Here is a 72,089-nt window from a genome sequence, read left to right on the forward strand (position 1 = left end):
AGGCAGTGTCCTGGAATTTTTTCCCCTTGAAATTTCAGGATTTTATAAAACAAAGCCAAAAATACTTATAGATCACTTTTGTTTGCCCTTCCTTTGGCCTCTTCCTAGCTATGAACAATGAACAGCCAGAAGGAGACCTGCTTACAGGGGTGGGGAGGGAGAAGAGAAGCAGTAGCGGAAAATACAGGGAGGAAAAAAAATGTAGAGTTAATTTAGATCTTGAAATATTATCTCTCCAAGGATCCACATATATGATATTTCAAATTAATAATACAGAAAGCTTTTTTCTTTCTTTCTTTCTTCTCTCTCTCTCTTTCATATTCTCTCTCTCTCTCTCTAAAATACAAGGGGACGGAGATACCACTGAAAAGCTGGTGAATGAGTGGGCCTTATAGAAGATATGTGATGTAGGGCGCCTGGGTGGCTCAGTTGGTTAAGCGACTGCCTTCGGCTCAGGTCATGATCCTGGAGTCCCTGGATCGAGTCCTGCATCAAGTCCCGCATCGGGCTCCCTGCTCGGCAGGGAGTCTGCTTCTCCCTCTGACCCTCCCCCCTCTCATGTACTCACTCTCTCTCATTCTCTCTCTCAAATAAATAAATAAAATCTTTAAAAAAAAAAAAAAAAAAAGAAGATATGTGATGTAAATTAAACCTTAATAGGTATTATATGCTACCCTTCTTTTTAGCATGGAATTTATGTATCAGGCTCAGCTAAGTATTAGCCCTGTTCTGACTAATGAACAGTAAAAATTTTTAAAACAAAATTTTAAGAAATTTAAAAAAATTTTTCTGAGGACTGAATCCTTTATTAGCACTTCTAAATAACACAATAAAAAAATAATTCCTAGGGGCGCCTGGGTGGCTCAGTTGGTTAAGCGTTTGCCTTCAGCTCAGGTCATGATCTCAGGACCCTGGGATCCAGCCCCACATTAGACTCCCTGATCAGTGAGGAGTCCAATTCTCCCTCTCTCTCTGCCCCTCCGCACTCCCATTTGTGCTCTCTCTCAAAAAAAAAAAAAAAACATTTAAAAAATAATAATTTCTAGCAAAATAAAATCAAGAAATAATAGATTTTCCATGTATGTCAGCCAATAGTGCCTTTCAAGAGGATGTATGTAGTCAGGCTCCAACCTGGAAAACAGAAACTGCTCTGAGTACTCAACATAGGGAGAATGTAATTCAAATAATTTGTAAAACAGGTGACAGAAGGGCTGAGAAAAAGAGGAGAGTGATTTTTCAACAGGATAAAGCCACTACAACCCAAATGCTGGGGGAATAAAAGGAAAAGGCAAAGGAAAAGGCAGTATTACTGGAGCCTAGGGTCAGAGGTCCTGGGGCACTTGGCAGGAATTAGAGCTTGGGGGGCAGGGTGGGACATCCTCCTGCTCTGGCTTTCCACTGGTCACACCCAGCTGGCAGGCTGCTCCTAAGAAAGGGAGGGAAACCACAGCTGGCTGGATCAGCCCCCCTGTGCTAAAGACCAGAGAAAGGTTTGAAAAAACCAGGAATGGATCCAAGGGCAATAAAGCCTAGGACCCTGAACCCTCACAAGGAATTTGTTAAAACTCACTGTTCACAAATCCTGGTTTGATGTTGTAATTTATACTGAAAGAAAAAAGTTGTTTGCAATGGATCCCCATCAGTGAGTCACCAAAGTCTGTGCACTTGGGGGTGAACCATTAAAATCAGGACAACCTGGGGTGCCTGGGTGGCTCAGTCGGTTAAGCCTCTGACTCTTGATTTTGTCTCAGGTCATGATCTCAGGGTTATGAGATAGAGCCCTGCATCAGGCGCCACACTCCCTCTCTCTGCCCCTTCCCCCCTGCTCAGTCTAAAAAATAAAAGATAAAATCAGGACAACCTTATCAGAAGGGCTGGCTATGTATGTATGTGCATATTTTAAATTATGTGGGGATTCCTGTTGATTTTGCTCAAGTTTTTAAAAAAATCTTTTTTATAAGAACACAGCCCGCCTTATTTTTTGGTCTTTTAAATGCAGAAAACTCCTAGGTCTATAACCTTCGTTGTTCCTTTCCTTTCATTTGGAATGCTGAGTATCCCTCATCACTTTTCTTGCTAACCTTCTATTTATCCATTTGAAAGTTGCTGAGATTTGCTTATACTATAACTTCAATGATATTTTCTAAAATGAATTCTATCACCAAAACTATACTGCATAGGATATGGCAAATATTTGTGCTCATTCTTTTGAAGCCTCAACCTGGTTGGCACCGCTCTCTAAATAGAGAGCAGGATTAACTGAGTAATAAAGCAAGAGTGCACAGTAGTTTCTTTAATAAATTCTTCAATACTGTTTCTGTGAGGAGTCTTTTAAAAGGATTTAACCTCAGGTAGAGAGAAACGTCAGAAATATTGAGAAATGTCCATATTCTAAAATATCCGCTATGTTTAAAAAATTGTAACAAGCTTTATGCTATCAAGGAGATCCAGTGAAAGATATTCCATATTTCCAGTCTCCTATTTCACAAATTTCAATGTGGTTGTTTTTGGGTTTTTTGTTTTTGTTTTTGTTTTTGTTTTAAGGAAACTGGTTGTTTCACTGTATTTCTCCTGGGTTCCAGAGCTAAGCTCCCGCACCTCTCCACCTCATAAAATTTGGACATGTTTCAGTTTTAGCCTAATTCTCATCCTGTTAAATTTTTAAGGGTAAGGATAATGGAGAATGGAACTTATCACATTAAAAAAGGATAAGAAGGAAGCAAAAGAGTTTTAATTTAAAACTATGTGAGAAGCTGGAAGTTTTAGGAAAGTCGTAGTGAAAGAAAAATACCTCTTTGTAAGCTGCAGGAGAAAGAATTTTAAGACAAAATTAAATTAGAGATATGAAACATTTTACGGGAAGGAGAGACAGATGTGCTTTTGGAACCGGGAAAATACTGGTTAACTTTTAGTTGTGATCACACTTTGATGGTGTCTACGTGAAGCAAATGTTTTGGCTCTAAACTTGTTTCTGCCTTTTTTATGTTTCCTGTCTTCACCAACATGGAGACAGAAGATTAAGGCAGATTCTGACAATGATGAGGGTCAATCAGGAGTCTTTGCCTGTCTCATAAACACCACCCACTGATAATTCCATGTCTTTCAACTGAAAACCTCCTCCTGAAAACTATATAAGCTAGATTTGGGGGCAAAATTGGAGAAAAGTGATCCTAGTACATTTTGCTACTCATAATTCATTCACTCGTGTGAGAGATCATGGTGTTGGAAAGGCCCTAAGACATCATCAGACTGTAATTATGCCTGCTGTCATGTAAATGAAGCATATAGTGACAACTATTTTTTCCTTTTAAGATAGTTTAAATGATATAGTTGAATTCATTCTTTTTCTGAAGTGGCCCTAATATGTTTTCTTTTTGAAAAATGTACCAAGTAAAAAATTGTCAGAAGACCAAATTATTGTATATTTGGTTATTCTTTTCCCATGAGACACAGGTACTCATATTACTAACTTTATGTACCTGAACACAATTATGTCCTTTAGCATCCTAGAATGTTAGTGTTGAAAGGATCTTAGAAGCCATAATTTCTCCATTTGGAAGATAAGGAAACTGAGGCAGAGGGCGAGGCTGTAATTTCTGCAAGATGGCACAAACAGGACCTAATTAAAACCCAAATTTCCTAGTCTTCCAACTCCCAGCAGAGTGAACCCCTTCACTACCTCATTTTGTCTTGATTGTGAATCAACAACCATTTCCTCGGCCCTTTTAATGCTCTACCCATGCCAGGGCACTTAAAAACTTTATTTCCGTCTGTAAATTATATATCAGCATCCCAGAAAATTTGTTCATTTTTCTGAGACATTTTGCTAAGGAAGAGATATTGTCTTACTAGTCCATTAATTGATAGTTACAAGAAAACAGACTACCTCCTGTTGTATAGGAACACCTTAATGGGTAGGAGGAGTGTTGGGGTATGGGAAAGCCTGGCCTAAGTATGAAAGCTTGAACAGGAAGTCCCTACAAAAAATTTTACCTATCAAGAAAGCCCCTTTTAAGTGTAAGCCTTGCTGAAACTCCAAAACGTTGAACTATGGTAGAGTTTTGGAAAATTCAAATGTGCTATGTTCAAGACCTGTGCTAGGTTCAAGGCCAAAAAGGTATGCAAAATGCTCTGAGACTGAGAGCATGAGTCCTGAAAGCCAGGGCCACCGCTGTTTCTTACTGGGCACCCTTTATACAACTTCCCAAATTCAAACAGTTAATATGGCCCTGGCTCCACAAAAAACCTAAATAAATAATCCTGGTGGAGTCTGAAGAAAGGAAGGACATGATGATCCATATATAGAGAAGGATGTAGGCGGAACTCTAGGAGATGCGAACACACGCATATACTTTAAAATATGCTACATCAGAACACTTAAGATGGAAGGTTTTTGTTTGGTTTTGAACCGAGGATTTGCCACCACAAACATCCTACCTGTCCTAGAACGGGTGTGGGAGAGCGGAGAAAGCCTCCAGAGGTAGAAATCGGGCCGGGAGTAAGTAACACAGCGACCCCTTCACTAAACTCGGGGGCCGGGCTCGCCTCGGCCCTTCCCACCCGCGAGCGGCGCTCGGAACAGGGCGGGCCGGGGCGGGGAAAGCCGAGCGCGGCGGGAAGGGCCCAGGGCGGCCGGGGGAGGGCGGAGGGAGGCCGGGGAGGCGGGCAGGCGGCTTTATTGTTTCCTCTCGCCCTCCTCCTCCCGCGCCTTGCCCCGGCGTCACTGGAAAGCCGCCCGAGCCGCCCGGCGGCGGGTTATTTATAGAGCTGGCTGCGCGCGCGTCACGGAGCCCGGCCCGGCTGACGGGGCCGCTGACGCGCTTGGCCGCGGGGCCGAGTCCGCGGGGCTGCGCGCCGGGCGCCGGTGACAATGGGCTTCTGTGTGTGCAGCTGCCGCCGCCGCTGGGGGTCGGGGGAGGGGGGCAGGCGGCCGCTCCCTGACCCCCTCCCTCCCGCCCTCGACCCTCCGAAAGGTAACCGGCCTCTTCTGCCCTTGGCCGGGACAGCCCCACTCCCAAACCAGCAGCTTCTACCTTTTTTTTTTTTTTTAATTTTACCAGTAAGTTTCCCTGGGCCCAGCCTCCCCGCTTCCACTTCCCCCGTTCCCCCCTCTCCCCCCAACATGACGAGAGAGGGGGATTTAGCCGGCCGGGGGCGGCCACTTTGTGCGTCCCGGGGAGCGGGACCCGCACAAGGCGCGCCAGCGGGGGATGCGGTCACCGAGGGGCCGGGAGCGCCGGGCAGGTAACGTATCCTGGACCTGGAGCGGGGCTTTGTTTGGGTGGGGGGAGGGGAGCAGGGGTGGGTGCGAGCGCCGGGCAGCCCTGCCGGGACTGTGGTCTCCCGGCTCCTCCGCCCCGCTGGCCCGAGCGCACGAAGCCGATCTGGGGTGTAACGCCAAGAGCGAAAAGAGAAACTTCTGCGTGACTGACTAGCTGAGGCTCCTCCCGAGAGAACAAGATAATAGAGGACTCCCCCCGCCCCTCCCTGCGGGTTCTGGCCTGGTACGCCCCCACCCTGCGGAAGGAGGGGCTGGCGGGGATTTTAGGGACTTCCTGGGATGCGGAGACCGGCTCTGAACCAGCCCCTCAGCTGCCGGGAGCTGGGAAAGCTTGCTCTGGAGCCTCTCGCACGTGGCAGGCAGGCAGAAAACTTGCTGTGCCTTCTAGGAAATTGCAATCGATTTGTAATGCATTTTCGCTAATTGGGAGTTCAAAATTAAACTTTAATAAAGCATTTGTGTCGTCTCGTGTAATTGTGAAAGCTTCCATCCGTCCTGGTAGATAGACTCTAAGTCTCAAGTTAATGGCGCTAAGCTAGATTTCCCCCCCAAGTACAATTCCGTCAGCCCTCGTCGGCGCAGCTGGATTTCCGTAAGGTACAGATGTTGCTAATGGCAGCTTAAGCACGGATGGGCAGATAGCATACGGAATGCAACATGTTGCCATATGGTTCCTTTAGCCTTTCACCTTCAGGGATATCAATCACATATATTCTGGGAGGAACTTAATGACTCTCCGAACGGCAAAATGAATTACGTGGTACAATTTATATCCCTTGACCTGATACGTTATAACAACAGGGAGATAGCATCTCACAGTTTCTGTGGTATAAATTGAGCTACAGAGCTACATTTCAAATTCTGTAACATCTATTTGTGGTTTGAGGGGCCCTGTCAAATCATTCTGGCTGTAAAATCTGGTTTCTGTATTGCTTTCCTTCTCCCCCCCTCCCACTTCTGAACGATACAAAGTTTATAAAGTTTAGCAAAACTGTTGTCTTAGAAATTGCCAGTCAGCCAACCAAATACTAATTAATGAGACTATGGAGAAATGGAAAATATGATTTCCAATGCTAGTTACTTAAAAATTAGTAATATTTAGGAACACCATACTTTGGGATCCAGAAAATTAAAGAACTTCTATAAGAAATATGTGTTCTGTGAGTTGTTTCTATATAACTCCTAAGCCCATTAACTATTTGAAATTCTTTTTTTAAATAAACTTTATTCTTAAATGTAAGAAAGTAACTTATAGGAAACAGTCCTCAGAAATATGAAATATAAGAGATATAAGGAGCCAAACAATTCTATACACAACACTCCCCCTCCCCGCACACACACACCATGTGTGTACTTGGATCATCCATGTGGTGGTACTGGTCATTTGTTTTTCTCCCCCCAATATGTTAATGACAGCATACTGAAGTCACTGTTTAGATCCCAGTGGAATGTTTCTGTAATATTTCACAGGTCTTATTTTAAATATCCCGGTGACTAATAAAATGGTTGATTGCCTCTAATTTCAGGTTATAAACATGGTTGTCTCTTAGTGTATCCCTCCTTTTTCTTCCACTAATGCAGAGAGGCAACACTGGTAAACAAAAAATAAGGGTAAAAAAAAAAAGTAAATAACTTATGAAAAAAAAATTTTTTTATTGTTGCCTATTAAGTGATATCTGAATACTATCTTTTAAAAGATTTTGCTTCCAACAATGTGTAAACCACATTAATTCATGTGAACTGATAGGACTAACAAAATATACAAAACAGACCTAAACAATCTAAACAAGTACATATTTTCAGTCATGTCAAGTTTCAGAAAGTTAACATTCTGGAAGTTTGTCTATATATCATGTCCTTTCAGAATCATTTTGAAATCACAGGATAATATTTCTCTTTTTTTTTTCCCCCTCCTCTTGAAATGGGTGATGATGTGTTACCTAGTGCTTGAGTTACTGCGATCATGTTGGTAATTATTATCAAATAATATAAGACCTTTTGTGTATTTATATAGCAGAAAATCTTATACAGAACACATTAAGCTATATATCTGAGTTACGGCAACCGTTGCTGGGGGCTGTTTTTGGTAATCTTTTAATGGCTAAGGTTTTCTCTCTCACCAGTACTCAATGTGTTTTAACCCTGATCAGAAGTGAGCTTGTCAATAATGACTCCATCTCCATGACTTTTGAATAGGCAGTGAGTGTGTCCTTTAATCAGCCACACAGAACTCGCCTTATAAAGCTGTTATTGTCATGAGCAGATATTGCAGCCTTTTGTTAGGCCCCATGATTATTAACGTGTTCCTCCTTCAAAAGCCAGGCTGAAAGTCCTGCTGTGCTTCATTTCAGAATTCAAGTCCATTAGTAAATAAAATCCTAAGCAGCACTATTTGCTTTTTCTCAAGTTAAAACATTACATGTAGTTCATGAATGATTTGGGGCCCTTTTGTAGACATAAACTATGTATATTTTTGGTGTACATATACAGTAATAAAAACAAGATATGTATCTTGCACCATGACTTTTATTTTAAACGAAGATTTGATGGATGTCCATTGTTACTCTAAATGAGGTGGCTGGCTGCCAAGTCGATCCCTATAGCTGGAAAGTACTAGCATTGTTATTGTCTACCAGGGAATCACTTTCTATTTTTTGAGCTCTCAACTTCACCTCCCTCTTTCAATATTGCCCTTCCATATTGCTAATCTGAGAATTAGTTTGGAAATGAAAACTTTTGAAAATGTGTTTGTATTGCCAAGAAGATTTTCACCACTGTTTCTGGTTGCCTGCTGGTTTACAGCCTTTATCTTGAGCTGGCATGTTTATTTTAACTGAAAATGAAGAAATACTCTTAGGACAGAGTATATTCCCCATGCTCTATGTAATTTTAATTGTGATGTAATCCTAGCTGCTTTCTTATTTTTTACTCATGAATGTATTTTAGAATATGTAAGATAGGGAAGATTTATGTGTTTCTCATGGTAACATGGGACAAGTTATGGATAGGCATTAGGCCTCTAATAGAACTCTGCATTCAAGTGAGTGGGGATGGGGAGGTGAGCCATCAGGAAAGAGTATATAGTCCCACTGCACTGGCCCTGTTTGGTTTTCAAATTTAGAATCTACATTGCTGCATTGGAAACTTGTTTCTCTCTTTTATAGCATTTCATTTTTAAAGAATTCTTTAAAAACTGTCAATCTGTAAATATTTAACCAGCCAAACAGGAAACAGTCTTTTATTCTCAGCTATATGCAGCTTTGTTTTTATCTGGGTGAGTGTGAGTGCCATGTAAATACCACATAAAAATTTGACTTGGTTTTCCTTACTTTGACTGAAGATTGACAGGGGCTTCTTTAATTAATCTTGTTCTCTTTCATGTTCTGTATTCAGATATTGAAATACAGTATTTTTATACATTTATAAGATTGTGTTTGCATTTATTTAATTTATGTTTCTTTTTTTAAAGCATGTAGCCTTGAATGTTTGTTCTACTTTTTTTTTTTTTTTTTCCTTCACATCATTACTCTGGTACTGCTTGATGTAACTTGATTAGCTCCCTCCCCAGTCATGATTGGTAATTAAAATAGGCATTAAAATTAGTCACTTAGCAATTTTGCTGTTCAATTGGCAATTAAATTACTTAATTGCAATTAAAGTCCTAATTTTAATTGGCAAAATGATAGATGTAGATTTAAGATAATATGTATAAATACTTTAATAAGTGTCTATATAAGGATTACTTAATTACTCAACTTCAAGTTTATGCTGTTAACTTTAGAACTTTTAAGTGAGCAATGAAATTTATATTACATCTATTCAAAGGATATGGTAATTAGATTTATTACTTATCACTATAAGGGTCCTTGCTATAAGTTACTTTTGTAGTGTTAAAATTGTAGACTTGATAATTGCAGAATTATGATGAGGAAAAGGGCATATATGTCTTTGTCATAATATATCAGTACAGGATCTTCATTTTTCATTAAATCGAGAGGTTCCTATCCACCAGTTAGTCTGAGGAAAAAATCAAAAAGTGGTTATTTTATCATTAAAAGTAGAACAAAAACTAGCCAGCTATGATATAAATACAAAAACTATTGCCAAGTGTATGTATTTTATCTACTTAAAATGCTATATAATACTGTGATAGTTACTAAGGTTATTAACTACTTTTAGAATTCCAAGTGTCCTTGATATTTTCTTTGCATATAGCAACTTATTTTCAGCCCATTTTCAGCCCCTTTAAAAGGTCTTCTAGGACTTTGCACAATTTAATGACCAACATGTTTACTGAAATTAGCAATGAAATCTAAAACCAAAGTTACCCTTACTTGCTTGATCAAAAAGAATTCTTACATAGAAAATATTGGTGGTTGCTAGAGGCTGGGAGAAGGGGAGAATGGACAGTTATTGTTTAATGGGTATAGAGTTTCAGTTTTATAAGATGAAGAGTTATGGAGATGGATAGTGGTGGTGGGTACACAACAATGTTAATGTATTTACCATCACTGAACAGTATACTTAAAAATGGTTAAGATGGTAAATTTTATGTTATGTGTATTTTACCACACACACAAGAAGAAAATAATAAGTGGTTAGTTTAAAAGCTAATGTTTAGGAGATGGTTACTGAGAGTCAAGCATTAGAGAGAAGATGAAGGATTTTTATTATGCAAAATACTTTTTGAGTGGCATGAGGCTTTACCATATGTTCGGTTTTATAATTTTAATTTGCAAGTAGATGCTTCTAGAAAAAATGAGTGCTGTTTTCTGCACATCTTTACACATTTCTAGAACTGAGTTCTGAATTGAAGTAAGAAATAATTTTGCATTTAGTGTTTTTTGGTTTAAAAAATGGGCTGAATAAAACTGCGTAAAAGCCACAGCTACCCAAAATGTGAATATCAGGTAAGCAATGGACTTGTTTTGTAAGCATCTTATAGTAAAGGAACAAATGATTGGTCAATTAATATTCTATTAATGCAAATGAAATGGCAAAAGGAAAAAAAACCAAAAACCTTCAACATTAAGAACTGATTTTGTAGTTCCATAACTGAGTTTTTTTTTTTCAAAGTGAAAATTTCTCTCTATCACTAATGTAAAATTTCCTGCTGATGGCAACAAATGCCATGAATGTAAATTTATCCAAATATAACTTAAATATGTATCTCATTTTAATGTTTAAGATAGTTTCCATTAAGTAATTTTGTTAGGAAATATCTTAAAGTTACCTCAACTCTTGCAGTAACACACTTATGTCTATTCACTATATCTGAATTGGAAGGGCTACTCTGAGTTCATTTTGGGAGAATCGTGAAAGAAATCCCTAAAGACCCCTTTCCCATGCATTAAGATAGAAAATCCTATGGGATTACATCCATGTTTGCTTTCTAAATTATACCAAAAGCTCAATTTTATTAAGTATAATCTGTCTAGCCATGCATAAAATAAAATACTTTGGTTTAGAGGTGAGCGTATTATTTATATTGATTTTTTATAAAAATATGTTTTACATATGTGTCAATGCATTCTACTTAATATTGATTAACATCATAAAAGACAATGTAGTAACACGACTTTTCTAAATGCTTTTCTGAGGTCATCTAATAGCATATATTGATAGAATTAATAATTTTGTCACTTAATTTAGTTGGTTTCAAAAGAAGGAGCTCTTTATGCATAAGACCAATTTTTACTCCTATTTATTTTAACTTTTTAAGAAAAGAGAACTTCATTGGGGATAACTTTACACATTTATACATGGCAATAATTTAAAGTTGTATCCAGAATCTGGGCCCTGAAAAAAACTAGTGTTGTCATTTTAATTGAGTTACAAAGTAGTTTATATTCTAGAATCTATGTTTAAAAAAGAATCTTGAAGGGTTGTAGTCATATAAATGCAAAATTTCAGTTTCTTTTAGCCTAAAGCATCCTTTTAACATTTTCTAAAACGTTGTTCAGTTCTACATTTTGATTCCATTATATGTGTAATTAAACCTCTGTGCACAAAAGCATTCTCTTATGTACTAGCAAATACACCCACAGGAATCCTCTTCTAAACTATAATTTATTTAAACATGTAATCATAGGATTTTAAAACATGCTTTCATTTTTCCAAACTATATGCCAATTTGAGCTACTTGGTGACAAAATGAGAGATTTTATTACTATTTTGATTTTTTCCCCCCTGTGACCTAACAGTGAGTTAAACGTGGGCAGGAGGAAAAAAAGAAAATCTATTGTGAACCTAATTCCATGTGTTAGACTGTTTCCCCTTTTAAGAAAAATAGAAAAGAATAAAAGACTTGTTATTTATGAATTCCAGCACAGTATGAATATTTGGGCCTGCAGCTTGCTCTCCTAGGGTTTGGCCTAAGTAGTGAGTGAGGGGTGTGTGTGTGTGTGTGTGTGTGTGTGTGTGTGTGTGTGTGTGTGTGATCGTCCTGAACGTTGTGGAGTCAGGCCCCCTACTGACAGCATCAGTCAATTACAGACATTGGCGGTTCTACTGAGACTTAGTTCCATCACAATCTGGTGGAGGGGGGGGACACAGGAGTCCGGAGTTCTGAGCAGCGTCCTTTTTTTACACTTTATGATGCCTGCGTTGTATGCTTCCCACCCCGAGCACATCTGAACCCTACCAAAAATGCTAACCCCGGAAGTAGCTTATCCAGTAATTGGTTTAAATGAGTTTGTCAGTCTTGCGTCCAGTGTGTCTTCCTAAGAAGTAACACTTCCCAGGAACTAGAATAGGAATTTGAAGAAGAGAGAGAACTCATACAAGTTGTAGGATGCAAGGGGAAAAGTCCACCTTTTCCCTCTTTTTAATGTTCTATCTAACCCCTCCCTGTCCAGTTACTAATAATAATTATAATAGCTGCTGTGAAAACTGCCTCTCAGTCTTGAGTGCATTAAGACTTGGGCAAGGGCTCTATCAAGCCCGACTCTACAGGTTGCTGTTGTAGAATGACGCACCACGCTACAATGTTTGTCTTCTTCAGAGCTCACTGTAAGAACTCCAGAACACTTTCCACTCTCTGAGAGAGAATTCTCAGGTTGTCCGCAGACTCAACCCAGGCTAAAGCCAAGTGTTTTTAAGGGCCATAAAGGAGGAGGAACTTGTGCAGGGAATGTATCTACTTAGATGGGCGTATTTGTGTGTGGAGGGTGATAGTTACAACCTTAAAGTTCTCCTGGCCCCCGCTTTCCGAGGAGTATATTAAAAAATAATAACCGCCACCCCAGCGTGGCTGCGCTTGAGTTTCCGACTGCCTGAAAATAGCTGCCGGGAGCCTGGCCCACCGCTGGGATCAAGGAAAGCTCCTCCTGGCAGCGCCCTGCTCCCTCGCGGAAGAGGAAGGGAACCCGGGAGGGCGCCACCGAGCTAGAGCCGCTGCTATTTTGGGCCCAGCCCCGCGGGTGCGTCAATGCCTGCGCCCCTGCGTCACCGCCACCCCCACCCCTTTCCTTCTCCCCTGCTCTCCAAACTCTCACTTTTTCCCTTTCGTTCGCATGGAATCGCTCCTGCCCACGGGGCGCTGACGCTACCGAGCTCATGCTAATAGGCTATTCTTCGCCCTCCTCCCCTCTTCCCCCTACTCACACATCCTCACTCGCCACAACAGCCCCCCCTACACACACACACACACACACACACACACACTCCCTCTCTCTCTCTCTCACACACACACACACTTCCTGGTTTTATTTGTACTCCGGCCCGCTGGGGCACCGCTGAGCCGCGGAGGCGGCGGCGGCAGCAGCGGCAGTCGCAACATCTGGGGGAAACTTAAGGTGGTCACGCAGGTTTTCCAGAGGCTGCGGCGCAGAAGAGCCCCCGGCTTCCCCGGGCAGCCGCAGGACACCTGATGGCTACGCCTCTCCAGCCGCTGGGGAGCGAGCAAAGGCTGGGGTGCAGATTAGAGCTGAGCAGCTCCAGAACGCGGATAGTTCCCCGGCGCTTGTGGCCCATCCAGGGAACACCAGGATTGGGGGCGGGGGGAGTCGCCAAGGGGCTCCCGCAGCCTGGAAGCGAGCCACGCCGAGGGAGGTGGGGCGGCTGGAACTCTTCGCGGCCAGAGAGGGGGACGCTTCGGAACCCTCCCTCCCCTCGTCCCAGCCTCTTCCAGCGTCCCCGGGAGAAGCCCTGAGAGGCCCGCCCTGCTCCGGCCCGAGGAAAGCGAAGGGGGCTCGCTCTCGGGAGAAGCGGCGTCTCCTTTGCTAGAAAGCGCCTCGCGCCCTCAGCCTGGTGGGTGGACTGGCTTGCAAAGTGGAGTCGGCGGTGACTGGGGCGGCCGCGGGGGTGCGGCGAGCTACCACAGTGCACCGGGTCCCTCTCCTGGAAGGGCTGGGCGCACAACTTTACGCTCGCGGAGATACCCCACCCCGCCCTCTCCCCATGTTTTGTCTTTCCCTCTTGGCTCTGAGACAAGGCTTCGAGAGCCCTTGTGCTTCAGAGGAGGGTTGATTTATTTCTCTACAACTTGTGTTAGGGTACGAGTTGGTGGGCATTGAGGAGTGTCGAAAGTATCAGTGTTGGCCAAAGGTGAGGTTAGAGCACCTTTCTGCTGAAGGCGCACCTGTTGCCCGCTGCTCGGCTGTATTGTCTGCGAAAGGAAAGTGGGCGATGCCTCACTCTGACTTTCGGGATCCCTAAAGGGCTGGGTCACTGTCTACCTGTTCCCCTCTCTTCCCCTTTCCACGCACCACGTCCTCGCTTGCACGTGGGCACTGCAAGGGAAGAGGGAACATAGAGAACAGGCCCTACCCAGTCCCTTCCACCTTGGACTGTGTGTGTCTGTGTGAGGGAGGGGGGCGGGGAGACAGAGAGAGAGAGAGAGAGAATGCTAACGCCAAAGGAGGAGGCCTTGGACAGGAAAAGGGAGAAAAGGGATATGCATCGGGCTAGGGAAATCCCACCTTAATTGCCTGAACCCTTTGAGCTTCTCGGGTCATGGGACATCTGTCCGCGCTTCCGCTAAGGGGGGTGACAATTGTAAGTGGATGAGGTTAGGGCACTGCCAGGCACACCCCATCCCTCACCAGTCCAGGTGCTGGCTACCTGGCCCACGCCAGCGTTCCCTTCCGCCAGGGGCTTTTGTTGCACCCTCCCCCCACATGTGAGCCGCCGGGCGGCATCGGTGGCCCGGGGTTTAGGGGAAGGCGAGGTGAGATGTCGCGGTGCTGCGGGCTGCGCGGACCTGAGTGGAGAGGTCACACCTCTTTCGGAAAAAAAAAAAAAAAAGAAAGAAAGAAAGAAAGAAAAAAAAAAAAAAAAAACCAAGCTGGCGACCAAGGTGAACCCAGAACGGTTCCCACCTTAAAATCGGCCCTGCTCGTGACGTCAGGTCGGAAATATACCAAAGCGAGAGCCGGCCAGGAGTCCGGGGAGCGCGGCGGCGCGGCGATTGGGCGGCGGGCCGCTGACGCGCGCTGACGCGCGGAGACTTTAGGTGCATGTTGGCAGCGGCAGCGCGAGCCACATAAACAAAGGCACATTGGCGGCCAGGGCCAGTCCGCCCGGCGGCTCGCGCTAGGCTCCGCGGTCCTGCTCTCTTGCCCAGCCGGCCGCCTTCTCCTGCTCCCTCCCGGCTCCTGGCGACTAGGTTACGTTCGCCCCTCTCGCCCACCCCTCCCAGACCCTGCTACCAGGACTCCCAGAGGGAACTACACTTCGGCGGAGTTGAATGAATGAAGAGAGACGCGGAGAACTCCTAAGTGAGTAGGTACAGCCCGTGCAGCTCGAGTTCCTTTATCCTTCTTTCTTCTTTTGCACGTCTCTTCTTTCCACATGGGTGGTACAGGTTTTCTCGAAGTGGGCGCCAGAGGGTCGGAGCGCGAGTGGGGCCGGAGGATGGGGAATGGGTGCGCGCGGCTACGGCGGTCATTTGTCCGAACTCCAGCTTTGGCACTAGGGGGGAGTTGGCTCCCAGGAGGCTTCTAGGCTCCTCATTGGTGGACATGGATGGGAGACTTGCATAGTTTGGGGAGCTGTGGACTTGCCCGGGGGATATGTGCCCAAAGTTTGCTCTTAGAGTGGAATTGATTGTGACCATTGGACAAGGAGACTCCCAAGTCCTGTATATACGAAGGGCCTGGACGCTACCCACAAAGTGACAGGGAGAAAGTTCTCCAGTTTATGTGTTGCTTGGGAACTGTGTCACCGCGGCTGGCTGGTGTGCCAGTGTTTCCTGGGTATTATTGAACAAGGGGTGGTGTTGGTGTTCGTAGAGTGTCCTATTACTAAGTTGCCTGAAATTTCTGGTTTTGACACATGTCGTGCTTGTGTATGTGAATACGTCAGAGAGAGAGAGAGAGACAGACAGACAGACAGACAGACAGCGGAGAAACAGAGAAGAAAGAGTACAGTTATGAAGCTGCGAAGTTACCAGGAGGTTAATATCCAGCACAGGCATATAGCTCTCAAAGGCTGTGGGTGTCGTGGGTCTCCTTTCTTTTTACTTTTTCTGATTAACCTTCCTCCCCAGGAAGCAAGGTAATGGGGGAGGGGGGAGGAGAATAGAAGGAGTGGATGTTTGGCTTTTTTCATTAGTAATAAGATTGTCTATGCTCTAGAATGTCTTCCAAGTGGCAACATCTGAAAATTACTAGGACACAAGATTGCCTCGTTCCACCGGCAGGTAGGCAGGTTGTGGAAGGCCGTATAGGCAAGGTGTTCGGCTTCCTGTGTTGGGAAGCGCTTCCAACCTTGGTGCCAATACCAGCTAAGCAGTGTTTCCCTCCCTCTGCAATTGACCTAAGATGCTCCTGGAAAAATAGGGTCTCCTCTTCCCACCCCTTGGCCATTAAAGATGTTGAAAAGCAAGTTTCCTGGAGAAGTGAATGGCAATTCACCTGTATCCTCAATCCCAGTGTTCTGTCAAAAACACTTAGGAAATCCAGATGCTTCCATGCAGATTGCCTTCAGGGCTGCCCAGGCCTTGAGGGCATTCTGTAACGCATGGGGATGGAGGGAGAGATTATTTTCTCATATTATATTTATGACTTCTACTTTCTTTACCCCCTCCCGAAAGAAAAGCTAGTTTCACCACAGAAAAATTTAGGAGAAATCCAATGCTGTATTTTATTAAACTCTAGTTTCTTCTTATTTGGGTCTGAATGAAACTAAAATGGAAATGACACTACCCTCCCATCCCCACTTCCACTCCCACCTCCACCCCACCCCCCACATTTTAGGGTCCAATTTATTACATCATAAGTATTAAGTACATGAAGTACCTTTTCTCCTTCAGAACCCTCTCTCTGCAAGGATTTACACAGTGCAATGGGTGGCATTTTGTGTTGTTTATAGTCATCTCTTCTACACATTCATTTTAACTGCTAAGTTTGGTAAAGGCAACACAATGAAACAATCAAGGAGGGCATAGAAGGGCTTGCCTGGTGACCCTACAGATGGCCAGCTGAATCTGTCGGGAAAGTCACCCTGAAGCTTCCTGTGTCTGTGTTTCAGGGAGGAGATCCGACAGGCTGGACTCCCCATTGCTTTTCTAAAAATCTTGGAAACTTTGTCCTTCGTTGAATTACGACACTGTCCACCTTTAATTTCCTCGAAAACGCCTGTAATTCGGCTGAAGGTTAGTGCAACTTCATTTCTTTCTTTCCTTCCTCCAAGTTCCCTGAACATCGAGAAACAGGGCAATATGATCTTCCTCAGCAAACTGTAACTTAATATTTTCCCAGCCCATCATCATCAGGAACAACATTCTCATTGTGCAATTCAACCTCATTTCTAGAATGAGCTTGCTGAACCCGAGCTTCAGAGAAAAGGCTCATATTAGCGGGACTGTTTTTGTGAGGGGGTGAAGGGGGAGGCGTTTGAAATATACGGGAATAGAGACCCTCAAAAGCTTTCTAGCTCTGGGTCTTCCTTGGACCAGCCTTTCCATGCCCTGCACTGTTTTGCCCCGCAGCGTTCGCGCTCTCCGCCCTTCCTCTCGCGTCCCTACATGCTCTCTGACCGCCGCGGGCTGCCGGTGTAGCTCCAGGTGTACCCGAGCCCGGGAGAAAGTGTTCAGTTGACCAGGCTGAGTGTATATTACCCTGTTTCATTTCCAGCCATGCCTTGTGTTCAGGCGCAGTATGGGTCCTCGCCTCAAGGAGCCAGCCCCGCTTCTCAGAGCTACAGTTACCACTCTTCGGGAGAATACAGCTCCGATTTCTTAACTCCAGAGTTTGTCAAGTTTAGCATGGACCTCACCAACACTGAAATCACTGCCACCACTTCTCTCCCCAGCTTCAGTACCTTTATGGACAACTACAGCACAGGCTACGACGTCAAGCCACCTTGCTTGTACCAAATGCCCCTCTCCGGACAGCAGTCCTCCATTAAGGTAGAAGACATTCAGATGCACAACTACCAGCAACACAGCCACCTGCCCCCCCAGTCCGAGGAGATGATGCCGCACTCCGGGTCGGTTTACTACAAGCCCTCCTCGCCCCCGACGCCCACCACCCCGGGCTTCCAAGTGCAGCACAGCCCCATGTGGGACGACCCAGGCTCTCTCCACAACTTCCATCAGAACTACGTGGCCACCACGCACATGATCGAGCAGAGGAAAACGCCCGTCTCCCGCCTCTCCCTCTTCTCATTTAAGCAATCGCCTCCCGGCACCCCTGTGTCTAGCTGCCAGATGCGCTTCGACGGGCCCCTGCACGTCCCCATGAACCCGGAGCAGGCGGGCAGCCACCACGTGGTGGACGGGCAGACCTTCGCTGTGCCCAACCCCATCCGAAAGCCCGCGTCCATGGGCTTCCCAGGCCTGCAGATCGGCCACGCGTCGCAGCTGCTGGACACGCAGGTGCCCTCGCCGCCATCGCGGGGCTCCCCCTCCAACGAGGGGCTGTGCGCCGTGTGCGGCGACAACGCGGCCTGCCAACACTATGGCGTGCGCACCTGTGAGGGCTGCAAAGGTTTCTTTAAGGTGAGCGAGGACGGGGGCGGAGGAGACAGGTAGGGGCCCCCTAGTGCCGGGAGCCTCGGAGTGCGCGCTCCGCGGTGGTGCAGGCAGCCCAGTCCTAGTTCGTCCAACTCCCGGGGTCCGCGGAGGCTGCCCTGCAGCCGCCCACGGCCTGTGGCCGAGGCCTCTGGGTGCTTGAGAAAGGGAAGTAGCTAGACCGGGAGACCTGGGGTCGCTTCCCCCCCGCACGCAGCTGACCCCGGCAGGCCCCAGCCCGAAGTTGCAGAAGCCTGAGTTGGAAGAGGGTCATTTGCATGTGCTAGGAGCTGTCTTCTCTGTTCAGATTGAAATTGGTTAGGACAGAGAACCGTGTCTGAGCTAACCAAGTGGAACAGAATTCCCTGTGGTCAAATTAAGTGATCTCTTTATTTCGCCATCCTGATTGAATAATCTTATCATTTTAAATAGAGAAGGTCTCCAAGGAATGTAAATAATATGAATGCCCACGGATTTGTATTTACTGAGCGTCTCCTTCTCCTTCTCTTGGCATATAAAACACAGCAAGGAGCGGCAAGGTTAGCTCAAATGTTAACGCTATCAATTTTCTCCTGTTAAATGCCCTGGGGGAGGAAAACGAAAAGAAAGAGAAAGAAAAGGAAAAGGAAAAAAAATTAAAAGGAGTTGTGTGTATGTGTTTGTTTGTGGGGAGGAGTGTAGATCCCAGCCATTCAGAAATTGTTCCTGGATTCCCTGGGTCGCTGGATTTTCAAAAGGAAAAAAAAAAATCGGTCTATATTGTCTTCTTTTGCAGCGCACGGTACAAAAAAACGCAAAATACGTGTGTTTAGCAAATAAAAACTGCCCAGTGGACAAGCGGCGCCGGAATCGCTGTCAGTACTGCCGATTTCAGAAGTGCCTGGCTGTTGGGATGGTCAAAGAAGGTAGGTCGGGACAAGCAGCCCACTCCCCCGTCTGCGCCTGCGGGAAACTGCCGCTCCTATCCCAGTCCTATTTTCCACTTCCCAGCGCTGGGGGGTTGTGGGGGGGGTGTCTCCGGGTTCCCCCTCATCCGCGTCGGGCCTCGCTGACCCCGCAGCTGCCTGCTTGCCCATCCTGCCCTGGAGAAAGCAGCCAGGCCCTTCTCGCCTTCAGCTATACCACCCATTTGGAAGAAGACATAAAACAACCCCACATTTTTTTTTTTTTTTTTTTTTTTTTTTTAAATGCTTCTCGTCAGTGAAGGCTTTACAAGCGGTGGGACCCTGCGCAGCCCTGCCGGGCGCCCCGTGGCTGTGGCCTTCCCCCGGGAGGGGCCGAGGCGGCAGCTGGGTCCCGCTAGGGGGAGCGACGCTAACCCATTTATTCCTTTGCAGTGGTTCGCACGGACAGTTTAAAAGGCCGGAGAGGTCGTTTGCCCTCGAAACCGAAGAGCCCACAGGAGCCCTCTCCCCCCTCGCCCCCGGTGAGTCTGATCAGTGCCCTCGTCAGGGCCCATGTCGACTCCAACCCGGCTATGACCAGCCTGGACTATTCCAGGGTAAGAAGCTGGCGGGGGTAGCATGTGGACAAACCGACAGATGGGCAGGACCCCTTCCCACACCCATCACTAAGCCCCAGACTCAAGCAAGGCTGTGGCTTTGCAGCCCTAAGCAGAGCCACAGGAGACAGGCGACAGACAAACCATGTTGCTGGGAGTGTAGACACGAGGACAGACAGAGAAGAGAGGACAGGCCACAGTGATCACATCTCTGGGAGCCCTCCTTCTCACTGCCATCGTACACACATATACTCACACACTAATGCCTCTAATGCCCAAACCAGAGGATGTGCAAAATGCCCCCCACTTGGATTTTATCCCCAATCTTCCATAGAGATGCTTTAATCCTCATCGTCTGTGGCACCCTCCGGGTGGGGGATGCCTGCTTGGGGGTTGGGGAAGGGAAGGAGAAAGGTATAAGGAATGGCAATGGGGTGGGGAATCAAGTGGTCAGATTCCTTTTTTACCCCAGCTGTGAGAAATGTGTGGGCTTTAATTGGAGGAAGTATGTCGGGCAAACCTAGAAGCCACTGCAATTTTATTAAGATTTGCAAAGGGCATCTCTGCTCGAGACCCACTCTGGGACTGGCATGAATACTAACGTGTCAATTGTTTTGTGGAGATAAGAGTGAACGTTTCCCAGGGCTGGATGGCACTGTATTTAGTCCGTATGGAAATGATAATTTACATATTTAAAGCAGCGACCTCATAGCACCATCCCTAATTGAATTAATTGCCCCGGAACATCTAATTTCCTTACTGGTCAGAGAGAGGTTTAATTGTTATAAAAACCTGGCTCCCCTACTAGAAGCGGGGTTAGCAATTTCACGGGTTATATATTTTAGAGAACCTCATTAAGTGCTTTTTAAAATGAAATTCCAGTTCCAGGCGAACCCTGACTATCAGATGGGTGGAGATGACACTCAGCATATCCAGCAGTTCTATGATCTCCTGACTGGCTCCATGGAGATCATCAGGGGCTGGGCTGAGAAGATCCCGGGCTTCGCTGACCTGCCCAAAGCCGACCAAGACCTGCTTTTTGAATCAGCTTTCTTAGAACTGTTTGTGCTTCGATTAGCGTACAGGTAATGGAGGAGGCAATCCAGGGAGGCTGGGAAAGGAGGAGGAGAGGAATAAAGAAGAGAAAGAAAGAGGAAAAGGGGAATCACAGGGGGAAAGAGAAAAGGACAGAAGAGGAAAATGAAAGAGGGGTAGAAGAAGGAAAAGATAGTAGACAAAAGGAAGAGAAGGGAAGGAGTGAGATCAGAAGCCTTGGATGAATGGAATGGAAGTGGGATAGGGGGCGTTCTTGATTGTTATGAAATTAAACCCTTTCAAGGTCTACTGGTCTACATTTTATTAACTCTTCCGTAATTAGGTACCTCTTAAATCCCTCATTTATTGCTCTTCAAGTAATTAGTTGTTTAGCTTTTCTCTCTCTCTTTTTCTCCCCTCTCTCTCTTTGGTATTAATTGCAGGTCCAACCCAGTGGAGGGTAAACTCATCTTTTGCAATGGGGTGGTCTTGCACAGGTTGCAATGCGTTCGTGGCTTTGGGGAATGGATTGACTCCATTGTTGAATTCTCCTCCAACTTGCAGAATATGAACATCGACATTTCTGCCTTCTCCTGCATTGCTGCCCTGGCTATGGTCACAGGTCAGTACCTCAAGTGCAGGGCACGTCTCCAAAACTGCCCACCAGGATTTGTCCCGGTTTTCCCTTGCCACTGATCCTCCCTGCTTCTGCCAGCTAGCTAACTGCTTTGTGTGTTCCTCTTTTGTTTCTGATTGTGTTTTCTGCAGAGAGACACGGGCTCAAGGAACCCAAGAGAGTGGAAGAACTGCAAAACAAGATTGTAAATTGTCTCAAAGACCATGTGACTTTCAATAATGGGGGGTTGAACCGCCCCAACTATTTGTCCAAACTGTTGGGGAAGCTCCCAGAACTCCGTACTCTTTGCACACAGGGGCTACAGCGCATTTTCTACCTGAAACTAGAAGACTTGGTACCACCGCCAGCAATAATTGACAAACTTTTCCTGGACACTTTACCTTTCTAAGACCTCCTCCCATGCACTTCAAAGGAACTGGAAAGAAACCTAAAACTATCCAGAGGGGGCAAGTCACAAGGCAGAGATATCCCCATGAGCTGCCTCAGCTCTAGCCGGCCCCCACCCCCTCCATAAAATCCCAGTCCCTTGATCCTTAAAGAGAAAAACAAAAACAAAACAAAACAACAAAAACTGTTGCTATTTCCTAACCTGCAGGCAGAACCTGAAAGGGCATTTTGGCTCCGGGGCATCCTGGATTTAGAACACGGACTACACACAATACAGTGGTATAAACTTTTTATTATCAGTTTAAAAATCAGTTTATTGTTCAGAAGAAAGATTCCTAATGTATGATGGGAGATGTTTGGCCATGTTTGGTTGTTGCAGTTAAGACAAATGTAATACACACACACACACACACACACACAAACACAGAGTCACTCACACATTGTAAGGGGACCCACAAGTATTGCCCTTTAAAAGACTTCAAAGTTTTCTGCTGTAAAGAAAGCTGTAATATATAGTAAAACTAAATGTTGCGTGGGTGGCATGAGTTGAAGAAGGGAAAGGCTTGTAAATTTACCCAATGCAGTTTGGCTTTTTAAATTATTTTGTGCCTATTTATGAATACATATTACAAATTCTAAAAGATAAGTGTGTTTGCAAAAAAAAAGAAAAAAAGAAAAAAAGAACTACACAAAAAAGGGACAAGCATGTTGATTCTAGGTTGAAAATGCTATAGGCACTTGCTATTTCAGTAATGTCTATATTATATAAATAGTATTTCAGACACTATGTAGTCTGTTAGATTTTATAAAGATTGGTAGTTATCTGAGCTTAAACATTTTCTCAATTGTAAAATAGGTGGGCACAAGTATTACACATCAGAAAATCCTGACAAAAGGGACACATAGTGTTTGTAACACCGTCCAACATTCCTTGTTTGTAAGTGTTGTATGTACCGTTGATGTTGATAAAAGAAAGTTTATATCTTGATTATTTTGTTGTCTAAAGCTAAACAAAACTTGCATGCAGCAGCTTTTGACTGTTTCCAGAGTGCTTATAATATACATAACTCCCTGGAAATTACTGAGCACTTTGAATTTTTTTTGTTTTTTTTTTAATGTCTAAAATTGTCAGTTAATATATTATTTTATGTTTGAGTAAGAATTTTAATATTGCCATATTCTGTAGTATTTTTCTTTGTATATTTCCAGTATGGCACATGATATGAGTCACTGCCTTTTTTTCTATGGTGTATGACAGTTAGAGACGCTGATTTTTTTTTCTGATAAATTCTTTCTTTGAGAAAGACAATTTTAATGTTTACAACAATAAACTATGTAAATGAACAGAATTTTGTCTTCTTTCTGGGTCAGGAAGAAATGATGACTAAACAGCAATATATAATAGAATTGGAGATTGATTTAGGATAGGTCACTTATTCAACATTTGAGTTTCAAACTGACAGCCTAGATCTAGTCTAGCAAAAGAACCTGGGGAATTGAACTAATTATCCAGAAAATTCAGTACAATATTTTTCCTCAACCAGAATTTTTGAGTGTGGCAACCTGCATTTATCAGAATCAACTGAGGATATCTTAACCCTTTCGTTAATTTTGCTAGTAAGTGCAGCTTTCAGAAGAGAAGTTTAGGAGACCAGGTAGCTTTTGAAGTTCTGCAAGGTCTGAAGTCCTCTCAAGTTTTTGTCTTGCAGAATGTTTAGGGAGTATCTTTTTAAGACTCAGGAAGTTAATATGGATTTGAAGTGTGTTGTACATTATCTCTGATTTTTCCAATTCCTCTACTTATTACTGTTGTAAAGGGTCTTGGAAGAAGGGCCAAGCAAGGGCCTTGGGTCAGTGGTCTTAGCATACAGCAGAACTCAGGAGAGGTGTTTCTTACAACTTTTTGTTGTCCTCCTTCAGTGGATAGCGATGATGTACACTTTGCACTTTTAGCATAATATCTCCTTCTTTAAAGTTTTTCAGATAAATTATAAAATAGCCATTTGTCAGATGCTGAGTCTGGTACAAGTAAGCTATACTACAGCCTCCAGGATTCCACCCAGCACCAACTTTTAGCAAAGAAAGCCACTAATGCTGTAGACACCCTCTTAAGGTCTGAGCTTCCTTCTGCTCAACATCCTGGTCCTTGGGCAGTGGAGGTCCTGCCTGATTTGCTTCAGGCTCGCGGTGAATTCTTATCACAAGATGGGGACCATCTTCTTCGCTGACCCTAATGAATTACAGATGGCTTCCGGGGCACTGAAATTTAGAGTGTTATTGTTTTTAAAACGCAAAGTTAGAAATTGCCAGTAAATTGCCACAAGAGTTCTTAGGTGGTTTGTACTTTGCTTCCCTCCCGCCCTCCCTTTTTTAAAGACAGGTTTTGTGTGTGGGAGAAAAAGAGAGAGGGCAGGTTTGGTGATAATTTAAGGTTATTTTAACCAGATACGTTTCTCTGCAGGTAACTCTGAGGGGCAAAAGTGGGTGGTCACAAAAAGGATTAAATAATAAGCGAAATATCCAATTTCCTGGCTTTTTTGAAAAGATGGGGCTTGCCATTTCCTTTTATTTTCACAACTTCTGTCCAACCAAAGCCTCACACTAATAAGCAGAGAGAAAGAGAAATCTCTTTAGAAATGCTGGGAGTCTGCAGAGCCGTCAGGGCTCGTCTCCCAGGTGCCTTCAGCCCTGAGACAATTACATTCCGAGTCTGAATCCCCGAGAGTTGAACCCAGAAACGAACTCTTTTGAGGGTTCTCCCTTAAGGAAGCGGCTGCGCACCACCCGAGGCCAATGAGGTGTTAGGCAGTGTGCCTCCGGAGAATTGGGGTGAAAGGAGGGAGGGAGGACTCTCCCAAGTCCGCCTGCAGATTGCACCGGCTCCTCGTACATTCAGCTGTAATTTCTAAATTGCAAAGTGGCCAGTGCTTTTTCTGCTTCACAGTTATCGAGTCAATTTCCAACTGCCGGCTGCGCACCGGGTTGTACGAGGAAAGAACCTCGCAAGCATCTCTCCTGCATCTTCCGAGATCTGCGCAGTTGAGGACTTAGCCTGCCCTAGTCTTTCTATGAGTAAAGCCCACGAAAAGCAACAGACACTCTGCATTGCAAAATCCAGACGTTGTATGGAACTTCCTTAGAAAGAGATTAAAACTTTATAATGAAGGCTTCAGATCATTCTCATCTTCCCACGTCCTCTTAAGTTATCGTGTATCGTTCCAGCTATGGAAAATACATAATCATTGTTCTGAGGATATGACCATACACTTCTCAGGTCTGAAAGGTCTAATTTTAAGTCTAGACTCACTTTGAGTGGATGCTTAGAACGCCCTGACTTTATGGAGAGATGCCCTTAATTCAAAGCACCGGTGAGCTGAGCTACTGCCTGCTACTTGGTGGGTTAGGCTTCTCCGACGTCCAGAGGACCTCGGCAGTCTCTCTAGGTGCTCAGGCGACCCTTGCTTTGATCTTTCGCTGGGAAGTGGGGTGGGGGGGGGGGGAAGAGAGACAGAGAGAGAGGGAGAGAGACACAGAGACAGAGTGAAGTGAGAGGAGAGGGAAGTTTGCATTTCTGGTTCTAACAAGAGAGACGCCTGACCCAGGACGGTGATAGCACACTGCAGTGATAGCAGCACCCAATGACCTTATCATGTGCATTTCCTTTTGGTGCATGACTCTGTCCCTAGAGAGTTTGGGTGCCCCTTCCACTAAAAATATCAATCACAGGTCTTAAGGGACACTGGTTCTCAGCGTGCAAGGGGCCCGACGAGGAGAAACATATATTCTTGCCAACTTAAGAATGTCACTTGAAGGTTCAATTTCACTTTGCCTTGAGACTCTCTTGGCTTTGTCGATGTCAGTGCGTCTACACGAATATCCAATTATCTAATTATATTTTAAGCCTAGGCGTCGGCAGTGAAGACTTCCAAGATATGAACAGGTCTGTGAGGAAAAAGTTGTATTTCATGGTAATATTTTGATACAGAGTTTTCCAGGACAGGATACATTTCCATCCCGACAGGCCCCACACAGGGTAGCAACACCAGAGCACTTCTGGGCGTCGCGCGTGTTGCGCATCTTCGCGCCGCAAGCTCCGCGCCAACTCCGCACACACGTCCGTTTCCTTTTTTATCCGCGGCGCGGCAGCCCGGAGGTGGCAGCGGAGAGTGAAGGCTGGGGGTCTTCCCGGCCGGCCTCGCCTCTCTCGAGGAGACAGGCGCCGGTCTGGCGGCCGTGTGTGCCTGCAGCCACCTCAAAAATGGAGACGGGTCCTATCAGCGCGCGAGGGGGAAAAGAGGGTGTCTAGCACCGCGGATTTAAAAACTTTCTTCAGTATTATTTTGCTGTTTGAACAGAGGTCTAGGACGGAGTATCTATCTCTAAGATATCTTCTTAAGCCCCCCCCCCCCACCTGTCACCGCTATTCAGGAACAGGAACTGTCGCTTCGAGGGCGCGCCCTGGAATTTCTCAGCAATCCAATTCCTGTGCACCCCGTGAGTCAGGACCTGACTCGATTTTGGAGTCCCACAGAGGAGAGATGGGGTTGAGGGGGCGTCCCAGCCAACTCCCAGCCAACCGTTCCTTCCCAGAGGTCTCAGCAACTACTAAAAAGGGCGCGCCCGGTGCAACAGTCTTTGGCAGAGGTTCTGCTTAGATCCGTGCATGTGACAGAACTCGAACCGGAGCGATCACGATTCGTATAGCTATATTGCGGCGGGGGGCGTTCAGTCGATATTGGTTGACTTTACTGGGAAAGAAAGATATGAATTCCAAACAAGGTCATCATTTTTTAGTAATTCGATTTTAATAATAAACACAGAAATCCGCTTTTCATTTTTACTTTTAGATTTTACTAGAAATCCCTACTTGGATATCACACGTAACCATTTAGGACGGTGAGGTTGTTATTTAAAGTCATTTCCCCTTAGTGTATTTCCTGAGCACGACTGGAAACGACCGCTGGGGCCTGCAAGGACTTTTCTCCCACTTTAATCTTGCGTTTCCTTAAGGGCAAGTCCCGCTTCTGTCGGAGGGCGCCTCCTGGAGCGGTGGGTGAGCAGGAGCGCTGGAGCGCAGGGCCCCACCCCACCCCGGGGAAGTAAGGAGGAGAGCCGCACCCCTGTTCCCAGCCGCGACGTGCGCTCCCGGCCCAACCGACAGCGGCGGGAGGACTCCGGAGAGCGAGGCTCCAGCAGCTCACTCCCCTCCCCTCGCTTTCTCACTAGGCCCCCGTGCAGCGTGGTCTGATTTCGAGGCCCCAGGATTACTGAAGAGGACGTGCCTGCTCGCGGTTCGGCCGAGGGTGAACGTGGAGACGCAAGCGCTCCCTCTGCCCACTGCGTTTTGGAGAGTTAAGAGTTTGACTCCGCAGGTTGCGTCAAAGACTTTGCCGAGGGAGCCTGGGAACAATTAGGACACACTCGCCTAGGTTAACTCTCTGTTTCCTCCTTTTCCTGCTCTGCCCTCCCCAGCTGCTCCTTGCTTTTTTCCCAGCTGTTCCCTGTCCGGTCCCCCAGAGGCGGAGGCCGCAACAGGTTCCCGACGCCGCTTGGACAGGTTCGGTGCGTCAGGGCGCGAGCACGTGCGGCCGAGCGCGCCCCCGACTTCTCTGGCACCCGCCCATCAGTGGTCAGCCTTGGGTCTCCGGGGCATTCTTCCACATTACGTGGGGGGAACCGTTTTTTTTCCAGTTGTGGGGGAGCACAATAGGGTGGGGCAGAGGCGCCAGGGCACATCCACACCGCGGGAAGAGCCGAGAGAGTGGCCCACGCATCTGTGCCACACGCGTGCCCCGCACGTGTGCTCTCAACTCCCAAGCTCCGAGGAGAGAAGGCGCGCATCCTCGCCCTGCTTTCCGATCTCGCACCGCGAGTTCTGAGCCCTAGGCCCGGGAGCCGGAGGAAGCCACTCGTCAGGTGGCCACAAGAGTGCTGCGCGCTCGAAGGGTCAGTGGGGCAGCCAGTGCGCCTCTCTGCCTGCCGCCGGGAGCGCTCCTTCCTCCCTTGAAGACACCGACTGCCGGTGGCTGGCTGCCCTCTTAGCTTAGCCGAGTTCTGTTTGGCGTGCTCAGCGGGACTGGACAGAGCTCCGGATGGGGACCGGGATCCTTGGAGAGACTCACTTCTATGCTTTCCTCCGCGTTTCTTCTTCCCCTAGTTAATCCTCTCACTCCTATTTCTTTGTATTTCTATTGAAACTTGTGTTTAGAGAAACTAGGATTTCCAGGACACGTGCCACCTGTCTTAACAGATACAGTGCCCAAGTACCTGTTAGAGACTTCTCCGGGCAGTAGAGGGTGGGGGACGGCTGCTGCTCATGTGAGGACTTCAGAGGGCCGGAACTTGCTAAGATTTTCTGCCTCTGGAAGCTTGCAGGAAAGGATTGTGTTGACTATCTCAAATAGAATTGGACTTTTACAAAGGGTACGGAGGTAGAAAGAGAGAGAGGTCTCTTGATCAGTAGGTTGCAAGTAGGTCAGTGTTTTTCAAACTGAGGGTCCCAATCCACTCATGGTTTGTAAAATCAATACAATGGGATGTGATCAAAATTTTCTTTCAAAGAAATAAAAGAGTAACAGAATAGAAATCATGAGTGCTTTGCACAGAGTAGCCAAATATGAAAGGTGTAAGTATTGTTTGCTGAAACTTTTCTTGGGCTGTAGTGTAAAATATATTTATGAGTGTGGGTCTTAGTCAAAAAGTTTGAGAGCCACTGCTGATGGACCAGATTGTGCTGGAAGCGAAGGGGAGGGGATATCTATAATGAGAGATGCTGAGAAGGGCATTTCAGCAATGCGGTGATCAGTCCCCTCTCTTCTTTTCTCTTCTTTTCTTTTTTTTTTTTGTCCCCCATCTCCTCACTGCCCCTCTCCTACTCCAGTGGGGTTCCACATCTCTTTATACCCTGGCCTGTTATGTGCTTGGAACCCAGCTGGGGATCATGAGTAAGGGCCAAAGGACAAGCACATAAAGCCACCCCCTTTTCCTTTCCCTCAGCAAACTAGTGCCTGAGAAGAGGGTAAACAGTGAAGAAGGGCACTGGGGAAGCTCCATAGAAGGTAGGGGAGTCCACGTCACATTGCCTACTGACTACATGCCGGGGTTGTCCCATTGGTATGCTATTGCCCAACACAAGGAAAGGAGCAGAAGCTTTTGAGGGAGGTAGAGATAGGGGTGGATAAAGATAATGAACCATACTGTGAATGCTCAGCTAAGTGGAGACTGAGGAGATGGAAGAGGAGGGGGAAACTTGAGGAGTTATTTAATCAAAGTGCCAGAGTTGAAGGCAAACAGAGATGGGAAGGAGAGGATGAAGGTGCCTGAGAAATATAGGATTCTGGGCACCAATGGTAACGTGGATGAGCTTAAAGAAATATGAAGAGATAAAGGATAGCAAATAAAGAGGGTGCATAAAGGAGGCTGCGGGGGTGGGTGGGTTGGTGGGGGGCAGGTCTGAGATGAAAGTTGAATGTGGAGGGCACAGTACAAGGGTTATGTAAGGAGAGGGTGGCTTTAGGTGTGGGAAGCCTTGGACTGTTGAGGACCACACAGAAGTTTCAAGTTTTGTCATCAGGGAATTAAAAGGAACAAAACCATTGGCAAGGAAAGGTGCCTGTCCTGTCATTCCATTCTAGCTGAGGGGATTGGAAAGCAGGCTTGTTTCCTAAGAAGGGCTGCGATCTTCAAGCTGGGGGATATGGGCTTCCTTCCAAGATTCAGGCCAATAGGAAAGGCAGAGCCAGATGTCAGATGAGGCCCCCTTCCATGGTTTCCAAGGTTCCTCCATCACAACTTTTCTACCTACCATATGTGGCAAGGTTGGAACTCATCTCATGTAATTCTCTCAGCTCCACACTGTGACGTTCCCATTATTACTTCCATTTTTACAAATGAGGAGATGAGGTTGAAAAGTATTGTTAAATATCCTGGCCTGTCAGTACATGGGATAGCTGGAATTTAAACTGAGAACCAGGACACGCAATTCCAACTGACTTGGTTTTGCGATAGCTGACCCAGAAGGATTGGACCTTTCTCCACAATGGCTACTGAAACAGGCTATGGGTTTCTGCTGAGGGTTGAAGAGCTTATTTTGGGTGTGTTCAGACTTCTGGAGGGGAGCACTGACATGAAATCATAATGGGGTGGTGATGATAGTATATTGCTCTTCTCTCTTACGAGAATAACCCCTTCTCTTTGCTGGGGTTATTTTGACTGCTTTTCATCGTTAGGACATGAAGGAGTTTTGAGTTGCTTGCTTTGCTGCCCAAGAAAAGAAAAGATTGGGAATGATTGCTGCATGTGTTTATGTCACCGAGAAAGTCATATTAAAGGTAGTAAAGAGAAAAAGATCTTTTTCCTCCCCAAGCTGTTTGAATTTCCTTACATTAATCATTTGATCTTTAGCCAGCTTCTAGATTTCCTATCAGGAAAGCCAAACTGCACATCAGTAAGTTCACTTTAGTCACAGCCCTGAGCAGACCACTTTGTGAAGACTGGTTGTGCATGAGCTATTTACTCTTTCTTCTCCTTCTCTATTTGTGACCTACGCGGTGTTTAACTGTTATTAACATTTTCTTAAAGCTACTCTCGTAGTCTACCAAATGATATAAGTAGATTTTACTTAGAGTGTCAAGCAGAGAGTAATATTTCTTCAGAAGACTGTCTGCATCTAGCTTGGTGTGGTCAAAGGGTGGCAAAGATCATCTTATTATATTACAAAATTTATTGGAATATACACAGTTGACAAACAAAATATGGTGGATTTAGGTCAGCTCTTTGCTTATACGATAGATTTTGTTCATCTTTGACATTTAATTTAAGCCTCGCTTATCTGAGGGCCGGGAATAGGATAAGTATGTTCTGCATGTGTTATGCTTCTTGTTTTATAAAGCTTTGTTGTCTGCAGCTATCCGGAAATAATTCACAAGCAGTGACTTAGGGACAAGGGAGCCTTGTGACATGTTCTGAAAGCGCCTTTCTGAAATGAAGTTCTGAAAAGTTGAATTATGGAGACCCTAACAGGGGTTTTTATTTTGGAGGAATGAAGATAGCTACATTTGTTTTCTTGATCTTTTGCTTAATTATCCTCCCTGCATACTGAATTGATACAGCTAAAACCAAGCTTCCAGAAATCCATAATGAATCCATTTGATGCTAAGAATCTGTGTTGTGTGTAATTGCCCTGCTCTCAGCAGTGCTGGTCCGAATGTGCCTGGGCCACTTGGATGGAAACAACATCAAAAACATTTGACACATTAGTGACTTATTTTTAATATATCTGAGAAAAAAGTCTGCTGTTGTAAAATCTGCACTTGCAGATGTGTTAGCCCTAAATAACCTTTAAAATTGGTCGTGGTGTGGTGGGAGATGTTGGTATTCATGAGTGTTTTGACATGTTTGACATTTTATGTATGGCGTACTGCTCTGTCTGTCTTGCATTTTTCCCCCAATAGTGCATGTTTTGTTGCTAAAATGGAGCTTTTGGTGTTTACATTTGGGGTCTGTATATCTGCTTATTGGAGAAATGATTTGTTGTTATTTATGTAAATAATGTTTTAATGAATTAGGCTATTACTGCTTTCCATGCTATGGCCATAAAAAGAAGGTTGTGTATAGAAGAGATAATTTGATTTTTACTTTTTAGAGAAAACATTTACTCGGTACACGTGAGACACCTTACATTTGCTATAGTCCTGGATTAACAAATAAGGAAAAGCAATTCTGTGAAATGGTTATGCCCTCAGAAGCCAAGGAATTTGTGTACCAGAATCTGATGTAATGAATAGAGGTTTTGAAATCAGTCTGAGTAGTATTTGGAATTGTCCTCTATTCATTTATTTTTGGAAGGGTCCCTAGTAGGGAATTGCCAATTGAGCTGAGAAATCTAGGTGGCCTCGAGAAAACACATACTTAAATACATAGGGAATCAGAGATTCAACAGCCTTCTCTGACTAAAATACAGATTTGATAGTGTGGTCGTCTTCCCTCTGTACCCTCCTCTATGTTAGTTCTCCAGGTAGAACTCAGTGAGTTCAAAAGATTCAGCTAATCTTTGGTGAGGCATTTTTCAAATTTACGAGTACCATACTCCTAAAAGAACTACTCTGTGTTGTTTGAGTATTGGAAAAAGACAACCACCTTCGCGGCCCCTGTACCTTGTGTGACAGACGTGAGTGCTACACAAAGTCTGTCCTGAGGTCTGTTCAGATTTATAAGGATAGATTTGGCTGAAAGCTTTGTAATTCGGAACAAATAAGTTGCTAACTACCTTTTCCTTCTTTAAAACTGGTGTTGCTAATCATGTGGCTTCTATTTAAATGTTATTTTCTTTAAGACTGCAACTGACTCTGAGGCTTTGACATTTTTTTGTCCCAGATATTTCTCCTGTTTTTAATCTCCACCTGTTGTCACAGGCCAGGACAGCACTGTACCTGCAGGTAGAAGGACAAAGGGGCGACTTCCTCTGTCTGGGGTGTCAGAGCTGCTTTTCCTCTGGAGTGGAAGTTTTATGTGCACTTTCCTTTGTACCCTTTCCCTGGGGACTGACACATCACCTCCATGACACGCACAGCAATTGTGGCCTGGGGTTTGTAAGAATAGCCTAAGTTTACTTTCAGCTAGCAGATATATTTAATGTTGCATCTTGCAATTCAAACGGTGTCATGAGACCAACTTGCACGCATTCTTGACTTGTAGCTTCCCAGTTTCTCTTCTTGATTAACAAAGCCTGAGGACTTTTACATCCTTTGAGGATCTTCCTGAGGAAAATTTCATTCATAAAACACAAAACAACAGAAAAGTTTAACATCAAAGGTGCAGTGCTGTTATTTTTTTAAATATATGATTTTAATTTGTAGAGCAATGTGAATGCTGATAGTCTGACACTAACAAGATTGTGAATCTCATTTCCTAGGTTATGAGTTAGGAAAAAAATGCAAGGCTTTTCTTGAATGTGCAGTGGTTTGTATGCTGAACATTGCTTTCATCAAAATATGTACTGTTGATTCATTCATTACATTTCTTGTATGTACTTAACTGAAAAGCAGGAAAAAGAAAATCAAGTGCTTGTCTTTTCTTGAGTTAATTTCCCTTAACATGTATTCAAAATAAGCATTCCTATGTAGAATAATATAAAATAGTTATGGAATTTGATGATTATAAGAAAGTTGGTGTGGGTGAGAAATGCATCATTCATTAGGTTGCAAGTAGCAGTGGATGATAGAGAAAAGGCAAGGTACCATAAACAAGAAGCTGTAAATAAGCATTTTTCCTTTCTGTAACTAGAATACAAATACTTGCATTATGTAGACATATTCATAAATTTTGATGATAACTTAGTGAAACTGGACCATAAATATGAAAACTAGGCATATTATTAAATGTCTTTGATTTTGCAATGAACGCTTATTATTTTTAAAAGTCTATGTTCCTATGGCTTTCACTTAGGGAAATCAATCTCCCAGTACTGTGAATAGCCTAGTCATTTTTTTTTCCTCCAGCTAATAACAGTAACTTCCAAAATTGAAGACTGAACCACAGCAGTCAAACTTAACAACCCTTTGATCAAATTACAAACCTGGTGACTAAAAGGAACATGAAACCTGTGATCCAGTTTCACAAAATCTTATTTGAAATCTTATTCAGATTAACACGAGTGCTGTCACATGTGCTGAAAATGGAAAGACCGTAAATACAACGAACTGTTATCTGACAATAAGCTGACTCGTGTGGTGTGGTTTGATGGGGGTGCTGTTATAAGGTTTTCATTTAACCTTGTTACTAACAATCCTTACAATGGACAAACATTGTATTAATCACTCTCACCAAGAGTAGTGAATGGAGAACTTGGTGAGACTGGAGACATGCAGTGGCACAAAGAGAGGTCAGGCATGCACGGAGAAAATAAAGCGCTTCTAAGCTGAAAAAGATGAAAGCAAATATGTCCAATACATGTCTCAGCATTGCAAATTTGGAATACGGAATTTGAGTGCAAGAGAAATATTTGTAAAATGTTAATGCTTGGAGTGAAGGCTAGATAAAAAATTAGGTCGCAGTATTCCATGTAAAATGAGAGCAGAAAAGCTGATATGCTTTTTAAGCTGCATGCCCAGGGACTTCTCACCATCAGAACAAGAGAGATGCTAATCCTTTTCTGCAGAGAGCATTGACAAGGCAGTGCCGGAATCCTGCATGCAGTCCTGAACTTCCCAGCACCAGAGGGATGTTGACAAATTGGACAGATTTCAGAGAACCACAACAAAAATGATTAAGGGGCTGGAGCAATTGACTTATGAGGAAAGATTAAAAGAACCAATTATGTATTGCTTACCCACACAAGACAAGCAGTAGAGGGGAGGAGAGACAAGAAAACCATGTATGATTATTTGAAGAGTGTAAATACCAAGGTAGAAGATGAATTGTTTAGATTGGTCCAAGATGGCAATAACTTTGAGGTAAGGGGAAGAAAAGAAGTAAAGAGGAATTTGGTAGATTGTCAGGAAAATCATTTGCAGTGCTGTTATTTGTAAAAGAATGGAAGCAGTTTTGAGGAATTAGTGAACTGTATTGCTCGTATTAATGCAGAAGATAAAAGGCTGCTTTTTCGCTACAGGAAAACTTCTAGATGAGGAGGAGGAAAAGGAAGAAAAATCAGTAGTTTACTTCAATTTAGAACGTGAAGAACTTTATATGCAGTTTAAATTAAATATGACACATTCAAATAAAGGTCAGAGCAAATCTTAAATGAAGCCAGCCTAAAAATAGGACCACTCCTATTTCATAGGTCCTTCTTAGCATTAGAGCTACTCTTGACCATATATCCTATAGTAGGGTAATCTTACCTTGGTCAATGAAATAAGAGGATCTTAATGTTTTCTTTTAATAAAATATTCCTCTTCACGGAATTGTTCTCATAATGGAAGTGATGTTGATGGAACTCAGCCCAGTATCAAATTGATAAAAGAACTAAGAAGTGTTCTCATTTGTATTTTATTAGTGTTTTTTTCTGGCATGCCCCTCTGAAACTTGGCTCAGCTTGGAAGGGAAAAGAACGAATGGAATGAAGTGGCCACTTGAAATTATAATAAGCATGGAAGTGAGGGAAAGGATTTTACAAAGCATCCTCCTCTAGAAGCCAAGCAAAGGAGAAAGATTTCTTCCAGTGTCAACGAGACATAGAAATGGATCTAAAAACATAAATGGCAAAGAGAAAAAAAAAAAAGAAGGAAGTGAACGCAAGGCCTCTAAGAATCTCCTGCTTTCTCTGTCTTAGTGAGAGAGTGCTTTTCCTGTGCTCGAGGATGCAGCATGTGAGGTGGAGAGATGCAGAAGGAGAATCTCATTAACGTGAGCTCTCCACTCCCCATGCACTCTGAAACTGCCTGCTGTCAGGCTACGGAGAAGCCCACATATGCAGAAGGCTGTGCGTAATGATTTCTGGAGAGGATCCTATGAATGATTCCATGATAACACTGACTTATAGGTTGTCTTTATTTGAACTGCTATTTACTATACGTATAATTTAAGCTTCTAACAGTGAGGTCTCATATTGGAGGAGCACACAGGTATTTTCCCTGAAGCTATGTAGTCAGTTGATATCTGAACTCTGGAGGATTTACTGTGCTAATTGGAAGGGGGGGGGGGAGGAAAAAAACCCAACATTTGTTTTACTTTTTGGGGGGATGCTGTTGTTTATATCTAATACGTGATGGCTTGTGTCCGTTATAGCCAATTCGTTCTATTGGAAGTATCTTTATTTATTATTATTATTGTTTTTTTTTTAAAGATTTTATTTATTTATTTGACAGAGAGAGAGAGAGAGAGACAGAACAAGCAGGGGGAGCGGCGGGCAGAGGGAGAAGCGGACTCCTTGCAGGGAGCCCGATGTGGGGTTCCATCCCAGGACCCTGAGATCATGACCTGAGCCGAAGGTAGATGCTTACCGACTGAGCCACCCAGGCGCCCCTGGAAGTAGCTTTAAATTTGTAATAGATGTGTTTTAGACCAAAACTTGCCACATAATTTTAGTTTCAAGATGACATATAAAATATCTGTATGGTACCTTCTTACTTCGCTGTAGGAGATTCCAAGTGTTTTTCCTTATTATTTATTCAAAATAATGTTGTAATGAAACTAATATAACATTGCATGTCAACTCTATCTCAATGAAAAAAAAAGGAGAAAAAGTGATGTTTTAAAAAATGCATTGCCCTAATAAAAGTCAATGAGCTATATTTACTAGACAGTTTTATTAAGTGAAGAGGGTGCCGTTAAGATTTAAGTTGATTTTTTTTTCATTTTGTAAATGGTTATAATTTCTGTTTTTATTTTAGCAAACTCTTCATCCCAGACATTTAATTAAATCATTTTGCCTTAAAAAGCAAGGAGAAGGGATTACACAGGTAGACAGACTATGCTGTGAGCAAATATTTCTAATCGCTAAACTGCTTTACTTTTGTTACTGTGTTAATGATTTAGTGGGAAAATGACCTTATTTTTGCACAAAAGAAATAATTAGAGTAAACAAAGCTGTTATCTTTGACTTTTTCTGCTAAACCTAACAATAAACTTTTCTAACAAGAGCATCTCTGATGTGACTGTACATTTAAAAATACCAATATGGATAAAGAAGGGAGATGGTTTTTGTTTCCAGTTTTATGATTAGCTTATTTCAAACATTTTTAATTCTTTTGATCATTTAAAGAAATGTTGAATTTGAGATTATTTTGTTTACAGTGCTTATACCTTGGTTCTAAAACTGTTAAAGACAAGGCATTTTTATTATACTAATTTATTCAATAACCAAGAATTTGTTGTGATACTGAGCTTTTTTTTTTAATTAATCGCTTCCTTTTTGTTTGTTTGTTTGTTTGTTTTGGTTTTAGGCTTGTCATGGCTTCAGTGTGGAAACTTAGTCCTAACCCTTCAATTTGCAAGTCAAACATTTTATTTAGTTCTTTTTTTCATTTTATTCACTTTAATCCTTACATTATTTTGAGCTCTGGTTTTTGACCACAAAACTTCTGAAGTGATTATGCAATTTTGTTTTTCTTTTTGTCCTGTTTGTGGTTCCTCTCTATCTTTTGAAAGCATAGGACAAGTCCAACCAGGCTGGAGGGGCCATGTCAATGAAGCTCAGAGTTATGCAATTAGACTGTGTCAATGAGTTCTTTAGATTCTTTCAAATTCACTACATCATTGCACACCATGTGAATTTTCCTTGCGTACAAGAACATTGTTATTAGCTATGACATAATTTGTGTGGTGTTTATAATGTCTATTTTGTGAATTAGAGTGATTTTTGAGGCAGTTAACATTTGTTATCTTCTTAGGAAGATAAGCACTTGTCTGTTTATAGAATTGTAGAATGACAAAGCTTAAAGTAGTCTCACAAACTTGACTAAAGCCATCTTCCTTTCTCTTGGCCAGTCTTGTTTTGCTTCCCTTGCATGTCAAAGACAATATCCCAGTTTATTTCTAACTGCACAAAGGGTAACATGTCATGGAATGACGATTTGAAAAAAAATTTTATGAGCACTGTAATATTTAGATGCTAACTGCTTTGAATATGTCATTAAAAGGAATGAAAGATTTATCTTTAGATAAATTTCTGGGACCTAGTGAAAATCCTTAGGCACTCAAGTGTTTTACCCCATAGTGCATTAACACATTTATATTCCAGATAAACGTTTCAGAAATGAGTGTTTTTAGGCCCACTTTAGGAAGGGCATATTTTGCATATAAAATATTATGATACAGTGACAGAATATTATAGCATTTAGTGAATGATTTCGTGACTACTCTCCCAAGTGTTTTTAGGATGCCAAGTGTATCTAAATTACATTATGTACATTTGGCTTACTTATACAAAATGTATTTATTTATAGAAAAAGTATTTTTTTTTGAGATGATTCTTTAACATATGTGAATAACTTCCATTGATTTTTTTCCAAGGAATAGGATGTCTTTGAGTTGGTATGAACATGAGAGTTTTTGACAATGGTTAGCTTTGTTGCTTAACACTTTCTTTGTGGGTTTATAAATAATGACTTATGTTCTTAAGATATACAATGTAGAGGAAACTCTTGAGGCAGTAGACATAGTACTACATATACAGACATAAAATTGCTATGACACTAATTAGGGCATAAATAATGGCATACCTAACCAAAGGCAAGTAAAACATTTGTTTAGTAATTAAAATGAAACTTATTTATTTGCAGGTTCAAAGTTTGTCTGTTTAAAACAGACTAGGTCAGATAGATAAAACATAAGCAAGTAGACAGATACACAGTGTCCAGTTTTGCATCATTCTGAGTACCTTGAACTTCCAATGAGTTTCTAGGATCTGTAGGCATGTGGAAATAGAAATTTTGACATGCTCAGTAGGATGAACCCTTGTCTTAGAGCTGTTTATTTCCTGTAGGTGTATATAAGACTCTGTGTACATATCCTGCTCCCTGTTCTTTTCTATTTGGAGTTTTTAGAGAAGAATTAGCCTAGTTTGTGCTGATATCAGGAACCCTTCAGGAATTAGATTAGTTGCCTGGTTTAAAGCTATATGTTTTCGAAAAAGAAAGGGAAGAAGCAGGCTCCAGGGGAATGGTAGCTTTTGACTCTTTCAGGAGTATGTTGGGGAATAGTTCTGAATATTTGGATATAAATGTGCAAGTTGACTAAATGCAAGATAATACTTATTCCATAGCTCAAGAATCCAGTGCATCTTATCATGTACAAGATTGAGTGAGATTCCTGGCACTTCCTATGAGCATGGAAATAAAATTAGCAATCATTGGTAACCCACTTACATTTATTGAGCATTGCCAACTACAAGCTCTGTTACCTTGAGCAATTTGCCTATAGTGTCTATGCCTCAGTTTCCTCATCTGTCAATGAGATAAAAACAGCCTGGGACATAATTAATCCCCAGTAAGGTAGTTCTATTTTTATTATTTCTCTTACCACTATTTCATTAGGCTCTGAGAATACAAGTTCTTTTATTTCAATTCCATCTTCCATTCATTACTTTGTATTATCAGGTGGTTTATAATGCTGTTCATCATGAAGGGCCTTGTTTGAGTTCTTTTATTTGACCAATCTTGACTGCAAATTCTCTATGTGCTAGTGTAGAAAAATGGGACATACAAAGAAGAAAATCCGTAGTCATTGCTCTCAAGTCTCTTAGAGTCTAGTAAGGTAGACAGTTGTGAAAATAAACACCTTCAGCACAGTATGTTAATAACCCTAAACAGGGACCCATAAGCCATATGTTGGGATAGAGTGTCCAAGAATGCCTGGGAGCATCCTCTCTTTTGTAGAGGAAGGAGTTTACTTTTAAGACAATAAAGGGAATATATATATAGAGAAATATAAAAGGCCTAGGGTTTTTTTGGGGAAATGATGGCATATAAAATCCAAGGAGGGTACATTGGCAGGGGTTAGATTGGTAATCAGAATCTGGATTCTGCAAAGGCATACAAAGGAATTTATATTTTATACTTTCACCAATAAACAGTAGGGAGCAATTAATAAAACAATGAAACTTCAACTGGGAAATAAAACTATCTGATTAAATTTTTATAAAGATCACTCTGGCTATGCCATTCTGATTACTGGTTTTGTAGTTGGTGGTTGTGGTTGGTTGGTTGGTTTTGTATAATGGCCTCTTTAGGATCTTCTTTTTAACTTTAGTATTATAAAATTTTTCTGGGCTATGTTATGGGTCTTTCTCAATTTATTATGCTGGGTTGTGTGTTCAGTGGGCTACCTCAATCGAGAATGCCATTCAGTTTTGGGAAAATATCCTCAATTACTTCTTTCAAATGTTTCCCTTTTTTTTGGATAATTTTTTTCTCTCTTTTGGGAATTCCTGAGGAAAAACTAAGGGTTTTGGACTTTCTGAATTAATCTTTTAATATAACAGTTTTCCTTTTTTGCTCTTATTTCTAACAAGCAATAATCAGAGACCATTTTTTTTTAAACTGTAAGCTAGTAAAATATTAAGTGCATAGACAATATCTTTTGTTGGTGAGGATGAGGGGAAATGATCCATTTCCTAAAATTGTTGATGTGTGTGTAAATTGGGATAACATTTTTGAAAGGCGATTTGGCAATACCTATTTAAATAGGCTCCAAAATTAAGCATCCTTCCTAGAGAAATTCTTCATAAGGGAAAGGATATATGCTCAGAGATGCTTAGTGTAGCATTGTTTGTAGGAGTGAAGCTTGAAAACAACTAAATAGTTTTTTAGGAGAATTATTAAATAAATTTTGATCTATTTAAACTATAGAATATAGCATAATTCTATATGGGTAAAAAATATGGGTAAGATAGATAAATCTGGCTATGGTAAATCTCTAAGAAATACTGTTAAGAATAATATATATATAGTTATATAGCATGTTCTTATGGTCTGGTGCCAATTACAATGTGTGTGGAGGTTCCCCAACCAACAAGCAATTCTTGTACACCAGTTGGGTGTCTTATAATTCAACTCAGTTCTGATATTATCTACCTGGAGATAACATCGAATCCCACAGGGTAAGGGCTTAGCTGCACGAGACTACACCCCCAACTTCCTTGAGACACCAACCATAAGCCCAAGTTATTATCTGTGCTTCTGACCAACTGGTCAGAATGGAGCTTCCAACAACCCCCTCCAACTGAAGATGCCAATCAATTGCAAGCCTGGGTTGTTACCTATACTTCTGACTGACTGGCTGTAAATCAGAGGTTCCCAAGAACCCCTCCTCAGGTTCTATTCATTTGCTAGAGGGCCTCGCAGAGCTCAGAAACATTTTACTTACTAGATCACCAGTTTATTATAAAAGGATATAACTCAGGAATAGCCAAATGGAAGAGATGCATAGGGTAGGATATGAAGAAAGGGTGCAGAGCTTCCATGCCCTCTCCAAGAGCATCATTCTCCATGTGTTCACAAATCTGGAAACTCTCTGAACCCTGCCCTTTGGTGTTTTTCTTGAAGTTCTATTATATAAACCCGATTGATTTAATCATTGGCCATTGGCTATTGAGCTCAGTCTCAAGCCCCTTTCCCCTGGCAGAGGTGGGGAAGGATGGGACTGAAAGTTCTAAAGTTCTAACTACATGGTTGGTTCTCCAGGCAACAAGGCAAGATCCTTAAGTGCTCCAAAAGTCACCTCATTCATATAACAAAAGACCTTAATCACTCTCATCAAATAAGAAATTCCAAGGGTTGGGGCGCCTGGGTGGCTCAGTCGTTAAGCCTCTGCTTTCAGCTGGGGTCATGATCCCAGGGTCCTGGGATCGAGCCCCACATCGAGCCGCACATCGGGCTCCTTGCTCCGTGGGAGGCCTGCTTCTTCCTCTCCCACTTCTCCTGCTTGTGTTCCTTCTCTCGCTGTCTCTCTCTCTGTCAAATAAATAAATCAAATCTTAAAAAAAAAAAAAGAAATTCCAAGGGTTTTAGCAAAGACTAAATACATATTTCCTATTATAAATTACAATATCATACATATATAATTTGATGTATATACAAACACAATATATGTATTTATAAATAAGATCACTATATAGATGTTACATGTAATAGTTAGCACATGAATCTAAATGCACAACCTTCTGAAATGTTGCATATCACTTATTTTTTTATTAGTTTTTTTTCCAGCTTTATTGAGAAATAATTGACATACATCACTGTATAAGTTTAAGGCATACAGCATAATGGTTTGATTTATATATATTGTGAAATGATTACCATTATAGGTTCAGCTAACATCCATCTTCTCATATAGATAAAATATAGATAAAATAAAGATGAAAGAAGAGAAGAAAAAAGGAAAAAAAACCTACTTTACCTATAATGAGAACTTTTAGGACTTACTCTCTTAACAACTTGCCTATGTATCATACATCAGTGTTAGTCATAGACATCATGTTGTACATTACATCCTTAGTGCTTATTTATCTTACAACTGGAAGTTTGTATCTTTTGATCACCTTCCCCCACGCCCTGCTTTTGGTAATCACAAATCTGATCTCTTTTTCTATGAGTCTGGATTCTTTTTTTCTTTTTCTTTTTTTAGATTCCACATGTAAGTGAGATCATACTTCATTTGTCTTTTTTTGTCTGACTTATTTCACTTTACTTAATGCCTTCCAGATCCATCCATGTTGTCACAAAAGGTAGGCTTTCCTTGTCTTTTTTTTTTAATGGCTGAATAATATTCATATTTCTTTATCCATGTATTCACCACAGGACACAGGTTTTTCCCATATCTTGCTTATTGTAAATAATGCTGCTATGAACATGGGGGTACAGATACCTTTTTGTTTGTATGTTCATTACCTTTGCATATAGTCCCAGAAGTAGAATTGCTTGGTCATATGATAGTTCTATTTTTAATTTTTTGAGGATCCTCCAAACTGTTTTCCATAGTGGCTGTACCAATTTACAATCCCACCAACAGGGCACAAGGCTTCCCTTTTCTTTACATCCATGACAACATTTGTTATCTCTTGTCTTTTTGATGATAATCATCTAACAGGCATAAGGTGATATCGCATTGTAGTTTTAATTTGCATTTCCTTAATGACTAGTTATGATGAGCATTTTTTCCTGTACCTATTGGCCATCTGTATAGCTTCTTTGGAGAAATGTCTATTCAGGTCCTTTGCCCATTTTTAATTGGGTTATTTGCTTTTTTGGTATTGAGTTGTATGGGTTTTTTATATGTTTTGGATATTAACCCATTATCAGATATATGGTTTGCAATTTTATCCCCATTCCATAGGTTGTTTTTTTACTTTGTTGATGATTTCTTTTGTTGTGTAGAAGTTTTTCAGTTTCATGTAGTCCCACTTGTTTATTTTTTATTCTGTTGTTTATGCTTTACATATCATACCCAAAAAACCATTACCAAGACCCATCTCAAGGAAGATTTTTTTTTTAAAGACTTATTTATTTATTTTAGAGAGAGAATACAAGCAGAGGGAGAGAGAGAGAGAAAAAAAAAAACTCCCAGCTCAGTGCAGAGCCTGACACGGGGCTCAATCTCATGACCCTGAGATCATGACCTGAGCTGAAATCAAGAGTTGGCCACTTAACAGACTGAGCCACCCAGGTGCCCCATCAAAGAGTTTTGTTGTTATGTTTTCTTCTAGGAGTTTCCTGGTTTCAGGTCTCACATTTAAGTCTTTAATATATTTTGAGTTAATTTTTGTGAGTGGTGTAATGGGATCCAGGTTCATTCTTTTACATGTGAATAAGACTATTGGAAGATGTTACAACAGAAAATTTTCAGACCAAGAGATAATGAGATAATGTATTCAAAATATTAAAAGAAAATAAATGTCAACTAAGAATTCTATAACTAGTAAAGCTGTCCTTCAGAAACAAAGATGGGATAACGACTTTCCTGAACAAATAAAATCTGAGAGTTCATTACCACCAGGCTTGCCTTACAAGAAATACTAAAGGGAGTTCTTTGAGTGGAAGTAAAAGAAAATTAATTAAGATAAAAAAATACAAAAGGTACCATAAATCTCACTGGTAATGGTAAATATATTGTCATAGTTAAATCCTGCAATATGGCAACGGTTGCAAATAATTCACAACTCTAATTTAAAAGCTTTTAAAAGGTAACAAAAATAACCATAAACACAAAAATCTGTTACTAGTTGCATAATATAAAAATCATGTAAATTGTAACAGCAATAACCTCAATGAGAGTGGGAGAAGAAGTAGAAGTGTAAAGTATATGAATTCCATTGAAGTTACCAGTTTAAAATAGAGTTTTATAAGTTGAAGATATTTTATCTAGGCCTCTTGGTAACTACAAGGGAAAATGTAATAATTAGACACAAAAAATACAATAAAAAAGTCAAAGTATATTTTGATATCAAAATAAATGAAAGCATAAGAAAAAAAGACAGAAGGATAAGAAACAAGAAATAATGGATTTAGAAAACAGCCAGGAAACAATTAATAAAATGGCAATAAAAAATTCTTACCTATCAATAATTACTTTAAACATAAATAGGGGCACCTGGGTGGCTCAGTTGATTGAGTGTCCTACTCTTGATCTCAGCTCAGGTCTTGATCTCAGTGAGTTCAAGCCCCACATTGGGCTCCACACTGTGTGTGTGGCGCCTACTTAAAAAACAACAACAAGGGGCGCCTGGGTGGCTCAGTTGGTTAAGCAACTCCCTTCGGCTCAGGTCATGATCCTGGAGTCCCGGGATCGAGTCCCGCATCGGACTCCCTGCTCAGCGGGGAGTCTGCTTCTCCCTCTGATCCTCCCCCTCTCATGCTCTCTGTCTCCCATTCTCTCTCTCAGATAAATAAATAAAAATCTTTAAAAAAAAAAAAAAACCACAACAATAACAGCAACCTTAAACATAAATGGATTAAATACTCCAAACAAAAGACATAGAATGGCTGAATGGACTAGAAAAACAGACCCAACAATATGCTACCTACGAGAGATTCACTTTAACCTTAAAGACACACATAGACCAAGAATGAAGGGATTGAAAAAGACATTTCAAGCAAATGATAATCAAAAAACATCAGGGGTAGCTATACCTATATCAGACAAAATAGACTTTAAAAATAATAAAAGGAGGGGGCACCTGGGTGGCTCAGCTGCTAAGCGTCTGCCTTTGGCTCAGGTCATGATCCCAGGGTCCTATGATCGAGCCCCACATCGGGCTCCCTGCTCCGCGGGAAGCCTGCTTCTTCCTCTCACACTCCCCCTGCTTGTGTTCCCTCTCTCGCTGTCTCTCTCTCTGTCAAATAAATAAATAAAATCTTAAAAAAAAAAAAAAGGAACAAGTAAGGGTGGTCACTATGACCACTTAAAAAAAAATAAAAATAATAAAAGGAGACAAAGTAGGTAATTATATAATAATAAAGGGGTCAATACATCAAGAAGATGTAACAATTGTAAATATTTATGCATCCAACATCAGAACACCTAAGTATGTAGAGCAAAAACTACCAGAGCTAAAAGGAGAAATAAACAGCAATATAATAATAGCTGGGGTCTTTAATACCCCACTCTCAGCAATGGATAGATCATCTGCACAGAGAATCAATAAAGATATAGAGAATTTGAGCAATGTTATAGACCAAATGGACCTAACAACCATATACAAACATTCTATCCAACAACAACAGGATACACATCCTTCTCAAGTGCACATGGAATATTTTCTAGGATAGACCATATGATAGACCACATAAAAAGTCAGCAAATTCAAGAAGACTGAAATCATACCAAGTATCTTCCCTTACTACAATGGTATGAAACTAGAAATTAACAAGAAGAAAACTAGAACATTCACAAACACATGGAAATTAAATAAAACTCTCCTGAAAAACCAATGGATCAAAGAAGAACTTAAATGGCAAATAACAAAGTTTCTTTAGACAAACGAAAATGTAAACACAATATACCAGAACTCCTGGGATGCAGCAAAAGCAGCTCTAAGAGGCAGTTCAGAGCAATAAATGCCTACATTAAGAAGTAAAAGAGATCCCAAATAAACATCTTAACCCTGAGGCTTGAACCCAGAGTTAATAAGGAAAGAAAATAATGAAGATTAAGGCAGAATTAAATGAAATAGAGAAGAGAAAAACAATAGGAAAGATGAACGAAATTAAGAGTTGGTTCTTTGAAAAGATGAACAAAATTGACAAACCCTTAGACTAACCAAGTGAAAAGAGAATCAATCCAAATAAAAGTATGTGTGGAAAAAGGAGCCATGACAACTGATACCACGAAAATTCAAAAATTCAAAATCATAAGAGGCCACTAAGAACAACTCTATGCCAAAAAACTGGGCCGCCTGGAAGAAATGAAAATTTTAGAAACATACAATTTACCAAGACTAAATTAAGAAGAAATAGAAAATCTGAATAGGACCAGCTACTAGTAAGGGATTAAATCAGTAATCAAAAATTTCCCAATGAAGAAAAGCCCATGACTACATGGCTTCACTGGTAAATTTTATCAAACATTTATGATTAACACCAATCCTTCTCAAACTTTTTCAAAAAATGAAAGAGGAGGGAATATTTCTAAACTTATTTTATAAGACCAGTATTATCCTGATATCAGACCCAGAAGAAGAAGCTACTGGAAAACAAAACAAAGCAATGGGCCAATAACCCTGATGAATGTAAATGCAAAATTTTCTTTCTTTTAAGATTTTATTTTTAAGTAATTTTTACACCCAATGTGGGGCTTGAATTTACGACCCCAAGATTAAGAGTCCCATGATCTACCAACTGAGCCAGCCAGGTGTCCCACAAATGCAAAAAATTTCAATACAATATTAGCAAAATGCATTCAGCAGCATTTCAAAAGGATCATTCACCATGATTAATTGAGATTTAACCCTGGGATTGGAGAATGGAAATGAACTAAGGAATGACTTATGTTGTCAGCGTGGTGGTGTCATTCTCCTCCCTCATTTGACAGTGGTTACTTATGGCGAGGGGTATAGGAATGGGAGAGGGTGAAGAAATCTTTTCCATTTTATTATATAGACTTTGCATTGGTGATTTTTTCTAGGGACTATGTACTCATGTATGAGTTTGGTAAATAAAAGAAAAAGACTTTTTTTTTTTTTCTCACCAACAAATAAAATTAACCAAGAAACACCCACTCCTCATTTTAATCCTGTTGGTTTAGAATATTTTCTACCACTGTAATCCATACAATTGGATTGCAAATATCCTAGCTTGAGAAGTAGTTTTATAATAAAGCAACAGCTATATGTTATTTCTGATTTTTTTTACACTTTATTAATTGAAAACATATTTGCCACTTACTATTTCCTAACATTTTCTGCCTTTCTTGAAGAATGCATGGAGTACAATGTACAAAGAAAATCATCTATCAAGATTGGTTCAACAGCCTTTGGCTGTGAGAGTCTCAAGGAATGACTGATAATTAGTTTTCATTAGTGAGAAGAAAGAAGCAAAGAATAAATCAGCTACCACACATGTGAGTCAACCTAGTATCAAAAGTTTCATTTTCCCCCCACGTGCATGATTTCGTTTTCTTTGATTTTTATGTTCCTGTAGAAAAATAAATAGTATCTGGATACTTCAAATTTGTAACATCCCTGAAAACTTTATAAAAAGGAGAAAATTTTCTCATTTACACAGGAGCCATATTTAAACTAAAATACAAATACTGCTGCAAAGAATGCAAGTTTATTGCATAATATCATGGAGTACCTGGTCTTCATAACTTATATGTTTCCAGAAGACAAAGATTTTAATGGATCTTGGGGTTCTTGTTGTCGTTGCTTTTCTAAACATATGTTTATTTCAGGTACACAATGATTTGATATATGTATATATTGCAAAGTGAATACATATTGATATTCTTACCTCTTATCACTAATTGCTTGTTGATAACCATTGGTTCTTTGAAAATGTTGCCTCATTTCTTTAAGAAGACACTCATTCCGGGGTTGTCGGTATTACCTCTCAGCTTCAAACTCCAAGTTCAGATTCAGGTTTGTCATGTATCTTGCTGCTGACAAATCTTACGCAAAGGGTAATCCCAGAACCACAAAGTGATGATGTGTTCTGTTTTTAAAGGCAGCTTCTGGGTGTCCAGGTCACATTTCAAAATATCAAATTGCATGGTCCGCTTGAAGGCTATGAATTTTTCTATAGACAGATGTGTGTGGAATATGACCTCTTTTTTTATATTTTGCATGTCGTGATTGTCCCTTTGAGGTTTCTATAAAGGTAAGCAGAATATCAGGGTGTTGGCTATTGGAGGAGAAAAGTCTTTGTTATTCCAAAGCTATTTAATTTATCCATCAAGAAATGTCCACTTTATACCTTTCTTTTTCAAGTGGGGTAATGTAAATGCTCAATTTCTTTGAAAGAAAAGAAAAACACACACACTCAAAAAAAAATTCACAAATCTAAATTATAACTTTTTATGTAAGGGGAAGAGTGTAAATGTTGATACATATGAAAATATAGCTCATATTAAAAATAAACATTTGTTTTTCAAAGAATCAACACAATGGATTTAGCAAAAGTCATCCTTTAAAACAATAGGTCTGCACAAACCACTATTTTATGGAGGTGTGTGAAGTACCCATATATGGTTAGAAAGATGCAAATATGTCTATGGAAATCATATACTTTTGTATTTTATTTATATTTTATTGAAAATTTATGGCAAAACCAAATGTAATGCCTATTGTTAAAAAATCATGTGTTTGCAGCTGCCCATGTATCTATTTCAAGGTTATAAATATTTACTAAAGAAAGAATCAATCTCTAATCAAAATAAATTATAATTCAGGGACAAGAAAATATCATGTTTAGAGCTCTACAATCAAAAATCAGAGAAAAGAGCTATCTGAAGCCCTGTAGAGTAACCTGTATTCTTTCTTACTGATCCCAAACAGACAAAGAATTTCTCCCTAAAATTATTTTTTTTTGAATAATAAGTTAACTAGAGTCTTAAGTTTTTCTTTTTAATACTCATGGAGAATTCCTGGTTAGCCAATTCATACAATGCAGCTCACTTGCAGCTCCAAGGATGTTGTGATGTAGGGAATGTCAGGAGAAGGGTCTGGAGACAAGCAGGAGCTAGATCACATAGGACCTTATAAGCACTGTTAATGACATTAGCTGAGGGCAATGGGTAGCTGCTGACACAAAATACCAAAAGATACTCTCATTCTTACTGGAAGATGATGGCTTAGATAAAGGTGACTTTTCTCTGGGGACAACTATTCCTAAAGAAAAAATCCACATAGAAAATACAGTATTTTTTAAAAAAAGATTTTATTTATTTATTTGAGAGAGAGAGAGAGAGAGAGAGAGAGAGAGAACCCGAGCGCGAGCAGGGGGAGGAGCAGAGGGAGAGGGAGAAGCAGACTCCCTGCTGGGTAGGGAGCCTGACGCAGGGCTAGATCCCTGGACCCCGAGATCATGACCTGGGCCGAAGGCAGATGCTTAACCGACTGAGCCACCCAGGTGCCCCCCAAATAAGGTATTGATTAATTAATTAAACAGTTATTGGGTTTCTATTATGTACCAGATAGCATGGGACATATAAAAATGAAATACACATGCTGAGTCTAATGGGACACACAAAAGTCAACAGATACCTTACCAAGGGAGCAGTGCTAGAAATAATATGCACATTGTGTTATGGGAACACAGGAAGAGGCATGTTTATTTCATATTAGAAAATAAAAAAAAATCTGGGTGTATGATTTTTTCTAGACAAGTGAAGCTTATGAAAGTTGTTTAAAAATACTTCAAGTGTTTGTGTGTGTGTATGAAATCTTCAAAGGTGTACAAGACTTTTCTTACTTAGAAACAATATTGCACACATGAGTTTGACATGGGTTTGGCATTTTCCCAGGTGGGAGGTTTGGGTTGACCTAAAACATCTCAGATTTTAATATAATTTAATGTATAGAATAACTGTATGACAACTCCCCCATTAGAAGAAATTACTGACGAGCGCCTAGGTGGCTCAGTTGTTAAGCTTCTGCCTTCAGCTCAGGTCATGATCCCAGGGTTCTGAGATCGAGCCCCACATCAGGCTCCCTGCTCAGCAGGAGGCCTGCTTCTCCCTCTCCTACTCCCCCTGCTTGTGTTCCCTCTCTCACTGTGTCTCTCTCTGTCAAATAAATAAAATTAATAAATCTTTTTTAAAAAAGAAATTACTGAGACAAATATAAATTTACTGTTTTGCACAATCTGCTCTGCTACTCAAGACTCTCACTGTTAATTTATTTAAAAATGTATTGAGCATCTAATATGTGCCAAGCAATATGCTAGAGCTGGAAATTTAAATGAAAAAGAAAGATATAACCCTGGCTACTACAGAAAATACAATCTAGTGGGAAATATAGATAACTAAACAGACAGTTCCACCTTGTTGTGTTTTTCTAGTTGGTGAATTTTTTTTTCCTTTTTCCTCATTGGTAGCTGTCACTTCTTAGTATTGAGTCATTTCAAAATCTAATTTGAGATGATAGTAATTAGTAGTTATGGATGAGTAACACGGTATTTCTTGTTCAGGAGTGACTTGCTTTGTTTATTATTTCTAAAAAGATAGCATCATAAAAATGGAATTGGTTTACATATATAATGTCTTATTTATTCAGTTGGCTTGTTTAAACCTTTTGGGAACAAGCCAGTTACAGATGAATGAATATTTACAACTGTCATTGATGGAGTGCTTACTATGTAGTTTTTACATGCATTAGCTCATTTAATCATCAAAGCAACCTTTAGAAGAGGGTGTTATTATATTCTACATTTTATAGATGAGGACACTGAAGCACTGAGACGTTAAGTAACTTGTCCAAAGTCACACAGCCAACAGACTGGAGCCAGGATTTAAACTCTGGTAGCCAGGCTCAGAGCAATTGTTCTTAATCAGTAAACTATACTGACTTCAGAATGAATTAATACATAAATATTCAATTATATATATGAAAGCATTTTAGTGCCATAGTCCTAAATTATAAAGCTTAGATTGTCACTGATCATGATAAAAACTGAGAGTCACAAATACACCAATTCTTCAACAGACCTGCTGTAGAACCTGGCAATTCTACCAGAAGAATTATTCCTTTGATATGAGATGGATATTCTAGAGGGTCCCTCTAAAGCAAATGGTTATTTTGCTATGAAACAGTAAACTTGTGGAATGCACTATTGCATTAGCATGGACTACATTGCTAAATTATCTAGCTGTCTCTTAAACAAGTTTGAGAACCTAAGGGGATAGCACAGTCCCTTAAAATTTTGGGGGGGTTTCCTATTTTTTAATTTAAATTCAATTAATTAACATATAGTGTATTAGTTTCAGAGGTAGAGTTCAGTGATTCATCAGTTGCATAGAACACCCTATGCTCATTCCATCACGTGCCCTCCTTCATGCCCATCACCCAGTTACCCCATCTTCCCTCCCATCTCCCCTCCAGCAACCCTCAGTTTCTTTCCTATGCTTAAGAGTCTCTTATGGTTTGTCTCCCTCTCTGATTTCATCTTGTTTTATTCTTCCCAGGTTTTTTTTTTCTAACCAGAATCATGCTGTATGTATTGTTCTTTGATGTGCTTGTTGGAGATGTTCTCAGCCTAGCACATTCCTTTTATCCATTATATATTGCACAGAAATAGGGGCACTCTTTGGGTTGCTTCATTCTGCTTTTATAATTATGCCCACTTTTGTGCACAAACTTGAGCACAGGGATAGCCCCTTAAATTTTTGAGAGAAGGATGAAAGCCTTGGAACCTTACATACTGCCTATGGAGGATAACACCAGTGTTGAACCGCACTGGACAGCCTGTCAGGGCTCAGCACAAGAGTGGTTGAGTGCCTTGAGGGGGAGAGTGGAACCAGTGACATCCTCAGCCCTCCGGGAAATTTGTGGCAGTCTATTCCAGGAAAAATAGTTTTTCCTATACTCTTATTTATAAACTTGACTCAACTCAGCATTTTATCTTGGAAATGAAATAAATTTTGCTCTTACTCATCCAGCTTAGATTATGTTTAAGGACTTGAAGAACCACTGAAACCCTTCTGATGACTGATTTTTTTTGTAATAAAAATAAAAAATGTAATAACTCCATTCTGGTAGTTCTCAGCAGGGGTATCCTGAACCTGCCATAAGAGTGTTATCTAATTTTAATCAAATATTTCCTATGATATTAGAATAATTACAGTCCTATTTGTCAGAGCTGTGTGTGTGTGTTTTTAAGATTTTATTTTCTTAGAGCAGTTTAAGTTCACAGCAAAATTAAGAGGAAGGTGCAAAGATTTCCCATAATCCCCCTACCCTTACAATGCATAGCTCCTCCCATTACCTACATCCCTACCGAAGTGGTACATTTGTTATAATTGACGAATCTACATTGATATATCATCATCACCCAAAGTCCATAGTTTACATTAGGGTCCACTCTTGTCTTGCACATTCTATGGGTTTGGACAAATGTATAATATCATGTATCCATCATTATGGTACCATACAGAGTATTTTCACTGCCCTAAAAATCCTGTTTTTTTGCCTGTTTATCCCTCTCTTTCACCCAACCCTTGTCAACCATTAATCTTTTTACTGACTGTAGGTTTTCCTTTTCCAGAATGTCATATATTTGGAATCATATAGTATGTAGCCTACTCAGGTTGCCCTCTTTACTTAGTAATACGCATTTAAGCTTCCTTTGTGTCTTTTCAAGGCTTGATAGTGCATTTTTTTTTTTTTTAGCACTGAATAATATTCCATTGTCTGGATATACCTGTTTATTAATCCATTCACCTACTGAAGGATATCTTGGTTGCTTACAAGTTTTAACAATTATAAATAAAACTGCTATGAACATCCATTCATGTGCAGATTTGTGTGTGGACATACATTTTTAACTTTTGAGGGGAAAATACCAAGGTGTGCAATTGCTATATCATATAGTAAGAATATGTTTAGTTTCATAAGAAGTCAGCGAACTGTCTTCCAGTGTTGCTGTACCATTTTGTATTTTGACAAGTAATGAATGAGAGTCCTGATCGTTTCACATCCTCACCAGCATTTGATGTTCTTAGTGTTCTAGATTTTGGCCTTTCTAATAGGTATGTACTGGTATTCATTATTATTTTAATTTGCATTTCTCCAATGACATATGATGTAAAGCATCTTTTTCATATGCTTATTTGTCATCTGCCTATCTTCTTTGGTGAGGTGTCTGTTTCAGGTCTTTGGCTCATTTTTTACTTGGGTTGTTTTCTTATTCAGTTCTTAGAGTTCTCTGTATCAGAGCTGTTTTTAAGATTCAGTGCAAATTAGGGCTTAATATGATATTAATAAGAAGTAAGAAGCTTAGGGATGCCTGAGTGGCTCACTCGGTTGAGTGTCTGCCTTTGGCTCAGGTCATGATCCTGGAGTCCCGGGATTGAGCTCCGAGCTGGGCTCCCTGCTCAGCGGGGAGTCTGCTTCTCCCTCTACCCCCCCCCCGCTTGTGCTCTCTCTCTCTCACTCTCTCTCAAATAAATAAATAAAATCTCTTTTTTAAGTAAGAGGCATAATATAATGTAAAACATGGACTAAAGAAAGGTTTGTGTTTATAGGAACATCATAAGTATAGAAGAGACCAGTTATTGATACTCAAACATGTTTGAAGTCAACTACGGATAACCAAGTTGTGAGGAAGCCCAAGCTAGTCATGCAGAAAGGATGTATGGAGAAAGAGAGATGTAGACTAGCTTCCAGTTGTTTCAGTGATCCCAACGCAGGTGGCAGACACGTGAATAAAAGGACTATCTTGTACATTCCAACTCCAGAAGATGCCAAGTTAAGAATATCTGAGGTCCCAGACATATGGCCCCGATTGAGCTGTACATCTATTTACAGCTCCTTGAGCAACCTGGGCTGAGGTCCCAGACATAGTAGAGCAATGACAAGCCATCCCTGCTGAGCCTTGCTCAGTCTTCCTGATGCTCAGTATCATAAGTATAATAAAATAATTAAGTAGTGTGCTACTGAGCAATAGATAGCCAGGACAAACCCCTTATATCCCCTCTATAGGCTGGATTAGGCTTAAAGCATGGGTTGGGCATGAGCTTTCACATAAGCTAGAACAATCTAATTTGCTGTGTCAAGAACACAATTCTTTTTTGTTTGTAATTTGTCTTCAGGAGTTTCCTTTGACAGTGTCAATCATTCATGGTTAATTAAGCTTTAATAACAAACACTCTTGTTGGTATCTTCTGACTGAGTAGGACCCTATAAGAATGGGATATAGAAAATACTTTTTCATGTATACCCTTGGCCTAGTTCTGGTTTAGTACTCTTTCTGGTTTCATAAGTTCAGTGTTTTTAGTCCTCTCTCTCTCTCTCTCTCTGACTGGGATAACTTGAGAAAAATAGGAAAAGGAACAGTTATGTTGTAGGCATAGTGTATCATGATTAAGAACAAACCTTGTGAATTGCATAGAACTTATGATGGCTTTGACCTTTGCAGGCATTGGAAGATTCATGTTTTAAGGGTAGATGATGAACCATAACACCAGGTCTAGTTGCTATATGTATTGAAGAGTGGAAGGAGCGAGGAAAGAAAGGCATTTTGTACCTAAATGAATAAAAAAACAAATGGTAAAGAATACACTGTTCAAACTTGCTGTGCCTTGAGTGAGGCATTCTGTTTTGAGTTCCATAAATTAAAAGGGTTGGATTACAGTGCCTTTAAATGCACTCTATTTCTAAAATGTTTGACCCTAAGTATAAAATAACAAAGGTAAAGTCAGTGATTTTGGCATGTAGTAGGTGCTCAATAAATATTTGTTGAATTATTAACATGAGCATGTATTAGATTTAACTGGTAGGGCCTAGGACAGTGAAACTTTCACACTGTTCAAGAATGTTAGGATTTTCTCACTTTAACACTTATATTTAGAGCTAGAACTAGGCAAAAATAATATAGCAGATATGTTTCTTTGTATCTTCATAAGTTTTTTTTCTCTTCATCCAGGAATTCTAGCCATGGTCCAGGAATATCCTACTACTATCCCTAAAGGATTTTGCTCTCTAAACTGGACATCAGGATATTTGGAAATCACCCTAAAGCCAACAGAACTCTATCCTTCCATGCCACTAACTTTTTAAAAAAAACCCTAAACTTATTTGGTGGTTAATTGTAGATTCACATGCAGCTGTGAATTAGTGTCAAGATACCCCATGTATCCTTCACTCAATTTCCCCCAATGATAACATCTTGCATAACTATAGTATAATATCATGCCTGGGAAATTGACATTGATATGATCCACTGACCTTATCCAGGTTTCATCAGTTTTACATGAACTCATTTGTGTGTGTCTCTATGTGTGTATTTAGTTCTATGCTATGCTACCACATGTATAGATTTGTGGAACTACAGTCAAGATACAGAATAGTTATGTCACCACAAGCATCATTCCTTGTGCTACCTTTTAATAGAAACCTGTCCCCCACCCATCCCTAGCTTCTTCATCTCTGTAATTTTATTATTTCAAAAATATTACATAAATGGAATCACACAGTATATAACCTTTTGAGATTAGCTTTTTTCACTCAGTGTAATTCTAAGCCACTGACTTTTAAGACTCAGAAAAATGAAGGTATAATAATGGACTATGATACAAAGGAATTGATATTTTTGAATAAAAATGTCTATGTGTTTTCTGTTTCTTTGATCCCCTTAGCCAAATTACCTCCTTCCTCCACTATCTATGCCAACATACACCATGTCAGAAAACTTTTAACTTCCGAAGAAAGCTTTTACCTAGGAAAGTGGAATCAGGAAAAGTGAATTAAGCTTAATCTATCTACCAAATATGTCATTTATGAAAATGAGCTCAAATGAAGGGGTTACATTTAATGACCTCACGGGTCTTTTCACCTTGGAAATTTTATGACCAGAATTATCAAGATCCCATAAAATAAGTGTTTGGTGGCCACTTTGGCTTCCAGGATTGGGAAGGCAGGAAAATGGTCATAATGTAATAATCAGAACAGGAAAGTAATGAGCAAAGATGTAAAAACTAACAAAATGTTGGTATCTTCACCCAAAATAAAAATTGGTATTACCGTCTCTGTTTTACAAATGAGGAGAAAAGCTCAAGAGTTTAAATAACTTGCTTAAAATCACACAGTTGGAGGTAGGATTAGAATCCAAGGAAGCAGGATTAGGAATCAAGTCTGATCTGAAAAAAAATCCCTCTCTCAAAAAAACCCAAAAAACACCCCCCCCCAAAACAACACCAACCAACCAACCAACCAAACAAACAAAACAAAACAAACCAGTGCTATAGGCACAGATACTAAAGATGTAAGCCTCAAGGAAAGGGAGAGTTTGATGCAAGAAGGAAGTCTGAGTAGACTGGGTATTGACTGAAGTGGAGTGGCCATTCTAGCCACTTTGCAGGATTTGAGAATGCATATTTATATGAGAATGAAAAGAGAATGTGTTTACTTAAGGCAGTGATTCTCAAAGTGTGGTCCCCAGACCAGCTTCATTAGCCTCACATAGGAATTTGCTAGAAATTTGAGTTTTCTAGCCTCAGACTTACTGAATCAGAAACTTTGGGTGTAGGGCTCAGAAATCTGTTTTAATAAGCTTTATAAGTGGTTCTGATGGGTACTAAAGTCTGAGAAATACTAGTGCCTAAGTGGAAAACTTATACTGTGTAGTATATGAAAGTGAAAATTTGAGGTCTTTCAGTGGACCAAAAGATGATCCTAGGTTAAAGGAATATCTTAGGAATTGCTTAGAAACTATCTCTCTTTCTCTGTCTTTTTGATTCTGATTCACTTGTAGGTGCTCTCCATTGGTTTAATGTCTAAATTTTAGTACCTTTGGCCTTGATTCCTGCCTCTAGAATCTACTGCTCTTTGAATTTGAGTACACTCCATCATGTACTCTGACTTGCTTCTATCCAGATTGCTCATACCAGCTTTGGGATGGATGGGGGGGATAAGAGAATTCTGATCTGGTATGAATTTTGTTAAACTGAAATGTTTTTCAAACTGGGGAACCTAAACTATTATTTTTAGTTACCTGATATACATAAAAGACTTTCAGCAGAGAAATGACATGACAAAATTGTATTTTTGAAATATTAATTTGGAAGCAATTTATAGAATAGATGAGGTAGAAGCGATTTATGAAACTCATACAATAAACTAGGCATGAAATGGCAAGAGAACTGATATCAGAAAGGAATGGTAGGGGAGGGAATGGAATATGAGGAATATTTAAAGAGAAAAATCCGATGCAACTTAGGGACTAATTTGCAATAGAGAGTGAATAAGAAGGGGGAAAGAAAACTAACAATTTAAGAAAACTGATACATGTGGAAATAATGCTATTGGCAGAAATATGGGACTCAATTCAGGTATCTTGTCTTGGAGAGTTAATCAGATAATTTTGAATGTATTCATTGTGAGATAATGATGAAATACCCAAGTATTATAGCTCATTAGATAAATGAATAAATGGATGCTTTTTCCATGGATCAATTGATAGAGTTGGATTGTCTTAGGGAAAATTGTAATTTCTGCTTTGAATTTCATCAATCCTAACATGACTAAATAGATATATGTAGCTTTGAATGCAAGTTATTCCAGACAGAGATTCAAGAAACTGCAGTAAGTGAATAAGATAAAAGCAACTCTGGAAAAGTATGGCCCCAGCACAGTGATTTCTTGGTAACAGGGATAGTAATAGTGGTGGTTGTGATGGGACTTTGATAGTAGAAGGGAATTGGGGAGGGTATAGGAAAGGATGGTGGTGGTTTTTAAATGAAGAATGGGTATAACTAGAATATTAGTCTTTACTTAAATAGTCTGCTGCTCTGGGATCTAATCTTGCATGCCTAGAACAATATACAGTGGAAACGGAGATGTGAAAATGGATTGGTGGATGACTGCAATCTTGTAGAACAATCTGTTAGAGATTACTTTCCTGCTTAGAACTTGATGGTAACTGAAAGAAGCTACCTACTTTGAGATGGAAAAAGGTTCCAGGTTCCATTTTCATATCTTGCCAAATTATGATTTGGCAAGTTTGGAAAATAGCATTATGGAATTTACTTAATTACATGGAAAGTATATGAAAGTGAACACATTTTCTCTTTAGATATGCTATACACTGCTATGCTTTTTACTGGACAAGCCATATTTAACCATATTTAAGTTTTTCTTTTTTTTAAATTCCTTTGGGTTTATAATAAGCTTTAAAACAATATATAAAATAGTGCCTGGGGACCCCAAAACACTGAAGCCAGGGTTCATAAAGCATTTATAAGGAAATGCTGATACATCTCTTGAGGCCATCCCTGTTAACCCACTGTTCTTACAGATGTCTGAGGAGCATATTAATATGCCTATTAGCAATGTAAGTCTATTTCATTTTTGGGTCAAACAGCCAAAAGAATATTTCTTTTTTTCTTTTCTTCTTCTGATTGCCCTACCTGGGCTGTAACTAGCTGAACATTTACAACTCTGAATGATATAATGCAATTAAGACTCTCTATAACATTCTAATTTGCATATCTCATTATATAGAGTGACACCATTAGAAGACATGTGTTGAAGCTTTCAAAATGATTATGAAATGTGAATGTGTAATGGGATGAATATGCTATGCCGAACCAAGATTGTACAGTATTCACAGGCTTACTTAGGGTAGCAGGTGCTTCTTGAAGAAGTGATTTCTATAAGCAAATGCCAATCACGTTCTTTATTCTGCTTTCCTTCTCTATGGACACAAGCACAAAAATCCAAAATAAGGTGTAAATGCTGCAAAATAGAAGTTTTAGGGGACAGTATTTATTTAAACACATTTATCTGAGCTTTTTATTTAGCTGGTCCCTTTAGATCTGCTCTTCCAATTGCCTTTGGCCAATTGGAGACACCAGTAGTCGACAGAGGTTAAGGTATTTATTTCCTTGGCTCTTCCTTGCTGGGACAAGATTTGGCACTGACTGCATCTGATAGAGGATTTCCATGAAATGAATAAAGCTTACTTTCAGCCACTCACATGTATAGGCTCTTTCCAAGGCCCAGAGAGGAGCCCCGACGATGTGCTTCCATGGCCTTATGTTTTTGTCAAAAGGAGAAAAAATTCTGATATTAAGAAGTATATTTAGGAAGACATTTTAGAATATTTCAAGAATACAGGTGAGAAATTTGAGATTCCTGATTAAAAGATAAAGGCTATTTTTTTTTATCATCTCTAAATATATTTATTGAAAAATCTGAGAGAGAATATAAACAATTAATGAGATATGAGCCATAAGTGATAGATTGAGTGACTAAATCAGTATGGACTATTCTGATCTTAAAAAATAAAACAAAAATTTTTAGATTATACTAAAAGCTGTAATTCAGAGATAAATTATGAATAGACAAAATGAATAAGCTCTCAAATTGTTTGATAATCTAATTAACACAGAGAAATGAATCCTACAGACACATTGGAGAAAGATATAAATTTGTTGGTACTTTGACATGAATTACTGGCATTGATGAAGATAATATAAAACTCACAATAAGACACTATAATGAGGACAGTTAGGATATACCGGTTAATGACTATTGTCAACTCAAACAGTAGTTAATATTAGTCATTATACAAAAAAACTTGACATGCTTTGAATGAAATCTAATAGTTTATATGAGACAGAAACTTGATAGAAGTTTTCTCAAATTTGAATACAAAACAAAAATTTACATGACATTAATAATAGGGATTGTGAAGTTGTGAATTGTGATAGTTGATTCTAAATTATCAGTGATAAACAAATTTCAATCTATCATGTTGGAGAAAATACTGACTTATTTTTTATTTTTTTCTCTATAAAATTTGGTCTTACAAAATTATTTCACAAAGAAGCAATCAGAATATGCAGGGAAAAAAATCAGAAAAAAGATGTTCCAAAGCTGTTCTGTTCATTAATTAATAAAATATTTAGCTATTCTTCTAGATTTTGTTATGTTTGTGATTCTTTTACTTTAAAATGTCCACTTTCATGCCTAATTCATATTTGTTGTTTTGCATTATTTTTTTTCTTTTTTTTTTTTTAAAGATTTTATTTATTTATTTGACAGAGAGAGAGACAGCGAGAGAGGGAACACAAGCAGGGGGAGTGGGAGAGGGAGAAGCAGGCTTCCTGCTGAGCAGGGAGCCCGATGCGGGGCTCGATCCCAGGACACTGGGATCATGACCTGAGCCGAAGGCAGACGCTTAGCGGCTGAGCCACCCAGGCACCCCTGCATTATTTTTTCTTAGAGAGACTACCCCAAATAATATAAACTTAAACCCTGTGACACCCAAATTAGCTCCTATCTCATAGCCCCTCTCCACACTATAGTTCTAACTGGGATCTGATAACAGATCTTTCACCTTGACCCTTTCAGCCTAAGGGTAGTAATGTCTTCCTGCTTTTGTGATTCCCTGAGGGTTTCATCATCTTTTGCTGATTTCTCAACGTTGGCACATCAGTGTTTCAGTTGGATAATTCTTTGTTATGGGCGCTGTCCTGTATAGTGTAAGATGCTTAGTACCACCCTTTGCCTTTACCCACTGGATGCAGTAGCACTTCCCAAGTTGTGACAACTAAAAATGTCTCCAGACATTGTCAAATACCTCCTGGGGGAAAAGGTCATCATCTCCACTTGAAAACCACTCTCTTAAAACTTTGTAAATGGTCTCTTCATTAAAATGCCTTCAATTACCTCTTTTCAGCTTGCCATTTTTTTTTCTTTCTTTTTTCTCTTTTTTCTTTTTTTAATTTTATTTTATTATGTTATGTTAATCACCACAATTACATCATTAGTTTTTGATGTAGTGTTCCATGATTCATTGTTTGCGTATAACACCCAGTGCTCCATTCAATACGTGCCCTCTTTAATACCCATCACCAGACTAACCCCTCCCTCCACCCCCCTCCCCTCTAGAACCCTCAGTTTGTTTCGCAGAGTCCATAGTCTCTCATGGTTCGTCCCCCCCTCTGATTTACCCCCCTTCATTCTTCCCCTCCTGCTATCTTCTTCTTCTTCTTCTTCTTTTTTTTTTTTTAACATATAATGTATTACTTGTTTCAGAGGTACAGGTCTGTGATTCAACGGTCTTACACAATTCACAGCGCTCACCATAGCACATACCCTCCCCAATGTCTATCACCCAGCCACCCCATCCTTCAAACCCCCCACCACTCCAGCAACCCTCAGTTTGTTTCCTGAGATTAAGAATTCCTCATATCAGTGAGATCATATGATACATGTCTTTCTCTGATTGACTCATTTTGCTCAGCATAACACCCTCCAGTTCCATCCACGTCATTGCAAATGGCAAGATCTTATTCCTTTTGATGGCTGCATAATATTCCACTGTATATATGTACCACATCTTCTTTATCCATTCATCTGTTGATGGACATCTTGTCTCTTTCCATAGTTTGGCTACTATGAACATTGCTGCTATAAACATTGGGGTACATGTAGCCCTTCGGATCACTACATTTGTATCTTTGAGGTAAATACCCAGTAGTGCAATTGCTGGGTTATAGGGTAGCTCTATTTCAACTTTTTGAGGAACCTCCATACTGTTTTCCAGAGTGGCTGCTCCAGCTTGCATTCCCACCAACAGTGTATTTTTTTCTAAGATAGTTATCCAAAGATTTTTCAAAATGGTGACAAGAACAGATATGAAATTCTGATAGAGGTTAAAAGTAAGTACTTTATCATTTTCTTCCATAAAAAGTAAAACAACTAGACATTATATTCCTGTATGTGAAGTAATAGTCTGAAGCAAATTTTTTTTAAAGATTTTATTTATTTGACAGAGAGAGAGAGAGCGAGAGAGAGCACAGGCAGGGGGAGCAGGAGAGGGAGAAGCAGGATCCCCGCTGAGTGGGGAGTCCGATGCGGGGCTTCATCCTAGGACCCTGGGATCATGACCTGAGCTGAAGGCAGACGCTTAACTGACTGAGCCTAGTCTGAAGCAAATTATTACTAAATTCTAAGTAGCTCTAAAGGAAGGAGATATACATACAAATATAAAATTGGAAAAAGGAAAATACATCACAAAATGTAGTATCAATAGCTAAAGATAGTGAAGAAAAAAAACCCTGAGAATAATTGAACATGCTCAGAATAGTCAAGCAAATAAAATAGGGAACATTATAAAAGAAACAAAGAATGTGTAGATTTAGGTAGGAGTTACAGTGTGAAGGAGGTTGGCAAATCCTCTCCATCAAAACCAACTGCAGTTTTTGCTGTTAGTTGTAGGAGTTCCTTGTATATTTTGGAAATTAACCCCTTATCATATATATAGTTTGCAAATATTTTCTGCCATCCTATAGGTTGCCTTTTCACTCTGTTGATTATTTCCTTTGCTGTGAAGAAGGTTTTTAGATTGATATAGTCCCAATTGCCTTTTTTTTCCTTTCTTTCGTTGTTTGTACTTTTGGTGTCACATCCATGAAATTACTTCCAGGACCAATGTTACGAAGATTTTCCTCTATGTTTTCTTCTAGGAATTTTGTAGTTTCAAGTCTTATGTTTAAGTCTTAAACCCATTTTGAGTTGATTTTTGTGTATGCTGTAAGACAGTGGTCCAGTTTCATTCTTTTGCACATGTATATCCAGTTTTCCCAGAATCATTTGTTGAAAAAACTATTCTTTTACCATTGTGTGTTTTTGATATCATTATGGAAGATCACTTGACCTTATGTGTGGGTGAATTTCTGGACTCTCTATTCTATATTATTGGTTTCTATGTCTGTCTTATGTTAGTACCATACTGTTATAATTACTGTAGTTTTTTAATATATTTTGAGATCAGGAAGTATAATGCCTTCAGCTTTGTTTTTTTTTTTTCTTCCTCATGATTGTTTCAGCTATTTGCAGTCCTTTGTGGTTCCATCTGAATTTGAGAATTGTTTTCTCTATTTCTGTAAAAAATACCATTGGGATTTTGGTAGAGATTGCATTGAATCTGTAGGTCACTTGAGGTAATTTGGATATTTTAAAAATATTAAATCTTCCAATGTGTGAATGTGGATGTCTTCCCACTTAATTGTTTCCACTTTAATTTCTATCATCAATGTTTTGTAATTTTCATTGTATAAGTCTTTCACTTCCTTAGTTAATTTATTCCTAGGGATTGTATTCTTTTTGATGTTACTGTAAATAGTATTTTTTCCTAATTTCTTTTTCAGATAGTTCATTTCTAGTGCATAGAAATGTAACTGATTTTTGTATGTTAATTTTGTATTCTGCAACTTTACTAAATTTGTTTATTAATTCTAATGTTTTTTTCTGGAGTGTTTAGGGTTTTGTATACATAAGGTCAGAACCACAATGAGGTATTACCTTACACCTGTTAGGATGGCTATTATCTGAAAAACAAAATACAGCAGGTGTTGGCAAGGATGTTGAGAAGTTGTAACCTTTGTACCTTATTTGTGGGAATGCAAAATGATGCAGTTGCTATGAAAAACAGTATGAAAATTCCTCCAAAAAATAAAAATAGAATTTCTATATGATTTATCAATCCCACTTTTGGGATACTTATCTAGAATAATTGAAGTAGGATCCTGAAGAGATATTAGGACTCGCATGTTCATTGCAGGAGTATTCATAATAGCCAAGGTGTGGAAATAATCTAAAAAGTCCAAATGTCCATTGATGGATTAATGAATAAAGAAAATGTAGTATACACATACGATGGAATGTTATTTAGCCCTAAAAAAGAGGAAAATCCAGCCATATGTGACAACATGGATAAACCTTGAGGACATTATTCTAAGTAAAATGAACCAGTCACAGAAGGACAGATTCTACATGATTCCACTTATATGAGGTATCTAACATAATAAAATTCATAGAATCAGAGAGTAGAATAGTAGTTGCTAGAGGCTAGAGGGGTCGGGGTGAATGAGGAGTTGCTAATCAATGGGTATAATGTTTCAGTTTTGAAAGAGAGTAAGTTCTAGAGATCTGCTGTACAACGTTGTGCCTATAGTTAACAATACTGTATTGTATGCTTAAAAATCTAAGAGGATATATCTTATATTTAATATTCTTCTGACAATTAAAAAAAAGCCCAACTTTAAAATTGGATAAAATTGTCAAAAACAACCTCTAGAAGTCCACTAAAGGTAAAAAATGAATTGGGAAATGTTTATTCATAAAAAACTGTAGAATCTTAAGTAAGAACAGTGGGAATTTATAGTATTCCTGTCTGGAGATGTTTCTTTCTCTGCCTAACTTCCCCACTATTCCTCAGCCTGGTTAGCACAGTAATACAAGCAGGGCAGTGTTAGCTGTGAAAACATGTTTCACTGCCATAGAAGCCTGGCTTAATTTGGAGTGGAGGATAAAATACCTATGTGGTGTTGTCAGTATGAATCAAACTCAGAAGAAAATGAATGGAGAAAACCTATAGTTTTCCTAGGCTAGGGGAATAGTCCTGTTTAGTGCAGAAATAGACAAACTGATAAGCACAGTATTTAAAAGGGAGATCTTGGAAAAGTGATAACAACTCAGGGGCTAGATAAGTTCTCTATACCTCATTGCTGACTGGGAGGCTGTGCACATAAGCAGGAAAAACCCTAGAGAGGGGTGTGAAAAGTAAAAGCCAAGGAAGACTTAAAAGGAGCTTTACAATTCACGTATAGATCTAGCAGCAGAAGTGGAAGCTTTATTAGTTGAAGATGTTAGAACACATGCTCTGATCAAGCATTGGTTGGCTGTTATGCAGTCAGGATGACTCCAGGGAAAGTAGGTTTAAAAAAAATATTGAGCTTAGGCATCAGTTTCCACTCTGCAGGGGGAAGGAAGTTTCCACAGAGTAAGTCCAGGCAGGTCATAAAAAAAAAAAAAAAATCAACAACAATCCTCAAGAGGGGATCAGAATCCAGAGTTGTTAGACATTATCTACAATATCTAGTTTTCAACAAAAAATTATACAAAATGCATAAAAAACAAAAGTTTTTTCCTGAGTATTTTTCCTTTACTTAGGAAAAAATTAACAGCCAATATAAATCGACTCTGAATGAGCACAGGTGTTAAACTTAGCAGAAAAGATGTCAAAGTAGTTATTTTAATAGAATTAAAGCAACTATGCAATTATGTTTAAAGAACTCAAGGACAATATGGTGATGGTGACTCAACACATATGAAATATCAATAAAAAATAGAAGCTATAAAATAGAACTAAGTGGAAATTATGTAATTGGAAAGTACAATAGCCAAATGAAAAATTTACTAGGTGGGCTAAACAACAGATTTGAGATGGCAAAAATAAAAAATCAGTGACTTTGAAGATATAGCAAAAGAAATCAACCAATATTAAGAAAAACGAGAATAAATTTGAGTAAAAATGAGCAGAATTTCAGAGACTTATGGTCCAATAGTAAATGTACTAGCACGTGTGTAATGGGAGTGTCAGAAGTAGATGATAAAGAAAAAGAAGTAGAAAAACGATTTGAAGAAATAATGGCTGAATAATTTTCAAATTTAATGAATAACATTAATTTACATATCCAAGGATCTCAATGAAGCCCAAGTAGGATAAACACAAATAGATACAGTTCTAGACATATCATTGTCAAACTGATGAAAGTGATGAGAGAAAAATGGTCATCATATACAGAAGAACTATAACACGCTAAATAAGTGACTTCTTTTCAGAAACATTGGAGGCCAGAAGGCAATGGAATGACATATTCAAGGTGCAAAAAGACACATAAAAAAAGAAAAAAACCTTGTCAACAAAGAATGTTATGTTTAGCAAAATTATCTTTCATACCTGAAGAAGAAATAAAGATGATTCAAAGTGCAAACTAAAAGAATTTGTTGCTAAACTTGCCTTACAAGAAATACTAAAGGAAATACTTCCTTAAGATGAAAAAAAAAATGACACTAGATGGTAATTTGGATATACAGAAATAAATGAAAAACCATGTAATGTAAATATGTTGATAAATATAAAAGACTGTATAAATATATATGTTCTTTGCTTAATATCTTTGAAATATGTAAGATTTTAAAGCAATAATTATAACACTGTATTTTTGTTTTATTAAATGCATCAGTGAAATATATGAGTAATAACACAAAGGGGGGGTAAATGGAATGACATTGGATCAAAGTTGTTCTATTTTGCTGGATTTAAGACAATATTAAATGAAGCGGATTGTGAATAGTTCAGATGCATATTGTAATCTGCACAGCAGCTACTAAAAATTAAAATATATAATTAAAAATAAATAAAATTTAAAACAATATATTATATTGATTTAGTGTAAGAGAAAGCAGTAAAAGAAGAATAGATGAATAAAAATGGCATATTCAAAAAATTAACCGCAAAATGGCAGATGTCAATTTAACCATATCAATAACTACATTAAATATAAGGTTGATTTAAGATACAAAAATCATTTAATGTAATATGCCATATAAATAGAATAAAGGACAAAACCATATAATCATCTCAGTAGATGCAGAGAACGCATTTAATAAAATCCTATATCCATTCATGGATTAAAAACTCTAAAGAAATTAGGAATAGAAGGGAATTTCTTTAACTTGATATAGGGCATCTATAAAAAATCTGCAGTTAACATTATACTTAATGGTGAAACTCTGCTTTTCACAAAAGGTCAGGAACATGGCAAAAATGTATGCTAGTAAGATTTCTATTTACCACTGTACTGGAGGTTCTAGCCAGAGCAATAAGGCAAGAGAAATTAAATGAAATCATACAATAGGGAATTTCAAAGAAGTATAATTGTTTTTATTTGCAGCCATCATGACCTGGAATATGGAAAATCCTAGGGAATACAATGAGACAGAAGCCAAACTAAACCTACTAGAACTTAAAAATGAGTTTAGCATGATCACAGAATATAACATCGAGACAAAATTAATTGTATTTTTATATACTAGAAAAAAATGAAATTAAAAAATTGATTCTAGGGGCATCTGGGTGGCTCAGTTGGTTAAACATCTGACTCTTGATTTTGGCTCAGATCATGATCCACACTGGGCATGAAGCCTGCTGAGGATGCTCTCTCTCTCCTTCTCCCTCTGTCCCTCCCATCCCCTGTGCTCTCTCTCTCTCTCTCTCTAAGGAAAACAATTGAATCCATTCACAGTAGGATAAAAAAAAAAAAAAGAATAAATTAAACCAAAGAAATGTAAGATATATTAAAAAAAAGCTATAAAATACTGCTAATAGAAACCAAAGAATGTCTAAATAAATAGCAAGATCACATCATTAATTGGAAAATTCAATATTGTTAAGATGGCAGTCATCCCTGAAGTGATTTATATATATAACACAATTGCTATCAATACCCCAGAAAGCTTTTTTTCCCTGGTAAAAATTCATAAACTGATCTTAAAAATTTATATAGAAATGCAAAGGACCTATAATAGCCTAAACAATTTTGGAGGAAAAAAAATGTATTTGAGGACGTAGAGTACCTAATTTTAATACTTTCTGTGGAGCAACAGTGATTAAGTGTGGTATCAGTGTAAGGATAGACATATACATCAATGGAACAGTGTTGAGAGTTTAGGAATGAACCCTTACATTTAAGGTCATTTGATTTTTAGTAGGGGTTCAAAGCCAATTCAATGGGGAAAAGATAGTCTTAGCAGCAAATTGTACTGGGACAATGGAATATTCATATGCAAAAACAAATGTAGAACCTTGTCTCACACCATACACAAAAATTAAATAAAAATAGATCATTAGACATAAATGTACAAGCTAACATGATAAACCAAAAAGAAAACAAAAAAGATAATCTTTGTGACTTTGGGCTAGGCAAATACTTCTTAGACTTGATACCAAAAACAGGATCTGTAAAAGAAAAAAAAAATGGATAAATTGGAGTTTGTAAAACTTTTAGAAACAGTTTTACAAACTCCAAGTTTTACAACTAAAAACAGTTAATAAATGAAGAGACAAGACAAAGACTAGGAGAAAATATTTGCAAATCCTATATCTGATAAACTATTTGGATGAAGAATATATAAAGAACTCCTACAACTTAAAAATAAGAGGATAGACAATCTAATTAAGAAATAGGCAGAATACTTGAATAGACATTTTACCAAAGAAGATATCCAAAAGTTAATAAATACATGAATAGATGCTCAACATCATTACTTATTAGGGAAATAAGAACTATGACCACAATGAGATACTGCTATATACCCGCAAGAATGACTATAATTAAAGAAGATTGACAATGTTAAGTGTTGGTGAGGATGTGGCAAAACTTGAACTCTCATATACTGCTGGTGGGAATGTAAAGTGGTACAGGCACTTTGGAAAACAATCTAGTAGTTTCTTAAGAAGTTACACATAAAATTACCATACGTACTAGCAATCTACTCTTAGTCTCTACTCAAGAGAAATGCAAACATACATCCACGTAAGACTTGTACACAAATGCTCATAGCAATATTATTCACAAGAACTCCCCCAAAAACAATCCGAATGTTCATCAATTGATGGCTGTTGTATCAAAATGTGGTGGTATCCATACAATGATATACTCTTCAGCTGTAAAAGGGAGCAAACTACTGACACATACTATTATATGGAAGTAATTAAAAAACATTATGCTCAGTGAGAGAAGTCTGACACAAAGAACAGTTTGTTTGATTCTATTTAAATACACTTCAGAAAAGGCAAATCTATAGAAATAGAAAGCAGATCAATGGTCACCTGGGTTTGAGTGTGGGAGCAGCATTTGGCAGTAAGTTGGCATGAGGGATTTTCTTAGGGTAATAGAAATGTCCTACAACAGGATTGTGACAATATTGCATAATTCTATACATTTGCTAAAAGTAATTGAAATATATAAAGGGTGTATTTTATGGCCGATAAATTAAACCTTCGTAAAGCTATTTAAGAGGGCAGGTCATCATGTTGGCAGACAATTGATGCTTTCTTATACAAACAAAATGAGGACGGTATTTCAATTTAGCCATAGAACTCCAGCTGTTTCATGAAGTCATCAACACATTTTAATTCATTGTCTTTGTTTGAATCTTTCTGTTAATATTTGCAAATTATGCTGTATAGGCAAAAGGGTTTGTAGTAAGTAGTTTTTCTTCAAAGTTCTGAGCCAGCATAACTGTGGAAGTACTAGAATTGCTCTTTAGTTGAAAAGGATGCAGACATGCTTCTTGTCAGTTCACCATTTATGGTTAGGTTTGCCCAATTTTATTTTGTCAATTTTTTACTTCTGATTTTCCCAGTTCACTCACCTGGCTTAACTTTCCTTTGGTTCATTCCTCCCTTACAGCGGGACCTGGTGATAATTGTTAAACCAACGTTTGTTGACTTATATATAACAAAGTATTTTTCTTTTTTGTTAACAGTATATATATATCACATTGGCTTGCGTTGTATTACATTAGGTTCTGGGTATCTGGTCTAGTTAACATTAATGTGACTTAAACACCAGTTTGACTTAGTTTGGTCTGGTTTGGATTTGCCCAAGTATGTTCTGTGTCCATATATCAACTGTCTAAAACTCATTTGCAGGTGTCAGCCATGCCCCTTTCAATCAGGTTAGATAATGTGACTTAGGAAGCAGATTGCTTATTAGCATACTGTCTGATCAATCTAATAGACTTTAATTCAGTTCGGTTTAGCTTATTCCTCCCTAGGGTGCAGTGTGACTTTCTCCAACTTGTTGAAGTAAAGCTCTGATCCATGGCACTCAATGCGTCTCAGATGAAGGTACTCACAAGTTCTCCTACAGTCACAGATTACACTGGGGGCTGCCAAAATGCAGCCTTTTGGTTAGCCTCCTACCTTGCCTAATGATTCATTTGCTGAATCATTAGGTGCACTTTCTAGAAATTGCAACCATGCTGTTAGAGCATAAGCTGTTGAAATCAATTACAACCACTGAGATGAATACTCAAAGTCATTTGAAAGTTCTAATGGGGAGAACATCAGAATTTGCCAGTGAAGATTTTCTCTGTTTGGTATGATCATTAATGGGTGTGAACTCAGTAAACTATAATTGATTATATTGTAATTAGAATGGTATATCTCAATAAAAATTTTTAAAAATAAAGTTAAAACCAATGAAGTTTGGACATGAGTTTTCATTATTGTGTTTCTGAAACACTATCTTAGACTCATGTCAGCTTTGAAAACAGAAATGTTTATGTTCCTTTTTGGTGAAACTGTCTTCTACTATCCCTATTCTCCTATTCCACCTGGACATTAGGGCTTGTCAGTAAATTTTTTTTTCTATTTTGTAAGTTTGAGGGGACATGGTACAGTAAAGGGAAGTGGATTGTTGAGTCAAATAGTCCTAGGGTTTAAATTTTATTTACAACAACCAGTATTGTTCTGGTAGGCAAGTCCTAATATCTCTGCCCATCAGTGTCCCTACCTTAGAATGGGGATGATAAAATCTTTCGCAGAGGGTGCTGTGAGATTTAAAATCAATGTCCATAAAATCCTTGGCACAAATAGATACACAAGAAATGCTGTCTGATGTTCTTTGCTTTCTTTTCCTCTTCACAATTCCATTTTTTTTTTTTTTTAGTATTAACAACCTTTGCATGTCTACATAAAATAAACTTATTGGGAGTCATGATGGGCTTTTCTTCCTTATAAAGCCTCTCCCAATGTTGTAGAGATACAGGATGATAGTCATTCATTCATTTATTTAATGATTATTTATGTGCTCCCTTATGTGCTGGGCTGTGGTCTAAATGTTGGGTATACAGCTACGAACAAAATTAAAATTCTTGCCCTTATGGAACATACATACTAATAGTTATGAGTAATCATGTGGGTGTAGTGCTCTTAAGAATCCAAGCTGAAATAAAATTGAGTAGTAGTTCAACACCCTTGACGGTGCTACCAGGAATTGCCAAAGAAATGAATAACAACTTCACTTTTGAGAAAAGTAGCCTCAGGTAAAGTTTGGCACCACATGTTTTATATAGTTTGAAGATACTTAAAAAAAAAAAAAGAAGAAGAAAAAGAAGAGAATAAACCAAAACTTGTCATAAAATTTCCTTTCATTTTCTCCTTAAAACAAACATTTTTGTATCTTTTGAGTAAATATCTCCAGTGCAATTGCTGGATTGTAGGGTAGTTCTATTTTTCACTTTTTGAGGAACCTCCATACTGTTTTCCAGAATGGCTATACCAGTTTGCATTCCCACCAACAATGTAAGAGGGTTCCCCTTTCTCTGCATCCTCACCAACAGCTGTTGTTTCCTGAGTTGTTAATTTTAGCCATTCTGACAGGTGGAAGTGATATCCCATTGTAGTTTTGATTTGTATCATGATGAGTGATGTTGAGCATCTTTTCATGTGTTTGTTGACCATCTGTATGTCTTCTTCGGAAAAATGTCTATTCATGTCTTCTGCCCATTTTTTAACTGGATTATGTTTTTTGGGTGTTAAGTTTTATAAGTCTTTTATATATTTTGGATACTAACCCTTTATCAGATATGTCATTTGCACATATGTTCTTAAAATAAACTTATAGTAAGTTATATATTAAGTGTAAATTTTCTTTTTTTAATTTAAATTCAAGTTAGTTAACATACAGTGTTTATAGCATTATCAACAATAGTCAAATTATGGAAAAAGCCCAATGTCCATTGACTGATGAATGGATAAAGAAGGTGTGGTATATATATACAATGGAGTATTACTCAGCCATAAAAATGCTATGATGTGGATGAAGCTAGAAACTCTATGCTAAGTGAAACAAGTCAGAGAAACACAAATACCATATGATTTCACTCATATGTGCAATTTAAGAAAAAAAAAAAAAGACAAATGAACATGTGGGGAAAAAAGAGGCAAACCAAGAAACAGACTCTTAACTATAGCGAACACACTGATGGTTATCAGAGGGGATGGAGTAGCCATATGGGTGAAATAAATGATGGGCATTAAGGAGGGCACTTGTGATGAGCACTGAGTGACATATGGAAGTGTTGAATCACTAAATTCTACCCCCGAAACTACTATTACACTGTATGTTAACTGACTGGCATTTAAATAAAAACTTGGGGGAAAAAAAAAAGAAAACAACCATTAAAGGCAGGTCTTATTTGTCTTCTATTTATAATAAGGAACCAAAGCTAAAAAGATGACAAATCTTACCTAAGTTATATAGCCAGAAGGTGGTGGTTCTTCTTGTCTTCCAAATCCATCTTTTAAATATGTCAAGATAGGGGCAGCATTAGCTAAGTAGACCAACACTAGTTTCTAACAATGGTGAATAAGATGACCTCTATCTTCGATACCCATGGCCTTCTCTATCTGTATCCTGTTCTTCCTCCCTACCATTTTTTAATATTTAACCAGGGTTATCATCAGGCACAGTATCTCAATAAAATGGAGGTAGAAATACCTGATTTCAAGGGTTGATTTCAGTCTTGTGATTTATGATTTTTATGGGTTAATAGGATTTTTAAATCAGAAGATAATGTTGAACCCAAATGAATGAATTTCTGAAGAGAGAATTTCAAGAATGATGGCACATGGGGACAAGGGTGGTATTTTGTGGATGGGCAGGAATGACTGGGCCTGGTTTAGTCCTATGGAGCAGGGAATCACCCACTCTGTGGGACCTGATGCTGGATGCACATTACCTGGGGTTTTAGAGACAGCAGCGATTTGGATTCTAAGTTTCTATACATACGGCAGATAAAAGATGTGCTGTCGATACCTCACACCGCTTTGCAACAATT

The 72,089-nt window shown here is 39.6% G+C and overlaps 1 protein-coding gene across 11 annotated transcripts; it reads left to right on the forward strand.

The window, feature by feature from the left end:
- Positions 1–4,357: 4,357 nt before the first annotated feature.
- On the forward strand, positions 4,358–23,117 carry NR4A2 (nuclear receptor subfamily 4 group A member 2). Of its 11 annotated transcripts, none has more exons than XM_032410198.1 (9): positions 4,358–4,498; positions 14,922–15,000; positions 16,754–16,877; positions 17,359–18,224; positions 19,012–19,141; positions 19,574–19,737; positions 20,620–20,822; positions 21,216–21,394; positions 21,541–23,117. In XM_032410198.1, exons 4-9 carry the CDS (start codon positions 17,361–17,363, stop codon positions 21,795–21,797), a joined length of 1,797 nt encoding a protein of 598 aa, XP_032266089.1. In that variant the 5' UTR covers positions 4,358–4,498; positions 14,922–15,000; positions 16,754–16,877; positions 17,359–17,360; the 3' UTR covers positions 21,798–23,117. The 11 variants fall into 11 exon arrangements, 10 of the variants coding, with proteins under 10 accessions (XP_032266089.1, XP_032266119.1, XP_032266080.1 ...); XM_032410189.1 differs by lacking the exon at positions 4,358–4,498 and adding an exon at positions 4,973–5,244; XM_032410228.1 differs by lacking the exon at positions 14,922–15,000.
- The last annotated feature ends 48,972 nt before the right edge of the window (positions 23,118–72,089 follow it).

This window comes from Phoca vitulina, unplaced genomic scaffold (assembly GCF_004348235.1).
Source record: "Phoca vitulina isolate PV1807 unplaced genomic scaffold, GSC_HSeal_1.0 scaffold1, whole genome shotgun sequence".
In the NCBI taxonomy this organism is placed as follows: Eukaryota; Metazoa; Chordata; class Mammalia; order Carnivora; family Phocidae; genus Phoca; species Phoca vitulina.

Coding starts and splice junctions, on each gene's coding strand:
- NR4A2 (XM_032410198.1), top strand. CDS start 17,361: ATGCCTTGTGTTCAGGCGCAGTATGGGTCCTCGCCTCAAGGAGCCAGC. Junction 20,823..21,215: donor GTGCTTCGATTAGCGTACAG/GTAATGGAGGAG, acceptor TATTAATTGCAG/GTCCAACCCAGTGGAGGGTA. Junction 21,395..21,540: donor TGCCCTGGCTATGGTCACAG/GTCAGTACCTCA, acceptor TGTTTTCTGCAG/AGAGACACGGGCTCAAGGAA.